Source organism: Cornus florida, unplaced genomic scaffold, assembly GCF_030987335.1.
Source record: "Cornus florida cultivar Cherokee Brave unplaced genomic scaffold, ASM3098733v1 CherokeeBrave_3.0.0_Hap2_Chr04, whole genome shotgun sequence".
Lineage (NCBI taxonomy): Eukaryota > Viridiplantae > Streptophyta > Magnoliopsida > Cornales > Cornaceae > Cornus > Cornus florida.
The window spans coordinates 90,032,296-90,104,384 of record NW_026775574.1 but is presented as its reverse complement, the minus strand read 5'-3'; the positions used below and the strand labels follow the sequence as shown (position 1 = coordinate 90,104,384).

Below are 72,089 nucleotides of genomic sequence, written 5' to 3'. Positions count from 1 at the left end.
ACTCTAAAAATTATTACCTAATAAAATTCAAATTACCTATTTTATCTATTTGTTGTTTCTAAAAAAATATGTACTCTCAGTATATATAAGTCTTTTTTTTGCCTTGCTACACAAAATATATTTCAAATTATAGAAACTCTAAAAATTATTACACAATAAAATTCAAATAAAATATTTATTAAAACTCTAACACAAAATATATTTCAAATTGTAGAAATTCTAAAAATTATTACCTAATAAAATTAAAATAAAATTTTTAAATTTTATTAGGTAATAATTATTTTATTTAGGTCAATTAGGTAATAAATATTTTATTTAAATTTTATTAGGTAATGATTTTTAGAATTTTTATAATTTGAAATATATTTCGTGTTAGAGTTTTAATAAATATTTTATTTGAATTTTATTGTGTAATAATTTTTAGAGTTTCTATAATTTGAAATATATTTTGTTAGGTAATAATTATTATATTAAATTATCTTGTAAAATAATTAAATAAATAAAACAAAAAAAAACATATTCTCTTTCTACAAATAGTGTAATACAAATAGTGTATATATAACGTAAAAGAAGTTACAATAAATAACAAATCAATATATTAATACTTTGACACTTTCAATATCCATATTAATTTGCAATGTAGATACTTTTTGTGTTTGAAGAGACAGACCTGGAATATACATTGTTATTTGTAAAAATTTGTTATTATAGATTTACTTAATAATATATAATGTAAATAATATCAATTTGTATGATAATTTACCTTTGTAGGTGTTAATTACCACATGTGTAACTGTGATGATATGTCTTTCCTATATTAGCTCCATGATAAAGTTTCCTTCATTCTCAGCAAGATCCTCCCATAACATCAAAATAGTTGTCCTTGAACTGTAATAAAGATTAATTACTTTTGTCATTATATTATATTTACATAATTATAATTGTATATATAATATAGTAATGACGTACCTCATATCCAATATAATGACTTCTCGCTTTTTGATTGTGCCTTTGTTATACCCCAAGAGCAAAATCGTGCGGGCTCAGGCCCAAAGCGAACAATATCATACCATATGGTGGAGTGGGTCATTACAAATGGTATCAGAGCCTGACCCAGCCGGAAGTGTGGCCAACGAGGACGTTGGGCCCCAAAAAGGGGGGTGATTGTGCCGATCTTGTGGGCGGGTGTGCCGTGGGCGGGTGCAAGAGACACCGTCAGGCTACCACACTGGCGAGCTACAGGGTGCACAAGTCCCACATCGCCTGGGTAGAGGAAAGATGAAGTGCTTATATGTAAGTGCATCATCTCTAATTGGTATGAGGCCTTTTGGGGTGAAGCCTAAGAGCAAAACCGTGCGGGCTCAGGCCCAAAGCGGACAATATCATACCATGTGGTGGAGTGGGTCGTTACAAATGGTATCAGAGCTTGACCCAGCCGGAAGTGTACCGACAGGAACGTCGGGCCTCCAAGGGGGGTGGATTGTGATGACCTTGTGGGCAGGTGTGTCGTGGGCAGGTGCGAGAGACATTGACAGGCTACCATATTGGCGAGCTACGGGTGCGCAGTCCCACATCGCCTGGGTAGAGGAAAGGTGAAGTGCTTATATGTAAGTGTGTCACCTCCAATTGGTATGAGGCATTTTGGGGTGAAACCCAAGAGCAAAATCATGCGGGTCAGGCCCAAAGCGAACAATATCATACCATGTGGTGGAGTGGGTCGTTACACATTTTATATTAGAAAATTGTAAGAATATACTCATAATTTATTGTTCTTCCAATATATCCAACAATTTGAATATGAAAAAGTTGTAATCATTTACTTTGCAACCTAGTGCTAGGGTTTCATTATTAATCATGATATATACTGATAATTTTAAATATCAAATGTAGATGGATATCACAAAAGAATTTGAAAGGAAAAGGCAAAAGGGCATTGGAGTAGTAGTTGTTTGCGTGACACATTTAGTCATATTATTATTAGCCTATCAACAGCGTGGTTATACATGTAGATCGGTTTCAGAAAATGCTGGTGAGAGAGAAAAAGTTAGAAAAAAATTAATGAAGGAGATTATTAATAATGATAGAACTCATGACATTTTACGTATGGGGCTGAATACTTTTGCTAAGCTTGTTGGAATACTTCGGGAAGTGGTCGTCTCAAATATAATGCATATAGCTGCGTAGAGGAACAAGTTGCAAAGTTTTTGCATATTCTATCTCACAATGTGAGAAATCGAACAATTCAATTTTTTTTAATCGTTTCACTAAGACAATTAGACGTCATTTTCACAAAACGTCTTGGCTCACTTTTTGTGGTTGGGCCAAAATTGAGCCTGATTCAATTTTGGGCTAACTTTTTTCACCCATGGGCCTAGAGTGGCTCAATAGAGTTTATATTCAATCTTTTTCTTCTTCTTCCTCCTTTTTTTTTTTTTTTTTTTTTTTTTTTTTTTTTTTTTTCATTTGCAAGAAACTCACACACACCACACTCACACACCCACTTTGCTCATTTGGAGAATTAAACACTCACCATCCATTTTGGGAGGTAAATGAGAGACTACTGGGCCACAAGGCTCTTGATAATTTTTTGGTTCATTAATTTAGATATTTGGGCTATTTTTTTTTCTTATTTATTAAAATAGAATAAGCGAGTCATAGTTTAAGAAAAAAAGTACTTATACTAAGTTTGGGAGAACCGAATTGGAATTTTGGGATTAGAATTAGAGAAAATCCTTTCAAATTTTGAACTTGATTTTCCTTAAGTCTAATCCCAATGCATCGATTTGGTGCTTCAAAACACAACATTACGATTTTTTAAATTGTATATTTTAAAAATAAAATATATATGAAATCTTTATGAGTTGAATCGACCTTAACCAATAGTAATTTAGAGGGGTCAATCTAGATGTCTCGCATAACCTAAGCTTGTCCAACCAAACATACAGATACAGGTACATAGAATGGTTGCAAGTATGAACATAAGCCCTATTAGGGAAACGGAAGTTTTTAAATCTTTATGAGAGTTTTTCAAATAAGGATCTTGATTCATGTGTAGAGACAAGTTTTATGCATGAAGAACATGATGATACATTCAATTTAGGGATAGAAAACTTACATCAAGGTTTGAGTAAACCTTAAATCTCTCTTCTAAAGTGAATGTTCTCACTTATTATAGATCCCTTTACAAAATGCCTTCTCCTTGAATCTTCATCTTCTTGGTAATAGTCTTGTCTTTAGGAATCACTCATAAGCCTCCATGAATGACCTTGGAAAGTAAGGCTTGTGGGAGCCTCCATTAAATGAGAACATTAATCCTAAAATTCTAGAGAGAGAAAATATTTTCTTATCTTCTCAAATTATTTTACAAAGCGTAACCTAAAATATACATGGACTCATATATATATATAGACAAAATAAAAATAATAATTAAAGATATTATATTTTTTCTCAATCTCTAAAACTAACGTGATATCTCAAATCTAATAGGTCTCTAATATCAAGTTGGGCTATGAGTGAGAATCCTTTAGACTTATTATTTTCTTGGGTACAATGAATTAATAATTAGCCCGGTCCATAGACCCAATTAAATTAATTCATTAATTAATTTCTACTCCACTAAAAGAAATTAATTGAACTCCAATTAAATAATAAATAACCTCTAAGTCAATATTGCATTTTGACCTCTCTATGCATAATTAGTTACCGGATAAATAAAGCCAACAATCCAACTACTTAATTAATATATTTATTTTGGTACCTTTGATTATTTCCGGCTTGATCACAATAAAACATTTGTTTGACAAAAATAATAATTTAAATAAATAGATATATAATAAATTATTTTATCTAAAAATATACGAAGGCCTTCGAATTTATTTTGTGATCAATCATAATCAATATAAAATAAATACAAGTAGAAATTATGCAAATATTGAAAATATAACCCTCTAACTATTAATTACATAATTACCCAAAATATAACTCTCTAACTATTAATTACATAATTAAATTTAGAAAATATTTGGACTTTAAATGATTCACTAATATTTAATTTGAGGCACACCGTTTTTTAAAAAATAAAATAATTTTTCAAGAATAATTTTCTATTTTCCCTCAAGTGCCCTCTAATTAATTAGTAATCAAATCCAATTAATTTTCATAATTTAATTAATATAAATTAAGTCATTTACATAAATATCATGGATGCAATACATGAACAATAATTAATTAACAATTATATATTCCATGCATTTCATATATCACAAAAATAAATAAATAATAGACAAAAATAAATAAAATGGCCAATGGATTTAGCTTTTAACATTAAAAACTAAATAATTATTAAGTGCTATAATTGTTGCACCCTATTAAACTCCCAATATCTTTAAATAATGGAAAATAATGTTAAAATTCACTTTGGGGCAATAATTCACTCTTTAATAAGTGAAAATAACACAAAATAATTATAAAAAGAAGCCTGGATGTCCACCATTAGGTCCTTTGCACTTACAGGAGCCAAGAACCAACCCTGATGTGTACCCACGTGCCCCCACGCGCCCCACACATGCTTGCACTCGCTAAGAGATAGTGGCAGCGCATAGCATGCGCTGCCACGCGCTTGAAGGACGCTGGCATGACCAACGCGTGTTCCTCACGCACTGGGCTCATTGGGTGCACATGGTGCGCACTGTGAGCTCGCCGCACCTTATCCCCTCGTTTGCTGATCACAAACCTGTGGTTGAGGATCCGGCTGCACTATATGATGGTGCACCGCGAAGTGCATCAACATCCAAAAATAAAATTACATTTATTTAACTTATAAGCTTCATCCATGGCCCAAACATACATCAACATCATCTAATCACAAATATATATACATCATGATCATATATTAATATATACATATGCATATATAAATTTGGATCCATGAATAATGATTTTCTTCAATAGAAAAATATGAACTCTATACATGAATCAAACCTTACTCTGATACCACTGTTAGGGAAACAGAAGTTTTTAAAACTTTATGAGGGTTTTTCAAATAAAGATCTTGATTCATGTGTAGAGACAAGTTTTATGCATGAAAAACATGATGATACATTCAATTTAAGGATAGAAAACTTATATCAAGGTTTGAGTAAACCTTAAATCTCTCCTCTAAAGTGAATGTTCTCACTTATTGTATATCCCTTTGTTAAATGTCTTCTCCATGAATCTCTATCTTCTTGGTAATGGTCTTGCCTTTAAGAATTATTCATAAGCCTCCATGAATGACCTTGGAAAGTTAGGCTTGTGGGAGCCTCCATTAGATGAAAACACTAACCCTAAAATTCTCGAGAGAGAAAATATTTTCTTGTCTTTTCAAATTATTTTACAAAGCGTAACCTAAAATACACATGGACTTCATATATATATAGGTACCATAAAAATAATAATTAAAGACATTATATTTTTTTTCAATCTCTAAAACTAACGTGATATCTCAAATTTAATATGTCTCTAATATCAAGTTGGGCTATAAGTGAGAATCCTTTAGACTTATTATTTTCTTGGCTACAATGAATTAATAATTGGCCCGGTCTATAGACCCAATTAAATTAATTCATCAATTAATTTCTACTCCACTAAAAGAAATTAATTGAACTCTAATTAAATAATAAATAACTTCTAAGTCAATGTTACACTTTGACCCCTCTATGCATAATTAGTTATCGGATAAATAAAGTCATCAATCCGACTACTTAATTAATATATTTATTTTGGTACCTTTGATTATTTCCGGCTCGATTACAATAAAACATTTGTTTGACAAAAATAATAATTTAAATAAATAAATATATAATAAATCATTTTGTCTAAAAACACACGAAAACTTTCAAATTTACTTTATAATCAACCATAATCAATACAAAATAAATACAAGTAGCAATGATGCAAATATTGAAAATATAACCCTCTAACTATTAATTATATAATTACCCAAAGTGACGGTCTATGGATTCCGAAGATTCTGCCGAACAAATCAAAGTAATTACTTATTAATAAAAGAGTCTATACTTATTTCATGCTTAAAAGTCAAATGTCATGACAGTGATTGGGAGCAATTGCATACGACGGCTCTTACAATATATCTCAATTTAACGCGGGTCCAGTTTGTGATACCCCTCGGATCCGAGACACGGGTTGATCAGGCCCAGGCCCAACCCGAGGGAAATATCAAACAATTAATATTTAATGCGAACACAGAATACAAAATGAAATAATAAGCAGAAAAAAAAAACTGGCTGAAAAGAACTATAATTGAAATCCTCAAAACAATGTTGTAAAAATCTAAACTCCAAAACCTCCAATTAATTGACAACTCGGGAATCCATCTAGTGGACCCCTAATAAAAATCCCAACTGTAAAATGAAATAACTGAAATAATATCCAAAGCTAACAAGTAAGCAGTCCTACGTAGTCGGTGGAATAGAAATTTGTATCTGTTCTGCACGACCAAGCTCTAACCCTAGAACTGACGAGCACCTGAAAAATAAAAGAGTGGGTCAGGCCCACATGCAAGTCTTGATCTATTACGATCCAAACAGGAATCCGATACACAGATATATCTTAGATAGACTCAACAATATCTAGAGTAGTCCATATATGTATATATCACACACTATAGGACGCTCACTAATCCAATAGGTCTATCTCAGCCTGAGTAGAGATACCATGCAAATCGCACATTACGTGGTCATGTGTACCTAGACCTACCAGGGAACAACACCTTTGTTCAGCTATCCATCCTAGGCGATATACACACCTTAACCATGGTCATGAGACTCAAGCTCATACCATGGCATCATAACATAAATATATAAAATTCGTGTTCTCTTAATACAGAATATCATCCATCTGATATAGTGGCTTGATATCTGTATAACAATTCATCCCAGATTAGGTAGGCTCAGTGTCTAAACTAATCTCTACCTAGTATACCACCGTCCCATACCGGTGCATACAATCCTCTATTTACCATAGTTGACAAAAACAGTTAAATAGTTATCAACTTCATTTCAAACTAAGCACAAATACAACTTAACATGAGTAAAACTAAATCATGCATCCAATAACAGATTTAGAAATCAATTACAGTCCATTAAATTTATAAAGCAAGATTATGCAATTTACTCCTCCAAATGGTACCGCAACTGATGCATTTTATAGCAACCGTTAATTCCATCCAAGCATACACATATCTAAACTACTATATGCTTATATCACAACTGAAAACATGATTCGCAATTTAAGATTTTCCAGAGAAATTAAAATTTCAAAAACAATAAGCAACAGAAACTAATTTTCCAATCATCTACCTATGGATTCCTTATTTAAAGCTTAGGTTAATTTCATCCTCAACATCTAAATGTACGCTTGCTTCCCAACAATTTTATAAGTCTTAAGCAGTGTATTACATCATTCAGTAGTCATTAAACAGTTTTAGAAAACTCAATCTCAGCCAAACAGACCATAGAAACCAAGTTTTACGCAATATAAGAGAGCCTTCTCTTGTTTAAGGAGAGCCGGCTCCCCTTCCTTGGGAGCCAGCTCTAGATGGGTAAGAGCTGGCTCTTAACCCTAGATAGCTGGCTCTAGTGTTTTGGGAGCAGGCTCCCTCCCTTTTTGGAGCCTGCTTTCACCCCTAAGAGTCGTGGCTGTTCTGCGTGTGTCTTCTCCGACTCCAGTGGTTTCCAATCTTTGAAATCAGTTTTATTATAGGTTTTAAAGTCCTATCCTCATCCCAGATTGATCACAAGACAGAGTTATACAACTAAGAATTTGATTACACATCAATGTTTAAAGCAAAAAATAACCATATATAAATTGAACTTGTAACAATTGAGCAACATATTTAATTCGATGATGCTAGAAACTTATTTAACATGCATAAACGATGTAATTAAGACTTAGTTCAATTCCTGGAGTTTAACTAAGCATGCACAGAACACAGATTCATGGGAAAGAGAATAACAGAGACTTGCCTTTGAGACCTTGGATAAAACCTCTAACTGTTGTCTCTATCTTCTTCGGCAATGTTGGTTGTGTTAAACAACCCTTGCTGCTCCTATTACAGTATAGTAGAACACACCAAACTTCCCTCCTTGATTCTGCTTTGTGCATCACCCAAATTCCCTCTCTGTATCTCTCTGGTTTTCACTATAAGATTAGAGGCTCTTTTTTGTGGTTTATAGACTTACGTGTTTCTGTTCTCCAAACCCTAAACCATGTATTGCTTTATATTTATAAGCGTATATTAATACCTTAGTCCATGAATAATCAGAGACTAAGCCCTAATCCCCATCCTAATCGGCCTATGAAATTATCTCAGTTCTAACCTACGGCAGCTCACCCATACGTGAATTATAAGCCAAAGTTATAATTGTAACCCTAAGTTACCATAAAGAAAATAAATAAACATTACATTAACTAAATAAAACAATTAAATAAGTATATTAATTAAACAGGTAATTAATCCAAGTTACATATTATTCAGCACTTAAGTTAATTTAAATAATTAATTAAATCCTATAAGTCAATTTAATAAAAAAATGCAATTAAATCAAATAAGCCAATTAATTCAAATAATTAATTAAATCCAATTAAACCATTAACTCAATTAATTCAATTTAATCACCACATAAAACAATTAAAAATTAATCAAATAAAAATGCAATTAAATCAAAAATTAAATACCAAAAATATCCTTTTAAAATTAAAGGTGTTACACAGTTCAAGTCTTAATTAATAATGAGTCCATCCATGATTATCGACTATGAACAATTTATGATTACTATTTATATTCATATATTGATCGTTATCACATACATATATAAATATCTCTTGTAATCGAAACATAATACATTGAATTCACAAATTGTATAAAGCATAAATATTTTGGATATGTTAGGAACATACGTCACTTTAATTCAAATAGAAATTTGCTATGCCAGGGCATATAAATCCTAACAGCTCCCACTTGCCCTCATATCCAATTCTAATTGCATCTAATTCCAATGTTATCCAGGTGACGATCAAATTTATTGATCGATGACACCTTTGTTAATGGATCAACAAAGTTGTATTCTAATGTATGTTCTAGCCACGAGTACATTTTATTGCCGAACAATATAATGTAGGGCATGATACTTCCTCACAGTGTACCTTGGTCCTCTTTGGAACCTTGGGTCATTGGTTTGGACTACTTCTGCACTATTGTCGCAATATAGCCAAATAGGCAGGCTCTAAATCAGTGAGATCAAACCAAATGGCTTTCTTTGCTGCCTTTAGGTATGCGTCAGCAGTTGAAATCTGTTTAACAATCTACCAACTGATTTCTTTTTCATTGAGTGAACATAAACCAAGTCATGAACCTTATAATATCTACATCTAATTTAAAATTAGAACTAGCATACCCGACCGGAACCACATCATCACATCTATAAATGAGTATGAGATTATTGGTTCTCCTAAGGTACTTTATGATATTTTTCACAACAGACCAGTTATCAAGTCTGGGATTGGACTAATATCTACTGATTATCCCTATAATGTTGCGGATATCTTGTTTGGTATAAATCATGGCATATATAAGAATCCTATATGCCGAAGCATATTATTCCACTCTCACTTGCTCAAACTCCTCTACTAGTCTTAGAACACTACTTACTAGAGAGAGCAATCCATGTTAATAAAGTAAGAACTCATTCTTTGAGTTTTGCATACCAAACCTGGTCAAAACTTTATCAATGAAGAATTGTTAAGATAAGCCTATTTTTCCTTTTAACCTGATTTTGCAAAAGCTTGATCCGAGGAATATAACTTACATCTTAAAGATCCTTCATTTCAAAATAATTGAACAACTACCGTTTTAATGATGACGAAGCTTCCATGTCATTATAAATGAGTAGAACGTCATCAATATATAGAATTAGAAAAACAATGACATTACCCTGTACACACATGGTTCATTCACTAAGAAATTTTTTGGTATCTTTTTGTAGATTAACTTGCCTTCCATAGCTATCACCCTACTAGAAAGTTCTATAAGATCCCAGATTTTATTAGAATACATAGATTCCAACTCTGATTTTATAGTAACTTCCCAAATGTATCCATACCAGTTCACGATTCCGTGTAGCTTACTGGGTCCAACTCATATTTAACGGGGATGTCCATAACGATCTCACCTAAAAATATGATTTTGTCGGATTGGATGATAATCCCCCCAGTACATCAATGTACCGATGCAGGAATCTGTGTACTAGATGATACAGACGCATCAATAAGGAATTCATATATAATTCTTAATCTCTATAAAAAGTGTGTTCATATGTGGTACATCTGGTACTCATACCATATTCTCTAACATTATGCTACTAAGTATGTGACTCATAATATGAACCTCCTATAGATAAACAGTAAATGTAAACAATTAACTTTTATTATTGAGATCATAAAATAATCCATCCTAGTTTCTTTAGAGTAGCTATCAAATCTATCAGGCATATGATCTGCTTCCAACTTACTTATCCATATCAAATGCACATGTGCAAAACTACCCCATGTGTGCATGTGATTTAAACTAAGATTTAGTAAAAAAATACAGCTCAAAAGGTATCCTTGAGACAGAATAAAATGAAATACAGTTCATAATATGCATTGATATCGTCAAGGCTAAACTCTAAAATGAAAAAGATAATGTAACATAATTGATTATAGATCTAACTATGTTAAGCAGAATTCTGTTATTCCTATTTGACACCTCAATTCATTGACGGTGCGAAAAACTGGTACACAACACCCTCATTGACCATATAGTCTTTGCATTATCCCAAGAAATACTCATATCCACGATCAGATCGAAGTATTTTGTTAAGTTTACTTAATCTATGCTCCACCTCAGTCTTAACACTCTCGGAATACACCAAAAGTTTAAGACTTGTGTCGCATCAGGTAAAAGAATCCAAAAGTGGTCTTGCTTGGATGTTCATAAGACTACACATGTCAGTGTGTACCTACTCCAATTGTTCTTTATGTCTATTTTATTTAGCTGATTAAATCCTTTAGGGTTATTTATCATTTAATACAAGATTCATAAGTTGGTTTAGGCTCCCCTGCCTCACTAGGTAATAAACCTTCTTTGACCAATCTTTGAATCTCATTTGACTGATTATAACCCAATAATAGACACTAAAAATACAATGAGTCAGGAGTAACAAATATTCTCTTAACATTCAATCTAGAAGATGTAACATTAGTTTCTACATCCTGCAAATATTAAGAGCTTGTGGTTATAGTATATTAACAATCTTTCAATGCACCAAAAGCAATCGCACATCTATTCAATTTTATAAAAGCAGTTTTACCAAAAGTAACAGTATAATCTTTATAAATGAAAAGTGAAACAAGAATGAGATTGCGTCTAATATTTGTGCATAAAGATAGTTATTTAATACTAATATCCCCATACTCTCTAATTTCAGATGTAATACTCTCACTGACTTAGTTACAACCTTGGCATCAGGTCAGAAGACAAATATATATTTATATCCTTAAGACTTCTGGATTCCTGAAATCCTTGCAACGAATTGCAAACATATTTAGTGGCTCTAGAATCTATCCATCAGGAATTAATAGATATAACCATATAACATGGCTCAATGATTAAATATATATTTTTCTATACCATGTCGTTGCTTAGACAGTTTGTCCTTAAGTGTCTTAGTTGGTCGCAAAAAAAAATATATATATATAGTTTTCTTCGCCCTCAACCTACACTGCCTTATTTCCTTTAACCTTTTGGATACCCATGTTTTGTGCTAGTCTGGTCCTATTATCATTATTCTTCTTTTCCTTTACCATCCACTTGGGCCTAGAAGAAGATGGTATAGACTAGGTTAAATTGATAGGAACACCTATACTATTGATTATCCCTTCATATGTTACCAACTTTATAAGAATATCAGCGAGTGAAAACTCAAATTGGTTTCTTAGTTAGTTCACTCTAAAAGAGTTGAACGAGTTTGGTAACAAGGCAATAATCATGTCAACTTGAAATTTACCACCTAAGTCAGCCCCATTGATCTCCAGTTAATTTTAAATAATTAACAATCATTTTCAAAATACGATCTCTTATTGGAGTTCTTTAAGCCATCTTAATGGTATTCAAGTCTGACATAGTACTTAGGTATACGCTCTATCAAATCTCACCAAAACATCTTTTTGAGATTTAATATGATGCTTGAAGAAAACAAAATAATGCAAATGTTAGCTTTGGAGCGTATTCAAGACAAACTCTAGAATGTTGCACCGAGCCATATCATTTGCCTTATTTCACTTATTAAAAGCATTAATGTTCTCTTAGGTATCTTAAAGTAAAAGGGAATTAGGTATGGGAGTAGTAAACACATTTTGTACCCTTACGTTGTGAGTAAAATATCTAAGTTCCTTTTTCTAGTCTGTATAAATGAGGTCCAATTATATTGAATATGTTTAGCTAGCAGATAAAATGGATTAGACATAATATCTGAATATAAATGCATTCATATAATAAGCAAGGTGAATTATTGAAGATGCAAGAAAATTCTCTCTCAATTTGGACAGAATAGTTTTACACTTCAAGAAATTTTCCAACCCCCTTTCCCCCTCTTTTCAGTCTATTTATAGGCTGTTACAATATTCTAGAAGCTTCCTAACTAACCCCTTACATTGGGTTGACCTTTTGGGCTTATCTTGGATATGGGACCATTTCCTTTGCTCTGAGATTGGGCTTTCAGGTTGATCCTCTGATTCTGGGCTTGATTGGTGATGATTTGGTTGAACCATGTGCTCTTTCCAGACCCGTTTCAAGTAATCTAGGTCATACCGGCCTAGGCCACTATTAGTATCCTCATCTGCCCCCATAATCCTTCCCTAATTAATTAGGGTGGGATTATTAATGGTACCTAATCATGATGAGACGGCTCGAGGCGGTAATAGGGGGAAGTAAACGGTTGGCTCGAAGACCCACTTCTTGAGACTCGATGCATCATCATTGTTGTGATCTCTTGGATGCTGAGCCATTTCCTCTTTAAAACCCTAAACTTTAAACACTTTACAGTCTCTTATCATCTTCACCCTCAAGCATCGTCTCTTTCATCTACCTCCGTCAATAACCAATTCTCTCCGATAAAGTTTCCTCGTCTTCTCCGGTGATCGTCCCTTATCTTCTCTGGTGATCTCTCCTCCGTGATTGTTGTTTCTCTATAGATCCCCTTTTTTAAGGTTAGTTCCCTTCCCTTGCTATTTTCCTTAGAAGAAAGAAACTAAATACTGAAAAATTCATCCCTTTTTTAATGGCTCCTCCCAATTTGGATATTCTTTGTTTGAGGAATAACACCCCTGACAATGTTTCCCTTCGAGTCTACCCCACAAACCTGGATGAGAGATTCGGGGAGGGTCTCCTCCCTGGCGAGATCCTCTTATCCGTTCTTCATTTGAATGTACTTAGATTTCCCTTACGCCCATTCTTCTGTTATATCTTTAGCTAATTAGGGCTTACCACTCTCTAAGGTAATCCTAACTTCTTTTCTCCTAATTTCAAATCGTGATAGGAATTTAGATCTTAATATCATAGATCTCCTCCTTTGCTACTGAGTCACCAAAAATAGAACTAACGATATGTACTTCCACATTTTTCCCATTGAAAAACGATCCATATGCACGGACAAACTCTCGTTTGAAAAGGGATGGAAATTTTTTTTAATTGGGGTTAGTGGAGATTGGCGAACTCCGTTCGGTTGGACTTTCCCTATCCCAACCACTTTCGGAGAGTGTTCTGTCCTTCTGTATAAGAAATATAAAAAACATCTGACCGATTGCCCTTGTTAAATTTGTCTTCCTTGTTTCTGCACTTTTCTTTGTGATTGCCTTCACATCAATCATGATGAATTGGTTTATAGCATTTGCAGGGCTAGACTTGACCTTTTGAAGGAGAGAGTTTTGAACGACATCCCTTCTGCCACTGACCTGCTCACCCCGGACAACCTCTTGGACATATCCATTCTTGGGACCACTATGGAGAATATCCAAATTTCTTCTTTCAGCAGGAGGAGGCGTTCTATAGCCACCCCCACGGCTGCACCAGCCACCTCTGTGTCCACTTTAACCATCCCAGCCTATCACTGCTTTACATCCACATTGGCTGAAATTTCACCTGTCACACCAAATAACGAACCCTCTGATGTTTCAAACGAAACTTCTCCACCTGCCCCCTAGAACGCTGAGGGATCATCTCAGAACGTCGAGGGATCTTCCCCTGTCCGAACTCGCGTTTCGAAGAAAAGCCTGGGCAAAAGACCACAGCCTGAAGGTGGCCATGATCAGAGTGCTCTTCCTCCAACCCAAAGGGCTCGGTCTTCTAGGGTCACCACAACTCTTCCTTCCCCCCAGGTTAAGATTTCAGAGGGTGAATTAACCAGAACCTCCATCTCTTCACCTACAGTGGTTCCGTGGCGTCCCTTGCTCTAACGAGAGGACGAGTTAGTTGTTGCCCCCACTGACTCTTTGTTCAAGGACCCAATCATTTCATTTGTTTTCTACAAGGGCCTTTGGACCCCCAAGGACATTGAGGTTTAGAACAAAATGACCTTTAATGAAATGTACACCAGTTTCCCTGTAGCTGCTATTGAGGTAGTTTTTCCTCTTTTTTATTATTTTTTTCTTGTTCTGACTATTTAACACTTGTACTAATTAGAACAATTGTGTATTTGTGCAGAATTTATTTGGAATGTTCAAGTTCTAGAAGAGTATCGAAACTGCGAATAAGAAGATCAAATCCCTCTCTCTTGGTTTGCCAAATCTGTTGTTTCAGAAAGAGCAACCGAAGCCAAGAACTTAGAGTTGCTGGCCAAGCTGAATGAATCAGAGAAGGAGACTGACGCTCTAAGGGCTGAAAGGGATGCTCTAAAGAATGAGTGAGATTCTCTCTATGACGAGCTTAATGTTCTGAAGATAGAGAAAAATGTCATGTAGACCGAGAGAAACGCTCTGAAAGCTGAGAAGGGGGACCTTTAGCGTACTCTTGTTGCTAAATGGTTAACCCACTTCATTTCTGTAATGACTCGGTCATTTTTCTTCCTTTCCTTTTCTCAGATTTTCACGGATATTTATTTATTTATTTTCGTTAATCTTTTCCTTTCTGAGTTCGGTTTCTCGTCACTTAGTGTCATCTTGAGTACTCAGGGATGGTTTCCAAGACTCTTTTTCGTAGATTGACGACTTCCTTTGAGGACCGAATCATTTTCACTTTTGTGACACTATTCACCTTTCGTCTTTTTCTCGGTTGTCACTTTGTTGGCATAACCTCACTTTTCGTGTTCAGATTTGACTCTGGTTTTGCATGTATCCATGATATTTAAATACCATGCTATGTGTATGTTCACTTTTGTAGAAAAGCATGCTAAGTGTTTACTTTTCTTGTAAAAGGTATAAATGCATAACCTTTTTGTAATATTCTAAACTTTTGGGGTTTTTGTGTAATTACTGTAAAGTAATTATTTTTTTGTCTTAGGGACCATTTTGCAATTTAATTTAGAAGATATTTTCAAAAAGGACTTTTTTTGCAATTTCCGGAAAGTGTGACAAGTGTCACACTCTCATTAGTCCACTTGTTGACATTTGTGTGGAAACACTTTGAGGCCTTGGATGAGGACATGTGGAGGGTGGAGATTTAACCACTTGTTGACCTAGGATAGGTGCACTTGTTGTCTTGGATGGTTGACAAGTGTAGGCTTAGGATTAAGCCTACAATGGATGCTCGGATGAGTGACAAGTGTATGCTCTAAATTAAGTCTTGCAATTAATTTTTGGGCCACTTTGGAATTATGGTTTTAAAGAAGGGTTTTTGTGCAATTGACCATAGATGTGTGTGTTGACCATGGTGTAGGATCACCTAGTAAGTGGAGGATTTCTAATTCCTCCACTCACACTTTTTCACATTATGTCATTAGCTTCCTCACCACAAACCCTAGCCTCCATGGATGGAGCTTGAAGCCTTAAGCTTTGACCTTGATTTTTGAGGGCCTTCCACTCATCCTCCTCTACATAAACCTTGAAGAGTTTACCATTTTGTGTTGATTTGCCTTGGATTCTAGAGAGACTCTTCTCTAGTGAGGTAGGGGGTGTTATAATTTATTTTTCCAAGTGATCTTACTTGCTTTTGTGTGAAATACATGTTGTATGCTTGTTTAAATGTTAATTTGAGAAATTAATAATTATTGTGACTTACATATAACTTATTTTTGACTTGGTATATGGCATGGCCTTCACTTGATCCTTGTTATATAATTAATTGGAGTCATTTGAATGAGTTTTCAAATTTAGAGATTTAAATGAATTTAATTTGATTCTATTGGTGCGACCCGAGTGTGTGCACAAAATAATGCACAACACTTTAGGTTTAGAAATAATGTCAAGTGGGCACTAGATTTTAAAATTTATAAAACCATTAAACACTTATACTATGAAGTATGAAGTGAGCAGGGATCGTCCCAAGAGATCTAAACAATTATAGGTTTTCCAGAATTGAATTCTACTTTAGTGCTTATGTGATTGCTAAAAAGGTTTGGTTTTGTGATTAGACTAATTTAAAACTTAATAATATATTTTACGGACTATATAGATATGGTTGAGACATCTAGGATGTATCTATGTATCGGGTCTCTGTTTGGATTGTAGTTAGGATAGAACTTGTTCGTGGGCCTGACCCACTATTTTTTTTTCCAGGTAACGGATGGTTCCAGGTCTTAGAGCTTGTTCGTGCTGAGCAGAGATGGCTACTCATTCTTCCGGCGATATAGGAGTTCTTCATGATTTAGCATTGGAGTTCTTCAGTTGTTGTTTTTTAGTATTGGAGTTTATTAGGGGTCCACCAGATGGATTCCCGAGTTGTATTAAAAATAAAGAAGTTGGATGTATCAGAATAATTTTCTTATTTCTAAAATTTTATTTTGAGGTTTCAGTTTTACATTATGTTCTTAGTTTCTTTTCAGTAGTTTTATTTATTCCTGTTTATCTTAATCGTATTCTGTGTTCATTTATTGCTAATTGGTTTGATATCCTCGGGTAATCGAGCGTGGGCCTGGCCAACCCACATCTGGAAATCCGGGGTATCACAATTGGTATCAGAGCACTCCAGATTCTAGTGTCCTTAGGAGTGTTTTCGTTATAAGACTTCCGCGTTGCCTCTCTTAAAAGCTTAGAGCTATAATAGGATTCGTTGTTCTCTCTTTACGGTTCGTTAGGAGAAGCTGATGTTAATTAAATTCTGTAGATACAGAGTGATTGACACTAGGAGGAGAATGGGGTTCAAAGCGAAAGCGATACAGACGCAAAGGAGTAATAGTGTACGTTATCGAGTTATTTGCTAGAAGTGCCACACATAAGATTTTCATACTAAGCTTTCAATGAAATCTATATTACTTAACATCATAAATGTAATCTCAAGATATCCATAATAAAACCTCAATGGAATCATAAGTATTAGGCAATTTATTAGACAATAATCTACCTATACAATTTAATAGTCACATACATGCTTTAATCCACAATCCTAAGTCAAGCATATAAAATCTTTATTTACATGCTAGTACAAGAATTTAAAAAAGGCATGCAATCAATATATATTAAGCTCTAATATATATAAAACCCAAAGAGGATAAACATACAACCACCCCTACCTCAATAGTGAATTGAATCTCTATAATCCAAGCAACCAAGCTCAAAATGGAAAACAAGTTTAGGGTTAATGAAGAGAGAGTGAGAGGAAACTTTTGTGTTCCAAGGTTTTAAGTCTAGGGTGAATGGAAGGAAGCCAAAAATGAAGTCAAAGCTATTAACCAAGCTTTTCTCCAATGGTGGCTAGGTTAGGGTTCTTGAAGACAAGTGAAAATGAAAATAATAAAGTGTAAAATGGTGAGTGGAAGGGCTAGAAATCCTCCACTCACTATGTGCTCTTACACTACCTCCCTCACACACACAATGCAAGACTAAATGGTGAACCTACACTTGTCATGAATCTATGGTTCATTCCTAGGCTTAATCGCAAGCCTACACTTGTCACCATCCTATGTAAACTTCCAAGAATTAATATTGAACCTACATTTGTCAACCATCCATGCCAACAAGTGCACCAATCCTAGGCCAACAAGTAGGTGAATCTCCACCCTCCACATGTCATCATCCAAGGCATCAAAGTGTTTTCACACAAATGTCAACAAGTGGACCAATAAGAGTGTGACACTTGTCACACTTTCTGAAAATTACAAACAAGTCCTTTTTGAAAATATCTTATAAATTAAATTACAAAATGGTCCCTAAGATGAAAAATAATTACTTTGCATAATTATACTAAAACCTCTCAAGTTTAGGTTAATTACCAAAAAGTCATGCTTTCATGCACTTTACAAGAAAAGTAAACATCCAATATGTTTTTCTACAAAAGTGAAAATGTAGATATCATAGAAATGAAATATCATGGATGTATGCCAAGCCGGAATCAAATCCGAGCACAAAAAGTGAGGTTTAGCAAGGAAAAATGAAAAATGACTAAAGGACGAAAAAGGGAAAAGACAAAAAAAAAAAGAATTTCTAAGAAAAGAAAGGAAGGAAAATGATCGGGTCATTACAATCTACCCTCCTTAAAAAGGATTTCGTCCCCGAAATCGAATTGTACCTGAAAGAGAGAACAAATGGGGATACCGAGAGCGAACCTCCTGTTCGAGCTCCCAGGTAGCCTCCTCAGTGCCGTGATGTCTCCACAAGACCTTAACCAATGGAATGGTCTTGGTTCGCAAAACCTGCTCCCGTGAATCAAGAATCTGGACTGGACCTTCCTCGTAAGTCACATCCTCATCAACAACATCATCTGTCCACCGTAAAACATGCATTGGATTCGGCTCATACTTCCTCAACATAGACACATGAAACTCTTGACTTGCTCGTGAGTCATACTCGGGTAAGCCTCTGCCTCTACCCACTTTGTGAAGTAGTCTATGGCTAGTAACAAATATTCTTTCTACTCGACTGCTTTGGGTAAATGTCCAACTATGTCAATACCCCATTAGGCAAATGGCCATGGACTTGCCATTGTGTGTAAATTTTCAGCAGGCTGATGCTTCATTGGGCCGTGCCGCTGACACTTATCGCATCGCCTAGCATATTCTTCGGCGTTCCGAGCCAGGTAAGGCCAAAAGTAACCTTGAGTTAAGATCTTATATGTAAGGGACCTGCCACTGGAGTGGTTGCCACAATCTCCATCATGAACTTGCTTTAACATTGTGAAGGTCTCACTAGGGCTTAAACATTTCAGGTAAAGACCTGAGAATAATTTCTTGTATAATTGATTATTAATAATGGAGTATTTGGCTATAGCGAACCTTACTTTCCTTGCCTCGGCTTTCTGGTCTAGAAGAGTTCCTTGCTTGAGGTAAGCTTCCAACAGATCCATCCAACATGGCTCTCGTGGATCACCATCATCTCTTGCCGAGGACTCATAGTTGTTTCGTCCAGGGTGTCGATTGGCACTAACTGCACCAAATCTTCATTTGAAGAAGATGCCATGGTAACCAGTTAATCTGCTTCGGAGTTTTCTTCTAGAGGTACTCGGTGGAATTCGATCTGATCGAACTCACGTGTAGCACTTTCTACAGCTTTTTTGTATGCTTTCATTCTATCCTCTTTGGGCTGATACTTTCTTGTCACCTGATTAACAATGAGTTGGGAATCACTAAAAACTTTAGACATCGTACCTGGAGCTGGCTAGCCAATCGAAGCCGTACAAGTAAGGCTTCATACTTGGCCTCGTTGTTAGTCAGGCGGATTGATTACTGTAGCTTGGTGCCTTCAGGTGTTAAAATAATGATTCTAGCTCCTCCACAAGCTAGATTCGAGGAACCGTCGACCCCAAGCTCCCACTGTGGTTCAAGAAGCTTTCGATCTTCCGGTTTATCCTCATACTCTAAGAGAAAATCAGCCAACGCCTATCCTTTGTAGGACACATTTGGTTTATACGTTATGTCGAAGGAGCTGAGCTCGATTGTCCACTTGGTAATTCTTCCAGATAAATCTAGCTTGGAGAGAATAGCTCACATAAGGTAGTTAGTGAGAACCACAATGCTATGAGACTCGAAATAGTGCCGAAGCTTTCTTTTTGCATACACCAATACTAGTATGATCTTCTCGGCTTTACTGTACCGTGTCTCAGCATCTGTCATCATCTTACTTGTCTAGAAGACTAGGTATTGACTCATTCTTTCCTCTTTGATTAGTACGACACGTGTGGCTATTCCAGAGATTGCTAAGTACATGATGAGAGTTTTACTAGGCTGTGGAGCAGAAAGAATTGGAGGTCCATCCATGTAGCGCTTCAGTTGATTGAGAGCCATTTGCTGCTGAGGTCCCCATATATCTTTGTTATTGGATTTTATTGCACCAAAGAACGATTTGCACTTATCTGATAATCGAGAGATGAAGCGGCTGAAAGCTGTCATTTAACCGGTTAGAACATGTACTTCTCTGCGAGTTTTTGGTTCCTGATTCTGTATGAGGGCCTGAGCCTGAGCTGGGCGTACCTGTATTCCTCTTTTATTAACAATATGGCCGAGGAATTGGCCTGAGGAGACTGCAAAGGAGCACTTAGAAGGATTCAGCTTCATGTTGTACTTCTTGAGAGTGTCGAAGATTTCCTGGAGGTGCTTTGGATGATCCTCCTTCTTCACACTTTTAACCACTATGTCATCAATGTAAGCTTCAACTGTCTTTCCTAGCATCTCGTCGAAGATCTTGTTAACAAGACTCTGGTAAGTGGCCCCAGCATTCTTCAGACCGAAGGGCATGACTTTGTAATAGTAAGTGTCCTTTTCTGTAATGAAGGCAATTTTTTCCTCATCCTCTGGATTCATTAGGATCTAATTGTATCCAGAATACGCGTCGAGGAATGTAAGTCTCTCGTAACCAGTGGTAGCATCAACCATCTGGTCTATCTTGGGTAGAGGAAAGCTATCTTTAGGGCAAACATTGTTGAGATTTATGAAATTAATGCAAACCCTCCACTTCCCATTCTTCTTTTGAACCATCATCACGTTTGAGAGCCATTAATTGTGGGTAATGCACTTCTCGGATGAAGCCTGCCTGAAGCAGCTTGCCCATATCTTCAGTAATAATTCGATTGCGCTCGGGAGTGAACCTTCTGTGTCTTTGTTTAACTGGCTTGAACGCCGGATTCACCTTCAGGTTGTGGCATGAGATTGAAGGGTTGATCCCAATCATGTCCGAATGATCATAATCATGTTCGAATGGTCCCAAGCGAACGCATCTGCATTTCATCGGATGACATCAATTAAAATTTTCTTCTCTTCAGCTGTTGGGGAAGAGCCCGTATACGTGACTTTCTGAGGATTGCCAAGGATAACTTCGACGGTCTCGAGGGATTCCTCGTTGAGTTTTATAGCTTCGGCTTCCTCCTTTGCCTTCAGGTACTTAGGCAAAAGGCTCTGTAATTGCTATTTGACAGTACTTTCGAGGGTTGCCTCTGGCTCTGGCCGAGTCTACTTAGTCCCTTTTTTTGCCTCATTCAACGTCAGCGTGTAGCATTCTTTGGCAGCGATCTGATCTCCCCATAAATTAATAACCTTTTTGCTGCCCGGAGATAAGCATCGCATCACTTGGTGGAGGGTAGACGGGACCCCATTCATTTGGTGGATCCAGCCTCTGCCCATAATGAGATTATAGGATGGGTGGATTTCTGTCAGAACAAAGTTTTCCTTCAATGTCCTTTTCGCTGCGGTAACAGATAAATCAATTACCCCGATGGGGTCCACCCTTGTGCCATCGAACCCCATTAATGGACTTGATGTGGGCCGAACTGATGATGATGGGATCTCTAGTTGTTCAAAGACTGTTTTTGTGATAATATTGGCACTACTACCGGGGTCCACTAAAACTCTTTTGATCATGCAATTTTCCACCAGAAGATTGATGACTAATGGATCCTCATGGGGAAGTTAAACCCGGGATAAATCTCCACGCCGAACCCAACAAAAATACTGCTTGAACTAATTGTGTTCACCGTAGACAACCTCCTTAGCTTATGAGCAGCCCTAAGTCTGAATCGGTACACCTATTTCAACTCTTGATTGTCTTCTGACCTTCCATGTATTGCATGAATAACCTTCACTTGGCTTCCCTCCACCTTCCGAGGGCTAACCTCCTGAGGCCTCACTTATTCCTTTGGTGTGAGGTAGTCTACCAACTCACCTCTGGTTATCATGTTTTTTACTTGACGCCTAAGGGATCTACAGTCATTAGTTGTATGCTTGTAATCCCTATGGTAGGCACAGTGTTTGCTTTTGTCCCTTTGCTCCAAGGGCTATCTCATTGGCTGAGGGGTTGTAAATCGTATCTTGTTCTCTTGGAATAACCGAGCCAGGGTTGTGCGGAGAGGTGTAAAAATCTCCTCTATCCTTTGCCTCTTCTCAGGTAACTGAACGACTGGTGCTGAGGCAGGCTGGCTCCTTTGGCTTTTTGAGCTAAGAGCTTTCTTTTGAGGCTTATTCTCTACTGCGACGAGGGTGGCATGTTGTGCTCGATGGGACACATTCTCCTCCAGTCGAATGTAAACTTGTGCCCTGGCATTGAGGGTCTGCATGTCCAGAGGAGAATATTTGACTAAGGAAGTATGGAACTTAGTTCCTTGAATCATGCCGAGCTTGAACGTTTTTATAGCAGTCGCTGGATGACAATCTACTATCTCCAAGGCCTCCATATTGAATCTGGACAAGAAATCCTATAATGTTTCTCCTCTCTTTTGTCTTATGGTGAAGAGGCTTAAGATGGTTTTCTTCTGCTTCTTGTTTCCGCTGTACTGTGCTAGAAACATGGTGCACAAAGTCTCATAGTTTGGAATGAACTTGTGCGGCTTATTCTTGAACCATTCCAATGAGGCTCCCGTCAAACTAGTTGGGAACACCTTACACATGAACGCATCATTGTGGTTGTCTAGGGCCATCTTCTGCGAGTAATGGTCAAGGTGACGAGAGAGATCTCCTGTTCCATCAAACTTAATGAAAGAAGGCATGGCAAATTTCTTAGGTCTGTCAACATAGTATATGTCATCGGTGAACGGAGTCTTCACTAGAGAATTCTTGTGCTCTTTAGCCATTTTGGCAGGCGTCTGAATCCTCAGGAGCCTCTTCTCATCAAAGGCCTCATGGACACCAGTGCCATCTAGAATACCATTGGACCATACCGTAAGCTTACGGTTGGACTCGACCTGTTCGTCTTGCATGCGATGAGGATGGTTGTCCGAGGCGACCACTTTGGTCCTTGTCCTCTACTCTTGCGGAACTTCGTTAGGTCGAGCCTCGTTAGGCCGAGCCTCATTGGCATGAGGTTCGTTAACCGGAGGGATGTTTTGGTTGGGGGGAGGTGCTGCTGCATCATCTTGTGGTGGCGACAGTGCAATCTGGGCCATAGCTGCTTGGAGGGCATCGCTCTTCTGCTGCAGTGAAGTAATCTGAGCTGTGCTGGCCTCGTTCGCTTGACGAAGTGTTTCGAACTGCTGTAGGAACTCTTTTCGCATCTTTTGTATTAACTCCATCTGTTGATCAACTGCTGCTGTGGACCTTCCGATTGACATTCCAGACCGTAGTAACATAAACAATTAAAATCACCCGTGGGAGTATATTTCTATACGTTTCCCATAGACGACGCCAAAATATAAGTGCAAAATTTCTCTCTATATAAAAAATAAAAAGAAATTAAACAATTCACTAAAATATGAGATAATAAGTCACAAGAACTATTCAGAGAAAAGCGTATATTGGTTGATGATCTTTATTGGAGATTTGTGTCTCTATTTATATACAAAAAGATAATAAAATTATGATAGGACTCGCCTTACTTGCCCTCTAATTAATTTCATATACAATTCTTTACTAATTCAGATTTCTTCCTTTTGTAGAACTTTCCTTTCGTGATGAACCTTTTGCTTAGTAGGAGTCATTCATTCTTTAAACGCATTTGGGCCGAATGCAACTTAGTCCAAATGACTTTGTTAATGGGTCATCTCAACACTAGCGGCTTGGGCTGTTGGTATCTTTATCCGGACTTAAACCGAGTTGCACTTTATTCTTAATTCATCAAAGAATTAAAAATAAGACTTATACTGTGGTTAGGTGACTGACTTTCATTGGAGGGAGATTTTTCCCTCCAAAGTCACCCAATAGAATCCATCGGTTTTCAAAATGATGTGGTGGCAGATTGTGTGGATGTTGTAGGGTTTGACTCCATTATTTAATTTATTTTGTCCTTTTGCCTCCCAAGTCCCAACACTACATATCCCTATCTATATAATCTCTCATACACCCGTTATTTCCCAACTGAAATGGCGAATCCACCTTCGGAGACGGAGAACTCACTTCAGAGTCTCCGCCAATACATGGCGGCGGAATCTCAACTGAAGGCCGGTATAGGGGAGGCGAATCTCCTTCAGATGCAGAGGTGACTACGGGGTTGGAGCAATATGCAGATCAGATCGACTCTGCAGAGCATCTTATTGGAATTTGGCTGCAGACACTACATGATTTTGAGACGATCTATGTTTCGACTGAGGAGGAGATGAGGCGTGCATGCAGGTTCGTTCGTGAAGAAGGCTATGGTGGCCGGGTGGGAGTAGTTCCTGGAGTCAGCCCTAAGATGCTCTCCCTAATGCGCAATATTGCTGTTGGTAATGGTGTCGGTAAGACCTTGAAACGCTTGTTAATTAGTTCCCAAACAGAATACCCCATTGCCTACTGGTTGGGAATTTTGGATGCTTTTAATATTATTTTTATTTTAATAATATATACCAAACCAGAATACATCAGCAAGTCATGAAATCCCCCGCACCACCACAAATCCCACTGAACAGGAATACGAAGTGTCGAAGTTTATACAAAAAATAAATAAATAAATAAAAAATAAAAAACAGCTGATCACAACTACAATGACAGCCCCTCATAACAATTCAGCAAACTCAGCCCAACAGTAGCAGGTATAACCCCTTTTAGTAGCAGCGGAACACAAGTATTCATAGCTCAAGTGAAAGCTGAGCCAACGAAACCTCAATAACCAACACCAATAGGACCTGCAATTGCTCCAACTATTCCCCACTTGATAGAGCTCGGAATCAACCGTGAGTTTTGTAGATAGAGTCAGGTAAAGCCCATTCTTCCGTAAGTTTCTCATTTACTATGTTCTGACTATTTGAATAATGGCCTTGATCAGGGTATCAAATCTCTATATTCATTTGAGAAGATCCTAAGATTAATATCCTTCCGAACCTCATATATTGTAGCAGCAGAAGCAAGCTTGTTAATAAGAGTTCTGCCTTTCAAAGTAAGGATTACCCAGTTCAGCATCCCATACCAATCAGATCAGGCCACCTGATAACTCCTTTAGCTGCAATGGCCCTCCATATTCTGCTAGTGAAGCTGCAAGCAAAAATAGGTGATCTGTGATCCTATCTTTAACTCTGCTTCTGCGAAAAGTACAGACCCCAACAGTGATAATTCCTTTCTGAATAAGAGTTGTGTAGATAGTCTCTCTTGAATGGAAGCCAGACTACAAAATAATGTTTTGGAATAGCCAACTGTTGCAACACTGGCAAGTTAAACAAACATTCTATAGGATGTTTTTTCATGAGAAAAGCTGAAAGGGTTTATCTGGAAAAGATATCAGTTTACGTTAATTATTTCTGACTTGATTTACCTCAAATATATTTGATGATATCAGTTTAAGTTATTTATTTTTTACTGGAGTTTTTTCATGAGAAAAGCTGAAAGGGTTTAAAACATGTGGTTCTGATAGATCAAAGGCGAGACTGTTTTGGATATTAGAAGACTATGACAAACGTGGAAAGCTCATTTAATTTGAGTGGGATGTACTAGAAAGATTCCTAACTTAGTATCAATATTTTCTTAGCTTCGGAAATCAATTAATTTAATTACCACAATGAATTCCAATTTCAAAATTTCAAGTTATATATATATATTTTTTTAATGCTTAAAAGCATAGGCATGTATAGGAACTTTATGGTTGCTTTATTCTCCAATTGGAGGGTAGGATTTGTTAAGTTATTGCATAAGTGAATCATCAAGATTAATGGGTTATGTTAATGTGTTAGTGCTACGATTTTAAAAAGTACATTTAACATAGTTGTTCCTTTTATATTTTTGTGTTAATGCTGTAATTTATAACGTGCATTTAACATGGTTGTTCCTTCTAACTTTTGGCTTTTCTTAAACTCCCTAAGTATCTAGTAGTAGGTTTTAAGGCAAACAAATTGTCAATTATGTACCAATAGGCCAGTGGCCTAGCGTTATCAAGCCCCTACTTCTCAAAGAGAGGTCAGGGGTTCGAGCCTCAGTGGAGGCATGTGTGTGTGAGTACCAACTAGGAAAAAAAACAAAATTGTCAATTATGTCATTCCATTCCTTCACATTGCCCGAGTCATATTTAGTTGGTTATGTCATGTGTACTCATGGTATTGTTTTCTTTACTCTTTGTATTTAATTATTGCACAAGTATGTTTGTCTTTTTATGCACCTTCCGTCTAAAAATTCCGGTTGTATGTTCCAAATGGTAGCTTGAATTGAAATCTATTTTGAAGTTGAGATCATTTTCTTGTATTCTTCCAAAGTGACCATTTTCAGATAGATTTCTCTTGATTAAATGAGTTGCACATTATATACATTAGCTGCAGAAAATCTCAGAATGGCCATTTAGTGCAGTGTAAAATTTTGCATATTTTATACATCTTGATTTGTTCTTCATTTTTTCTTCTTTCTACAACTATCTCATAACTCTTTTTCCCTTATTATCTTCACCAATTATCAATTGACTAAAATATGTTCATTAACAGTTTGCAGATAGGTCCATATACGGGGAACCAAAAGCTTAGTTTTGTGTTGCAAGGTACTGCCTCCTTTCTCTCTGTATAGCTAGATACTTATAAATTTCATGCTATAAGGTGTATGTTTTAGTTATTTGTTCTCTGATGTTCTATAAGGTTGGTGATAAATGCCTATAACAATAAGGTTCACCTAATGCTTCACTGCTCTTTGGTTCCACTTTTATGAATCTTTTATTTATCCGCTACATGCAAACAAAGCGTGCTTAATTTTGTTTGATGATGTGATTGTCTTCTAGAAAGGAGAATCTACCACAATGGACGATGTCAAGAGAATCTAGTTTAACATGGTTCATAAGCTTCGAATAAGTCAAGTGATACTTCTTGATGCATTTTTTCTATTTGAGTCATTTTTAAATTACTTGGATTGTTTTCTCTCACAAAGTGGCTGGACAATCCATTGATACGTTATACTGCCATGTCTTTATGGTACCATGTTGGAAACATTTAATTATTTCTCTTCACCGATTTAAATCATCTAAATTGTGTTACTAAACCACTTTTCTTGATTAGGTGAAGAGAATTATCTATTAAATTTAAAATAATTTTGGTTTAACCTATAAATTTTGTTCCAGTCTTAGGAAGAGTTGGGTAAATTGTTGACGATCCGCTAGATTTCGTTAAATAAAATGACACTTTTATTTGGTTCCATGAATCCATTTGGTGTTGCTATTGTAATGAAAAAAAAACTTATATGAAGTACTTTTTAACACTTAAATGACTAACAATCTGCTAATTTTATTCACTTGTCCTTACGTGGGCGTGAATCCTTGACCTTTCATTTTTGTATTATGGTTCCAGGTGTGCCTGAGCTGAGGAGTAACAAGAGAGATCAAGATGTTATTGCATACGAGGTACCTGAATTCACGTGTAAGCATTAAACACATCAATGTCATTTTTGTATCGATTGAATGATCCAATCAACACTAACAATTTGTTTGCCATTTGAGAGAATATGCTCCCTCAACTTTAGATTTTGTAAGACTCAGTTCATATTGCACTCTTTTATGTATTTTGCATTGTCCTAACATGCGTATTAGAAAGAAAAAAAGAAAGAAAGGGTGTTAGGAAAATGAACCTTTGATTTAGATATTAAATTTCCTATGAAGAGAGAGAGAGAGAGAGAGAAACTTGTGCAATTTGATTTTATTCAGAACAGAGACATAAGAAGGTTAAAAATCAGAGTCCTGAGAGGAGCAATGGCGACAATCCATTTCAGTACCACTGAATTTTGCCAAGGGCTGAGGAAAGAATGGATCCATATAGCAGACTTCTTTGAATAGCTCTCGTGATTGTGTAGATAATCCACATAGTTTAGCTGAAAGCTTACTTTGTAGCCTTCTTCCACTTCCATATTGTCCATTAGTGTCCACACGAAATATCCATTCGTGTTTGGTCCCTTCCTGCATTCGCAAAAAACAAACACATTTACATGAACATGAATCATGAACAGTGTTCGGGACTAATTTGGATTGGTATGTTATTAGCCACTTAACATCCTAGAATAGAGCATTTTTTGAGTTCCATTTCTCTATCAGCAGTAAAACTAGTCAATGGGTAATGTAGGACACCTATCCCATATGTCACTGTGCTTGTCCTGAGATCTCCATAAATACTTAATTAGTACAACCAGTAATGTCTTTAACATCATGAACTTGTCAAAGAGACAAATAACATGTTTTCTGAGCTATAAATGCAGAGATAGGACTTTAAACCAATACCGCCTCCCAAACCAATACTCTGATACCATATTACAATACTAATTATCCCAAACATTTAAGTTGTTAAGGACTATGCCACTGCTTCATGAACGACATGTAGATGGTTACAAATGTGATCTATTCCGTACTCATCGTTTAACACTCTCAATTTCTTGTTTCTTCCCAGCTGCTTCTGCTTCCTTCACCGAAACTGTGGTGGAGGACTTTGAAGTAACCCCTATTGGGATTGTAACAAAAATGTAGTAAATTTGCTGACCTTAACCATTAATCTTTACTGAAAAAATAATGAAACCAAAAAAACTAACTTAAAAAGCTATTAGCCATTCTCAATGATGTAGAGCTTAGGGTGTTTGTATTGTTTTTTTTAGATATAGCAGCAAATCCCTTAGCCCTTCTGGGTAAATGTATATCTTGTCACTCCCATCAGCCTGCACTGGAATTCCGTTAGTTGATGAAAGCATCAAAGAGGTTTTATATTAATTTTTTATTTATTTTATAGAGTATTCAAAATTTACAAAATTACAATTAAAGGACTTATTGGCATGTAGTCTTGACTAATTTTTTCTCCTCTTTAGAGAATTTAGGAACTCAATGCACCCACTCCTTCATTGCAGATGGATAATCACCATAGCACAGTGGATCCATGTACCTAATTAACCTCCTTGTGTAGTTGTCTGGCCCAAGATATAAGAAACTGGACATTAAAATGCACAAATTTATCCAAATATGCCATAGTCTACAGATTGAAATGAAAAAGAACCCATTAAGACCTGCAATCCTTATAGCCTTACTTGTTACGACAGAACTGAATGGAGTTACTGAGAAAAATAATGGTAAAGGAATGGCTGTAGCCTACATTCACTTTGGAGATCAAAGAGTACACAAGTAGTGGCTCACACTCAAAACCCAAATACGCCCAATAACCCAAGGGAGTTAGAGTCTAACACTCTCCATCTAAATGCTCACTTGAGCTCTACACTCTGCACACGTTGAGGCAGAATGCCTCTTGCTATTTGTAGGCAAACCATTCCAGCATACCCCGTAAAATTGGGTGAGATATAGCATCAATATTTGACTTTTGCCAAGCAGCTGTCATTTGTACAGAGGCAGCTGTAATATGAACTGCAAGCTGCAAGATGCATTTATTGCATCAACTATCACTCCATATAGGCTGCCAAAATCAATGTTGACTTTTTAACAAATCTCCACATTGGCGAAATTATGATCGATTTTGGGAGTTTATGGAGGTGCAGCAGAAGTGTGGGATGGTGTCGTCGAGCCCGCAAGTCTTATTGCCACAAGATACTTGGACTTGTCCCTTGGATGGAATCATAAAATGTAATGTCAATGCTAGCTTTTCTAAATCTTTGCTAATGGGAGGTGGCGGTGTTGTTTTTAGGGACTCTTTGGGTGCCATTCTTAAAGCAGTGGTGATCAAACCTTTCCCCTCCTCTTCAGTGTTGATGGCAGAAACTTTTTGTCTTCGACGGGCAGTTTGTTGGGCTTGATCATTTAATTATCCGGATGTATGTTTCGAATCTGATGCTAAGCGGATTGTTGATGCCGTACTTTGTGCGAGTGCTTGTTCTATGGAGATTGCCTCCATTATGGATGACATCTGGATAAAGCTGAAGGATTTCTCATGGGCCTCAGTCTCTCCCATGTTCCGCGCAATGGTAATCAGGTGGCTCATGCACTTGATTCCCTCTCACGGGGTCGCATTAAGTATGACAATGTGCTTGTTGCAGTCCCTTCCTTTATCTTGAGGCTGGCAGAACTAGACGGGGGTGTTGCTAGGTGTTAATGGTTCTTCTTTCCTTGTATGTGGTTTTGTTCTTTGGGTTGTTACTGCCAGGAAAAGAAAAAAAAAATACATCCAACCTGTCTTCTCCACAAAATCCCTTAGGGCAATTCTCAGCATGTGAGAATACCAACCAAGTCCAAACAATGTTTGAACTTGAGAAATGGAATGGACTTTGTCATCATATCCGCCGGATTATGCGTTGTAAATCTTCTTCAATGTGATTTCCCTCTAGGATATGATCTCCGGAATAAAGTGATATCTAACATTGATGTGTTTGGTTCCTTAATGATACATTTGATTTTTGGTCAAAGAATAGCACTCTAGCTATCACAATAAACAATAGTTGTACTATGTTGCAAACCCAAATCACAAATCAAACCTCTTAAACAAATAACTTCTTTCACTGCTTAAGTGACTGCCATATACTCCTTCTGTAGTGGAGAGAGCAACTGTCAATTGCTAAGTTACTTTCCAATTGATTGCACAACCTGAGAGAGTGAAGACCTATATTGTTAGAGAACTTCTTCTGTCTAAATCACCAGTGTAGTCGGAATCAAAATCGATAATGTTATTATCACTGCTCTTCTGATACACCAATCCAACATTTGCACTACCTTTCAAATACCGAAGAATCCACTTCACAACTTGCCAATGCTCTTTCTCCGGATCATCCGTATATCTACCAACAACACTAACATCGTATAGAATATCAGGATGAGTGCAAAACATAGCATACATAATACTACCAACTGCACTAGCATCTGGAACACGTGACATTTACTCCTCCGTGATCTACGGTGATAATTCAATAGAGAGATGAAAATGAGTAGCAAGTGGTGTACTCACGGGCTTGGAATTCTGCAAATAAAACTGCTCTAGCACTTTTTCTATATAACTCTTCCGTGACAAGCTCAACTTGCTAGCTTGGCGATCCATGTGAATCTCCGTGCCCAAAATATTTTTAGTTGCACAGAGATATTTCATCTCAAAATCAGTCTTTAACTAAAATTTTAACATCTTTATTTTTGGCATGTCTTTTGTAGTAATAAGCATGTCATCGACATATAACAAATATACAAAAGAACCATTTAGGAGCTTCCTGTAGTAAACACAATTGTCATGGCTACTTCTAGAGTATCCATGTCCAACCATAAAAGTGTCGAACCTATTATACTACCGCCGCGGGAGATTGCTTTACTCCATACAAGGATTTCTTCAACAAGCAAACATGATCTTTCTTACCTTGAACGATGAAACCCTCTGGTTGATGCATATAAATTTGTTCTTCAAGCTCACCATGCAAAGAAGCTGTCTTGACATCAAGTTGCTCAAATTCTAAATCAAATAGAGCGACCATGGCAAACAAAACGCGAATAGAGTTATGCTAGCTTCACAACTGGTGAGAACAATTCGTTGAAGTCCACTCTTTCTACTTAACTGTAACCCGTGGCTACCAAGCGTGTCTTGTACCTTGCATCTTCAACACCTAGAGTTCCCTTTTCTTGAAAACCCATTTGCATTCAGCAATCTTTTGGCCTTTACGTGGTTTCACAAATGGAGCACGTTTACCAAGCAAAGTTGCTAACTTGAGGCTTTTATTGACAAATGTTAGTAGTACTTTCTGGCCTTCTAAAGTATAAGATTGAGGTTAAGTTCTCGTAAGGGCAGAGTGAGTATGTGAATGTATTTGTTGTTCAGGTGAGGAAAAAAACATAACCATAATTTGTTATTGTCCTTATTGATGATTCCAAAAAAGTAGACTTACAAATAAAGAAATGAGTAATGCTCTTAAGAGGTCCCTCTCATAAGAAGAGCCACGAGTTGTTAAATGGGGAGAGCTCAAGCCTCTTCTCATGTGAGAGATCTCCTAAGAGTAGTATTCATAACTAAATAAATAACCGATTAGGAAAATTTTGGGGGAAAAAAAATTTATAAGAAGTATCACCTTATTGTATCGACCTATAATGAGCTCTGACCAGAATATTTAACAAAGAGTTCATAACAAATAATTCCTACAACATAATTGGAACGTCCAAACCCTTTGAAAAGCTCAAGGCTCTTCTCATGAGAGAGCCCTCTTAAGAGCATTACTCATAACTAAATAAATAACCAATTAGGAAAATTTTGAGGAAAAAAAAATTATAAGAAGTATCAACTATTATAAACTCTGTCCAAAACATTTAAGAAAGAGTTCATCACAAATATTTTAATTGATCAATACTTGAGATAAAAATAATGGCCAGTGTCTTTTGAAATAATCTATACTATTATTATAAGTACAAAGATTTTTAGTGTTTCAATATTTATTTATTAACATAATAAATATTTATAAATTATTCTAAGAAGAGTTTTTTAAAGTGTTTCTATCAAACTCTGACACAAATTATTTATCTATTATGAGTTATTTATTTATTTTTAATTAATATAAGGTCGGTGGAAGAGTTTCTATAAAACTCTAATTACCTATTTATTATGAATTATTTTTATTTTCTTAATTAATATAAACTATTTAGAAGTTTTTATTTATTTAAATATATATTTATATATTGCCTAAGGTTATTATTTTATCTTTTAAAAAGAGTTTCATTGATTTGTTGAATATTATTCATTTCTAAATAAATATTAGAGAATTATAATAAAAAAAAATAGTCTTGATTTTTATATTATTTTAGGTTTTTGAAAATATACCTATCAATAATTGAATTTTTATTTAAAAGTTCAATTAAAAATTATTATTTTTATCTCTCTATGTCAATTTTTATGTTCTTTGATCATTGAGTTTTGCTAATTATATTTTATAGAATAATTTTTTATTTATTATTATAAAGATTTTATAAGTTATCATCATTATTTAATCTTGTAATCTGTTTATCTTAATTAATTTATCCGTATGATTATTATTTTAAAATTTAATTATAATTATTAGTTGAAAAAATAATTATTTTATTAAATATTAATTTTAACTTATAATTTACTAACGTGACGCACTTACTATTTTACTAGTTTTGATATATAACGGAAATGTATGGGAAATGCTAACTTGGCTCTAGTGTATGAACAAGTAGGTATTAATCTACGCGTGCACGTGTTTGCCAAATGTCAGTAGGTAGCGCAAATATCAATGACCTCGTTCTGTTTCATGCCTACAAATTTATATATAATGCTTCCTAAAATTATTTTAGTTTCTGAAATTCTCTTTAATTTTTTTTCTTATTTTTCTATTTCTCTCTTTAAATTCCTTTAATTTTTTTTAAAAAGTAAAATTTTCCTTCTTAAGTCATGCTTTAATTTTTTTCTTTTCAAAATTATGTCATTCTTCTTTTCTTTTTCTTCTTCTTCTACTAACTATTATTCTTATTCTTCTTTTTGTTATTTTTTATTTTTTGTACTTTACCCCCTAAATTGAAATTCTGACTCCCCCTGCTCACTTTATCTTTTTGTCTAATCCCCTAACAAGCGGAGAAATTAGCTTATTTTTTTCTTCATATATATATATATATATATACTCATTTATTTATAAAGTTTCCTCCATTTATAATCTTACATCATTGCTAAGTGGGATGTAATAATAGGATTGTTATGTAATATTGAAAATAAAAACCGATCATAAAATAATATTTTAGCTCCTACGAAAGGGGTGTAGGCATTTATAAATCACAATAAAACAAAATATAAGAATAGAAAAGTAAAATTTAAAATTAGGTATATATCACACCATACCATTTCATATTTTCGACTTATAATTGTCGATCATGCAATTTGGATAGTTATTTATGGTGGAAATAAAAAAGTAAATGTGTAGAATTTTCTATATATTATGCAATTTATATGTCCCTCATATATTATAACTATGGATTCATGCAAATCGGATTGTTAATAAATATAGTATCATAAATATAGTGTGATTATTAATTTTAAAAATCCCAACTTCCAAACTTACTACTCACTGTGAAACACTCTCTTGTTGAATATTTAGCTATGTCACTCTATTATCTTCAGGAGCTAATAAGGGTGGAGAAAATACTCCGAGAAGAAAATCGTGGTTGGAATACGCTCAATGACGAGAGAGACAAAATACACCATCGTCTTGATCATGTGGAACAGAAGATTCTGAATAAAACAGAGGTGGCGGCCAATGCAAAGCAACAACTGATGGGTCTTCCGATCATATATTGCCATTTCCGACGTTGATGAGCTTCACTACATGGCGAAGCTTGTGAACGACTCCAACTACAAGGGAGATATCGTGTTTGCCCAGTCCGTTGATGAAGAAGCACAGGAGGAGTTAAAGAAAGTTGCTCACGGATTGGGCATTAAAATTGAAGAAAATAATTGAGATGGGTTAATTTGTCCAGAAAAAGAGGGTTTAGGTGTAAAAATACTGAATTTTGATTTGAATAAAGGAAGGAGAGGGGACGAGAGTGATAAGGTGTGTGTGTGTGTGTATATATATATATATATTATGTAACTACTATTGATATATCTTTCACCGCGAGCAACTAGAAATATAGATATGTAAATATTGTTGGGGGCTTCCGCTGCCTCCAACATTTATTATATTAAAAAAAAAATTAAAAATTTGTTTGCATTCATTTTGCTGCTCCTAAAACATTAAAACTACATAGGTCAGGTTATAGTTTCTAAAACTTAGTTGAAATGTTGTTTTTCTTGTAACTGTATATATAAAGTTGGATCGTTATTATCTGAAAAAAAAAATAATTAATAAATTGATAATAGCTAGTGCAAAAGTATACTATGAACACTACCGGCGCGGAGGTGCTTATGAGTTCCTAGTTTGACATTTGGAATGGGCGTTGCGTTGAGGGAAACACTCTTCCTAGATTGCACGTGACATTTGGTGTTGGGCTGCGCCAGTGTCCCTGTAGGGGTGGGTCCAAAGGGCGTTCAAAGAATTCCACGGTTATGAAAAAAAAAAAAAAAAAAATGGAAAGTATGCCATCAACATATCTAAGTACTTATCATCTTTTTTTATTTGGCATCATTATTGTCTTTATGATTTTTGAATTTTATTTTTAATCATTATAGTTCTAAAATAGGTTAACCTAGACATTAATGGTTACTCAGACAAAAAATAAATAAATAAAATTTGAGCAAAAACTTTGACAATTTGAGCCGGTGGAGTCGATGCCTCTAAATAATGAATCTAACACTAATAATCAATGGAGAAAGGACCAACAGAATGTGAATGACAGTAGTGTCCAAGTACATTGTGGTTTTATTTGGAAACGATACTGACATGACACTTCATATGGTAGTGCAAAAATTGAGTTCTACTTTTTCTATCTTTTGTTCAAAAAAAAATTTAGGTTTAATTACAATGACATCCCTGATGTTTGACATATTGACAACCATAAACAATTTAGCTCTTTTTTGGACAAAGACACCCCCTGTAATAATTTTGATCCAAACAAGCCCTTAAAATGTTTGAAAAGACGAAATTGCCCTTTAATATTTAATTCATTTTATGGTAAAATATCAAGACTCATGAAAAGTCAAATTTGCCCTTATATATATACATTATATACATTATTGCCCTTATATATAGATATGTATATGTATATGTATATGCATATGTATATGGAAGAGCAGCGGGGAAGATAGAGCACCAGCCGCCACCACCCTCATCGATGCCGCCACACCCAATTCCCTAACCTCCTCCCGCCACCTAATTGAAGACAACCCAAGAAAAAACCCACCCCTTCGATTTCACCCACCACCACTCACCACTGCCTAGGTTTCCAATCAAACCCCAATTGATTAGTGGCCATCTGAGACTCTTGGTCCGCCGCCGGCGACGACAGACCCATCTGTCCTTCCTCCCAACAACCACAAAGGCTTTCACATCTCCAATCAAAATCAACCGAATCACCACTCACCACCACCGACACCGCTATTGTCGTCAATTTCGCCGCCGTGGATCGTTAATGGAGATGATCCATCTTGGCCACTGGCAAGGTAGATGAAGGCATGTATGTGAATCCGCTTGTCCAACGGATTTCTTGAGACAATAAAATGTTTTCAACAACAAGTGGAAGCTTTGACTCGCACCATCTCTCGTCAATCACGGTGCCGTCACCGCCACCATCTCTCTGCACCCACTGCCACAACCACAGCCACCACCACCGTCCACAACTAGGGCTACAAAACCACCCCCAAAATTTTCTTCTTCCCTTTCTTGCGCGCACACACACACACATATACACGTATACATAGAGAATTGAAATTGCTTCTTCCCTTTCTTGCGCGCATACACACATAGATACATATATACACAAACAAATTGTGTTTCTTCCCTCTCTTGCACACACACATACATAGATACATATACACAGACAAACACATATAAAGAAACCCACCCGAAATTGCACAGAAATTGGGGATTTGTAATTACTCCATCAAGACGAAGACAAATAATTGAAATCACCACCACTGCAACCACATATCTAAGCGCAAACGAGCCGCCACCGCTGAGGACGATAACGACAACTCAACCTTCCTCGACCTCTCCCTTATCAAAGCTATTGACAACTATAAAACAGCCACAAAGTATTAATCGAACTGTTTTGACCTTCAAACAATCACTTCATTACAAATAAGAAACTTACCATGATGTTATCAAACATGAGAATGTCCAATTAATTACTTTTAGTCATAGTATGTTAATTTTTTATTTTTTGTTCTTTTTTTCCTAGTTATGTAAAAGTTTCCACATCTACAAAATTTTATCTTAGCATATAAATAAGACCATTATCCAATGCAAGTAACTTCTATCCATGGCCGCTGCTGTTAAGAGGAAGACACGAGAGATAATTGACTTCTGCCATTATACATACAAAACATCAATCTAAAAAAAAAAAAATACTTGCAATTTAAATTTATGTAGCAAAGGTGAAGCATTTATCAAGGTAGTCAAACCGAGAAGGCTTGCAAAATCATCTGCTACAACTTGCAATGTCAAGTGCTTGAGCTTGGTAAATTCAGGAAGTAGTTGGAATCCTGCATTACCCTGAAAAGCAAAACTTATTATGAATTTACAAAATTAAAAAGGTCATTACCTAGTGTCGGGGGATTGGGGTTCCGAGGGATGTTGGGAGGATGGAGTCGATCCAGACCAAACTTTTGGTATAATTTTGTACAAAAAGTATTTGCAGTCTGACTCGAACCAATTTTCTAGAACTTGGTGGTTCCGAAGATCTTAAATAACACTCCCTTGACAGAGAATTGCAATAGAAATATCAACTAACCATTTTCCAACAAGCCAAATTCATGGCCAATGAAAGAGTCTCGAGCTGCGAAAAGTAGCTTGACAACGAGAAAAAAACAGTGTCTATTCGCTCAACGAAATCTGAAATAGACACCTCAGCAAGCTGGAATGCATCCTTAATTTGCATATCAATTCTTCGGCCCAGTCCAAAATATTTAAATGACACAAGACCGGTAGCACAAACCTCAAGATCCTTCAGATGGGGGCATAAGGATATCTCCAACAACTTCAGCCGAAGTGAGGAACCACAAACTTTTCAATTCACTAAATGTTCCGAGCTTTCTACTTGTAAAGATTCAAGAATAGGACAATTGGAGAGCAAGTATTCAAGAATTTCTCCACTTATGTTCACACGCTTAAAACAGAGGGACCTTAGGGGCCTAATGCTGGATAAACCCGCAGGACTTTTGATGTAAATATAACTCTGGTTCGGAAAAGTATATGCTTCAGCCTGTTCGTAGTTGGGACATTGATTCAAGCCAAGCTCAAGCCTTTGAACTCGCTTTGCTATTGCAAACTCAATCCATCTATCAATGACACAACTAGAAGTGACATTGAAACAAAAAGAAACCCTAAACTCATCTATGGTTGAACCACGATGCGACTCCACCGCTTTGTTCACCCAACTTATGTACTTGGATCTTTCTACTCCCAGTACCTCCGGATTCAATTCAATCTCAAAAATGGTTTCTAAAGCATCAAAGTTTAGAATGTTGTATGACCACAAACGTTCCCATCTTTTCGAGAGTACACAAGTGCGGGCCGATTCTCTAGTTCCCATAAGAGACAGAATAGAAACATGCATTTGATCAGGCAGCCCACGGATACAATCCTTATAAATTGCAAAATAAGAAGAAAAAATAATTTCAGTAAATAAGATTGCTTCAGCACAACCGAAAAAAAAAAAATTACACTGATCAATTTTAATATAGGTACTATGACCAACAAAAACCAGAGCCAAACATATATTTACCTTGTGTTTTTTTGTGCATTTAGATATGGGCTTCATCGTGTTCCTCGTTGAACCTGACGTTACAGTCGTTTTTGCCCTTCCGCTAGTCATAATTTATAGCTAAATAAACTCTGCATAGAGGACACAAAAATCAATTGCAGATTAACTGATCATTAGTCACGAATCTAATAAGAAATCCTGAAATAACAGCTTATGCAAAAAAAAAAAAAAAAAAAAAAAAAAAAAAAAAGAGTCACCTCAAAGTGAAAGATCGGAGATTCGAAATACAAGCCCTTGTTTCTTAATGGAACGGAGAAACAAAGTTTTTTTTTTTTTTCTAACGGAGAAAGGAAGTTGTCAGACCGAATTTTAGTATTGCTTCCTCGTGGAGGAATCCTTGCTCTTGTCTATTGGCTCCTTAAGTTGCTACTTGCTTACATCAGTCCCATTGTCGTAATAGGGCGGGTCTTATGGGTCAATTTTTTTTAATAGTTAATCAATATAAATAATATTAATTAAGTCTAAGCAATAAAATATATAATAACAAATTACAAAATAAAATATATAATAACAAGTTAGAAGAATTTTAGGAAAACAAAATAAGACGTGGGCATCTATTGATTTTGGCTCGGATTGTTTAATTTAGGGTTTTGGAGTGGGTTCAGATTGAATTCAGTCCCAATCTGAATAAGCTTGGGTTTTGATAAAACTCAATCCAATTTGAACCCGATTTATAAATTTAAAAGTCTAAGTTTTAAAATTTTTGGGCTAGGCTAGCCCGCCCAAGTTACACCACTAGTTCCAATCAAGACAAAATGGCTAAGGAAATTCGTGCCTCTTAGTTTTGTGTTTGCTCTAAAAATTTTAAAATTTTGGATGGCTAGGTCGCTGGAATGGAGGAGCTTTGTTTGGAATTGCGGTTTTGATTTAAAGAGATACTAACATGACAATTCGCAAAGTGTTGTCAGTGCAAAAATTTTGATATGAATTTCTTTTGTTCTTTAAATTCATCAATTGAAGCGCAGACCTTACTTCCCGTTGTCTCAGGGAGCAGGGTTTCGAGCTTTTGCACCCACTAATTTCAATAGAATATATATATATATATATATTAATCAATTGAAAATTTTATCATTCGTTAATATTAGTAAAATCATAGTAGGAAAATGAAAAGAAAAAAAAAATATGAGTAAAAAGTTATATACACTCCGTATCTTTTATCAAAAAATATTTTCATTTTTCAGGTAAAAATATATTTTTTATTTTTTAGTTTTCGGTGTTTGGCAAATATTTAGCTAGAGGTTAAATCTATTGAGTGGTATATGTAAAATAATTTGTCGAAAATGAATGGGTAAATTATTTTTTTTTTGTTAAGTTTTAATATTTTTTTTGATTGTAAAATCAATATATATATATATATATATAATAAAATAAAAACATTTTACTAGAAAAGTTAAGTTTTTATCAAACAACAGCTAATTCTCAGGGGACAAGAACCAAGCTCCAATATCATGGAGCCAAGTGTTAATGTGATGAGAATATCAAACTCATACTCTTAAGAAATTTCCAGCATAAACCCAGAGTATTCAGTATCACCAAAATAGTTACTGGCATGAAACAATCTCGTGGCCAAAAAAATTGCAAATAAAAAAATTAAATTATTTTCGAAGTAGGAACAATCTAAAAATCAGCCCAAAATAAATAAATAAATAAGAGCTGCCAAATACAGAAATAATTTCCATTTTGACTCTGGTAGGCTCTTTTGCATATTGTTTTTCTTTGATTTCCTTATATATCATGATGACCTTCCCATTAACTTTTAGTCATAACAGAGTGTTGACCTATAAAGTTTCGATGTGCACAATTTTGTGTTCGTTACCCAACAAAGAAAGTACGAACCACCCAACCAATGCAACGAGGCGTTGCGAGTTTGCGAGACCAAAATTTGGGTGAAGGAGAATGCAAGGGATGCTGAGAGCTTTTGATTTTTCATTCTTGCAAAAAATCTACAATGTTATATTAATTTATTTTTTACTTTTTTTTTTATATATATTAATTTCTCGTATTCTAGAAACTAGATATTTGTACACATATTTTCACAAATTATTTCTAAAATAGATATAAAATAGTTTAAATCAAATTGGAGGACGGCATTTAAACTGCTTTGCCTTTTATACTAACAGATTTGGAGGGTTAGAAATGATTAAAATCTTAGTAAAAAGTGGTGGTACTGAAATAGGAAGGTTGCTGCTTATCAATATCATTTTTAACCGTTAAAACAGGAAAAATTATTAATCGTCTATGATCATGCATGTGATCCCGACCAATTAAAAAATGTCGGCTTTGGTCTGGGAAGGATAGTGTGAACTATGAACTATGTTTACGAAGATTTTTTTTTTTTTTTTTTGAGTGCTTTGAAAACAGGTAAGAAAAAAAATGTTCATTTAATGTGATAATTACTTAAATATTTAGATACACTCCTAAACACCCAGTTCACTGGTAAGATCTATTTCGCCTAGTAATTGCAAATTGAAATTTTAATGGTGGATAGTTCTATGAAGTAGCAGAACAATTTGCTAGCTTGGTTTCAATGAACTACTTAGATTTTTCAGTCTTACAAAATATCTATATCCTAGATTTTTGTGTAAAAATATCATTTGTCTAAAAATATATATATATTTTGATATTTGACTAAAAAAAAAATGTCTGTGAAGTTTCTTCTAGACATTTATAGAATAGTGTGAATCAATTCTTAGAAAATTTGTTTTAGGAAGACTCGAAAGGATTTCTAAATAAGTGAATCAATTCTTAACAAATTGGTATATATGAAAAGAAAAATAAGAATATTAACCGTTTTCCGAAAGAATCTTTGCCCATCAAACCTCTCTCACTCCATCAGAAACAATTATTCAACAATGAAATTATGTTGCACTCGGAAAAATCCACGCTTTGGAAGCGACATGAATTGTTCGATCGATCGAACCTTGGACTTGGATGAGATCCATCGAACTGAAGTTTTACATTAGTTTTTCTACACTTCCAATTCCAAAACATTATATTTTGGAATTGGAGTAAGTTTCACTAATATGTCACACCACAAAATTAAGATTTTTTCCTCTTCCAAAGTAATGAGTATGTAAAATCTTCTTTTCTTGTTTTGGTATACATTAGCCATACCTTGAAAACTCGAACGGAGTAAGAGGGCACTCCCAGGATAGAAGTCCAAAAACCCTCCGAGAAGCACCGAGCGTTCCAAATATGCATTTCGATGTTGTAACCATAGCATTCTATTTAAGCTCAAACTACTTTGATGTAAAATGTGCTTTTTTCTTGTTGCCCCTTTTTCTCAAACTACTAGATTCTGCGCCTTCCTCCTCTTGGACCTTTTGCTCTGCCTCTAAAATAGCCAACTGCAATGAGCACAAGAAAACAAAGAACGTCCCGTGTAAATATCAATACTTCTAGATTTCTAAATCAGCAGCAGAACATAACTTAATTCTAAGACTTTAGGCAAGTGTCACCTCATCAAGGATTGGTTTAAGCTCCTTGTATCGAGCTTCTGCAAGATCAAAACCATCCTTTCGAAGCTCCTGTGTTGCCAAGATGACAATACCATAAAAAGGTGATACACTGATAAGTATTCAAATCAATCCATATCTAAACTTGCACGCATGAGAGAGAGAGAGACTATTAAATAAAAGCATTATGTGCAAGGAGATGCCTTCCTCTTCTTGGCAAGATACTATGCCTCCTTAGTTATGGAACTATTTCTTCATTTTTGCCTTCTGTTACTATTTAATTTTTTGTGCTTCTTCATCCTTAGCTCGGCTAAATAGGCTCGATGATCTCTTTCTTTGATATGCCAATCCGGCACTCCACGTGGTTATATCTGAAGATTCCTAGACTTGACAAATCACTCCGCTTATTGAATGTAATGAACCAAGTGTGTACGTTGGTGGTAAGGAAGCACTAGAATACTGATGAAAAAAAAAAAGGAGGAATGAGAATAGGGAAAACTGGAAAGAAGAAAAAGAAAAAAACAAGGAAACGTCTAACAAATGCTTATGCAAGTTAGACAGAAAAAAAATCTACTTTACTTAAGCTAGAGCTATGTATACCACCAATCCAAAGAATTTTATCAAAACAGAAACCTAACGGGCAGTCTAGATTTACCAGTTGTCGACAAAGCAATCAATCATGACCTACTCTACAGAAATTAGACCTATATGCAACTCCATGCAACTGAATTTAATTTTTTTTCCTCTTTTGCCCCATTGCTTTCTCCAATCAAGATCTTATGTCTAGAAAGGTCATTAGCTCAAGCACTTTAAACCAAAATTATGATGCAGCAATTTCTAATAGTTCTCCCAAAATCTAATTCAATCACACACTAACAAGAATTGGAAAAAGAAAAACCACAAAATAAAGTTTGGCGATGCTTCTGCCACTTTGTCTAAAAGAGATGAAATCAGGACTCAGACAAAATTTCATCAGCGTACTAGATGAGATAAAAATGCAGCATGAGGAACTTGTCGGAAAAAAAAAAATGCAGCATGAGGTGCGGAAGCAGAGCCCGGCATGATGCATCAAACAGGACTCACAGGAGTTCAACTAACTTCTTTGCTCACATTTGACATTGAACCTAAATGTAATGAGAAGTGTGGGTAGGACCCGCTTATAAAAACAAAAGGTTCAGCTACAAATGTTCTGGATATACTCAATCTAACCTGATTGTTAATAAACCAGATTCGAGTTTACCTTCTGCACCTAACCAACTGGAACAAATTAGATTAGGATTCTCAACATTGTACGTATAATTCCTTTGGAGCTAGGATTTGAGACTTTGTCATTGCATATTAACCCTGCTTTTAGTTTTTTCATAGATTCTTCAAGTGCCCACTTAACAAGATCAAGTTAGAAGCTAAATACATTGACAACCGAAAAGGTCATGTTCAAGTTGATGCTTTCCCACTCGAACTAAAATAGATCAGCTCACAAACAGGAAAAAGAAAGATGGAACCTATGAAGCACGGACACGGACACGAGACACGGGTACGACACGACACGGATATGGCAATACGGCAAATCTCAAAAAAATAGGACACGGACACGGTAAGGATACGGCAATAAAATAATAATATAATTTATTTTTATATAAATTAAATTAAATTTTGTTCAATTTGTTTTATCTATATTATTAAATATGATATTTAAGTCCTACTATTTTTATTAAAAATAAAATAAAGATGCACAAGCCCAAATGAATAAGAATGTCTTTCTATTCTGAAATAATCCAAAGCAATTCTTGTAACCAAACAACCACTAAAAGGGATAAGATTTGTATATGACACTTCTATCTCTTTCCATATTTCTCTCTCTTTCATTGACACGTCTGTTCATTCTGAAAGGTCTTCTTCACCGGCTCTTCCCCGAACTTTTCCTCACCAAGACCTCACTGAAGCACAGGCCCTGAATCGACTCATCGGATGAAATCAAGGCAAATAACTCCAAACGATCTGAGCCAAGATTTCATTCTGTGTATGTATATATGGTTGTATTGTATCATTTTACAATTTATACAATGACTTGTATGTTAACTCTGATCTCTCTCCATATTCTTTTTCTTGTGTGTATTATATGTATATACTGCATATATACTCTATATACATCATCTCGTACTCTATGTTATGAAAAAAAAAAAAAAAAAAAAAAACTCTGATCAACAGACCGCCGTGTCTTCAGCCGTGTCCCCACGTGTCCACAGCCGTGTCCGTTGCAATTTTTAATAATAATAAATTGCGATCACGGATTTAAGGTGTCGGACACGTGTTCGAGCCTCGGATACGCGTGTCCGTGTCCGACACCGGTACCTCAAGCTAAACACACGTGTCAGTGCTTCTTAGGATGGAACAAATTCAGTAAACAAAATAACTAAATGCTAGAGAAAATTTTATTCAATTATCATTATGAAAGAAAAGCAGACCTTCCCAGTATGCTGAGTGTGTTCATGTGCTGCCATTTGCCAGTACAGATTTGTACGTTTGTAAAAGTCCTTCAAGGATTCTCCAGGCTTTAAGAAACAATACATGAAAAGGCAATCAATTCAGAGACTGATAAGAAAAAAAAAAAAAAAAAAAAAAAAAAAAAAAAAAAAAAAAAAAATTATAAAATAAAAACACCTAAAGCAACATTCAGGTGCAAAATTCAAACAATGCAAACTACCGTCAGCAAGTGCAAGCAAATTTCAATTCCTCGTGCAAGATCAGAGACCTTATGATGTAAAGATATTTACATACGATTCATGAAATGGCAATTAATATTTTTCTAATCCAGATCATATCTACAAAAAATAAAAGGAGTACCATAGGCGTTCTCTGAGAATCAGAAAGGCCAAGACTCGCTCTGATCTGCTCTATCCTGGCCCGTTTCTCCTTCCTTCGGAGATTTTTTCCCTCACCTTTAATTATAGCAACAGCATCCCCTGTTTCAAGTAATCCAGCACCACCATTCCTAGTCTTCAAACAAACACAAATAGAAAACTGAATTAATCAAAGTGATATGATTTCATATTTTTTATTTCATATCAAAGAACCTGTTCCTTGCCTGAACATTTTTAATTAAGTTCATGCCTGAACATCTCTCTCTCACTCTCTCTCAAGCACAACCACTTTTTATATATATTTGTAATTAATCATCAACAAGTATCAATTCCAGTTGTGTGTCCCCACACCATGTTAGATTGCCACTGACAAAGATCTTCAATACCAATAGGTGATGCAGAAAGAGTAACTTGCCATCTTTTAGTACATACACCTGCAGGTTTCTAATTGTTTGGAAATGTTTTGTTGAGTTGAGCCAAGTTGAGTATTTGCATGTTTCTAATTCATGTTGGACAAAGAAAAGAAAGAAGTCGAGAGAAAAGACAAGGAAAATATTCTAGAACTCAAATGGGGAGAAAAGAGCAGGAATTCCAATGTCAAAGATGTTAAGAAAGAGGTGTGCTATGTCAAAGGTAAATATAAACGTTGATCGTGTGTGTGTATGTGTGTGTGTGTGTGTGTGTGTGAGAGAGAGAGAGAGAAAGAGAGAGAGTATCTGGTTGAAGACATGGATTCTCTCTGAACCATGAAAGTAAGAGAGGCACCTCTACATCGTCGTCATCATCATTACTCTCATCACTGTCACCTCCACTATTGCATTCTTCATCTTCGCTATCATCTTCATCCTCATCCTCATCCTCATCTTCATCCTCTGATGCTTCTATCCATTCAGATTCGGAAGCCTGTGTTCATAAAAATAAAGCAGCCAAAATTCAAATATATGCAAGTGCCTAAGAGAGGATTACTTTTGCAATATTTTTCACTGTTGGATAATATCAAACAATTAAAAAGATTTAAATTACAAAATTAGCAGTCAGTGGACAGCAGAGACATAATTTGAATGCCGTAATTTTTATTTTTATTTAAAAAAAAATGGAATTTCATTATTTCAATAATATTTCAGTTTTAGTTGACCTTTACTTGAGATATACAATCAATATTGCCTCACAAGGTCTAGCTACCAAATAAAATTGTTACAAAAAAACATAATTAACATGTTAAAGACAAGAATTGCTTGACAATTAACTTTCAATTTCCAGTTGATGCAAGATGAAACAATTAAGAAAGAAAATACGCAAACAACTAGAATAATATTCCTTACAAGTTATATCAAATAAAGAGAGTGTTAAGGATCACTTTGCTTATATATAAATTTCACTCGGCACCTTGTCATTTCTGCAACCCAATATATCTATTAATGGTCTCCTGGAGTCATGAACTAGAGGTACGAGCTCATTAAGAAAGAGAATATTGTGAGCTTCATTTGACCTCATTCCTGGAAGACCATACAAAGGGTTTAGTTTAACACCTCTTCCAGCTTTAAGCATGATGCCCCACATAGTATAACTTTGGCTATCAAGTAAACCATCCATAAACTGCTAAATTACCTACTCTAGTTTTGGGGTGAAATGAGAAACAGGTCTAGCAACTTCTATTGAATAAAAAAGGAAATGCTCCCAGTGCATGCACCAGTATGATGCAGGTTAAGTTGATGAAATATTCTATGTTAGATGAGACTGCAGCTGTCTACAGACCCCAAGCTGAGCTCAGCACATCTTCTCACAACAACAAAAAAAGAACAACAAACAAACAAAGGAGTCAGCTACATGAATCCTATTTATTTCATTTAGCAAAACCAGTAGTGCACACATGTCTCTTGGCAATTGTATAAAGAAGACAGAACTACGTGGAGATAATGACATGTATACCATGTCATGTCTTCATTACGATTTTAGAAAGCAGTGGTCTCCCCAGCCAACAGAATCGAGTGCAGTAACTTATCATATAAGAAACAAGAAAGGGATATTAAGGCTGTTCGAAAACCTAAGGTTTTGTCTATATGCACCCGAAATGCCATTGCACTAGACTGAGCAAAGAACCTCTTAAAATTGGCATGCAGTTGCCATGCGAGAAATGTATTAAACTGTATAATCCATGTGGTCATGATGCACCCTTTGCGGCATCTCGTAATCCGAAAGAATATGTTTACACCGTTTTATAATCTACAGTCATGACAGGCCCTCCATGGTATGTTGTGGTGCACATACCAAAATTTGATCCTCGCTCATGGTGATAGCAGAGCACTATGCTGTGGTTATCCATTAGGATGCTTGAGTTTTTCAGGCTTGATGGCCTAATTCAAGGGTGGTAATGTCAGGTGGGAGACCAACCTAATATGTTCAGTGCTGCAAGTTGCATCTTGGACAGTCTATGAGAGTGAGTACCACATGCAAATGGCACTCCAAGCAGAGTCTGTTTCTTACTGCCTTGTCATTCTTTCTAAAGGGGGATTGCCTCAACTCTCAACCCGCCATGACCTCTCACTTTACCTTGTTCGTCCAGACAAACCCCCAAGCTCAGTCTCTAATCGTTTGAAAAATAAAAAATGAGGCCATGTTTGGGAGCATCAAATTAGTCGCTTGGAAATGGAATTGGCAAAAATTTAGTTCAAAGTTTGAACTAATTTTTCTCCAATCCCAATTCAAGGCGCCAGTTCAGCTTCCAAAAGCACCATGAACATAATTTTAAATTTGGAATTTCCTAACTTCCCTAGGATCATAAAGAAAAGGACAAGTATACAACAAAAATAGTGCACAGCACATGTTATGTTGAACTGCTTTAAAGTATATAAGAATCCATGTGTTTTGAATTTAGAAGTTTCAAATATGAACAAGTGATAATCAGAGTCAATTACACCCTATTTCGTTGTGTTTTTATGCCTCTCTATATATAAATATATATAGAATGACTCTCTGTAATAAAATTAGTTAAAGTTTCAAAAGAACAGCAGCAATAGGTTAGGGATCAACATCTTAGTATACAAGACATGAAGTGAAGCGAATCAATCAGAACTCTCTCTACCGAACCAAATAGTAACTAGAAAGCTATGAGCATTGTGTAGGAAAAAAATTGACAAACCGGTATGATGCACTTCCATTCGTCAAGTTTGCTGAGATTAAGCATATACAAATCATCAAGAGTGATTTCTTGATCTTTAACTTCCATCATGCCACCATAGATATATAATGTATCCCTTCCCACGACCATGCAGGAATTGATACGTCCGCAAGGCTTCACTACCTGGATGTTACACAAGTCAAAAATTAATAATTGGGAGATGCACAATATAAGCAGCACAACTTAATCATTTCTATCCAATATAACAAACCTCTGGCAAATCTGAGTTTTGCATAGCCAACCTCGAACTAGATTCATGAGCCTTTCCATCAGCTCTGTCAGTCAACCCAGCATCCTCAACAGCCATGCTCCTTTCCATATGAAGAGAGATTTCATCAGTGTCACTATCCATGTCAACTGCTTCATCGTGGTACTCCAAATTCTCATCTCCATCCCTTGCTGCACACTTTTCTGGTTCAATTGGACTCATTTTATTGTCATGAGCAGCACTATTGTGCTCTTCATTAAAAGTCTTCTTTACCTGTAAAACCAGACAAACAAGCAACCATATGGTACTAAAACTATAGCATATTTACAAAATGAGTTGCAAATACTCCATTCATAAAAACTTGAAAGAACTATGAATAAAAAAACCTCAATTTCAAATAAACAGGAAAGCATCAAATAAGATAGCAGCAGCAGTAATAGTGAAAGTTAGAACCAGTATCAATACCAACAATGAGGACAGCAGCAGCAGCGGTATCAATAATAATAGACACCAAAAATTACACATGCTACAAATTTTTTTTATAGAATACCTTGTCTTTCCTTGCCTTTGCCTTCCGTAGCTCCAATGGATACCTACATGCAAAACAAGAATGATAATTTCAAAGAGGGACACAAACTACAAAGTCACACCTTAAGAAAACATTGCCCATACACAATCAAGCCTCATTCTTCATATTGTGAAATATTAGAAGATGATATGTATAGTATGGAAAACATTTGTGTGTGTGTGTGTGTTTTTCAAGTAAAACCTTGTACTGCTGTAAGATACATACTGTTTACTGTCCTAATTTTGATCCCATGATGAAATACGCATGCCAAATAATGAATCGCAAATGTTAAGGGAATGAAGTAAATTAAGTCAAACTCAATAAAAAATTATATGAGGCTGCACTTACCAGCGATGGGTGTCTAACTGGAAGCCATAAAGTTCATTCAAGAACAAGCTCATTATTACATCACCTGCACAAGAAAATAAATCCAAAGAAGAGGAAGTTAAAAAATTGGAGATTATCTGTGTAGAGTACATGATATTAATGTAAAGAACAAGTAAACACGGTTAAACTAAACAAGCAAGAAATAGCTCAAACTCAACTACACAATACAAAAACCAGCTTCAACTTGTTGACGTATGTAATAGCATACATTATACCACGAGAGAACATGTTTTCCCTCACAACCTTGACCCACGTCTATTCTTGTCTTTCACTCGTCCTTTCAGGCTTTTTATGTACATGGTCAAACAACCTTAACCAAATATTTTTTAAATTGTACCCTGTTGACGCTACCCTTTCTGGTAACATATTTTAAATTCTAATCCCCTTCCTCCCCCGCCTCTTGCACTTTTCATTCCTCTTTTTTTTTTTTTTAACGTAAGATTCTTATAGTTTTCCCTCATCCACTGCAAATACGCTCATTATATGAGCACATTGTTTCATGAATGTGCAACATTATAGACCAGAAGACTAGCCCCAGTGTTTTAGTCATAACTGATGATATGGAACAGCTTATGAGCTTGATTGCTTTAAATTCCTTAGATAAGGCATTTGTCTTAAAAGAAGTTTCTATTCAATTGAGTAAAGCTACAAAAACAAATCTTCTTTTTCATCCATCCTTTCAACCCTTAATATTATCATAGCGTCATCCTCACATTCACTCATTAATAATCAAACCAATATAAAAAAATAAAATTAAAAATTCTGTGGGGTCTCATCTGCCATCATCTTGAATACTCCTTGCAACAATCATATCTTTACTAAAATTATAGCCCTGGATTTTAACTAGAAAGAAAGAACAAAGCAAATAAGGAGCCTGCTTGTACAAATTTTTGGCTCAAGTATAATGTGTTGGGACAAAAATTTAGATGCTGAACAATCTCATCTCATTATTGAGAAGACCAGTTTTACGTCATTTATAAATTAAAAAGCTGGCAAGAATAACTAACTGTCCGCACACAGTACAATCAATTTTAGTACTGTGATATCACCTTAACAACAAGAAAGGAGGAGAATGACACAGTTTTGAACCAAATACATGCAACTACATCTGCAACTTGTGGTGTTGTGTTCCATATTTCACAGAAATTTAAGGTAAAATAACTGTATTATTATGCTGCAAGTGTGGAAGCTGGTTAATCCTAGGGCTAGATAGCAAAAGTACTTAAATAATCTAGTTAATAATGTTAATTTGCCAGTATAACCGGCCAACATTTTATCTTTGACTCGAGCTGCAACATGATAGATTAAATTATGTGCTATAGTTATTTTTTTATTTTTTTATTTTTTTTTCTCTTATAAGTAAAATTGTATTAGAAAGCAGTCAAAAGGGGAACGCGTCCCAAGAGCTGTACAAGAACCAAGAACACAAAAAGAAAAGGGAAAACCTATGGACCCAAAGACCCCAAAAAGTCCATGATCTCCTCAACAGAAGAACAATCTCTCCCCATACCCCAACTAAAAAGAGAACAAATAATAGAGTACTTTAAAGCCCCAATGGGTAACTCCTCCCCAACAAAGGATCTTTTATTTTGTTCTTTCTAGAGGCACCACCAAATGCAAAGAGGAGTCGCCCTCCAGAAATTGCGAACACGAGCCCCCACCCTTTGCCCCCTCCAAATATCAATAAGACCCCGTGAGGTCCGAGGCATAACCCATTGAACGCCAAAAAGACCCAACATAAGGCTCCAACAGTCATGAGCCACTGGGCAGTGTAAGAGAAGGTGGTCCACAGACTCTCCATCGGTCATACACAGAAAGCACCGATTAACAATGACATGTCTTCTCTTCCTCAAGTTGTCCAGAGTAAGGATATTACCCCAAGCAGCAGTCCAAGCAAAGAAAGCCACTCTAAGAGGAGCCTTCGAATGCCAAACCGTTTTTCACGGGTAGGAGGAGGCCTGAAAACCAGAAAGGCAGAAGAAGAAGGACCGGATCTGAAAAGTCCCTTGCGAAGAAGGCACCCAAGTCAAGAGGTCCGCCCCAGAGCCATCCACCTCCTATCGATACAAAAGATCCAATAAGCCAGTGACATCATCCAACTCCCAATCCTGAAAGGCTCGCCGGAACTGAACATCCCAAGACAACTTACCGCTATCAAGGCGATATCAATCGGCAACCAAAGCATGACTATCCACAGCAATCCTAAACAACCTTGGAAACCGACGACACAATGGATGTTCCTCGCACCAAGGATCCTCCCAAGACCGGACATCCCGACCTTCCCGAACTCTGAATCTAATGTGCTTAGAAAACTCATCCCATCCCTTTCCAATGAAATACCACACGCCCACGCCGATAGCAGATCTAGCCGGTCTAGCAGACCAACCCCCTCTCTCCTTCCCAATGTGTTATAGTATTGACTTGCAATGTCATGTGGGACACTACGATTCTATGGGTGACAATTGTCATTCAACATGAAGGGCTAACATGTTATACATACTTCACTGGCTCGTTCAAAGAAATACTTAACCGATCACCTCTATTTAATGGTGCAATACATGGATAAAATGTTCATGGCACATTTTTAGTTGGACCCAAGTTCAACAAGAGATACCTCTGTGAATATATGAATGAAGCCTTTTGGAAGTTTTGGAAGTTGTTGGCATATATTGAATTATTTCTTTGTTTATTCTTTGATAGTCAATGGTATGCTAATGCCCAAAGGAAGGTGTAATGTTATTCACCCGATAAAGATCAGATATACATTTAGTTGGAGTTAACAAATGTGCCCAAAAGCAGATGTAATTTTGCTACAGAATTTAAAATGAATATACTAAGGATAAAGCACCTCACATTTGCGATGTTTGCAGATGACACGTTAGTTCTGTGTGATGCGAATGTGTCCCAACTTCACTATTTGCGGTGTGTTCTGATTTGGTTTCAAGTTGTGTCCGGCCTCAAAGTGAATGTTGGCAAGAGCGTTCTGGTGCCGGTGGGGGAGGTTCCAAAGATTGAGACTTTTGTTGATATTCTGGGTTGTCGTACTAGTTCTTTTCCCATCTCTTACTTAGGGTTGCCTCTGGGAGCTCCTTCGAGGTGTGTGGGAGTTTGGGATCCAGTGGTGGATAGATTTGAGAGGAGGTTGACTGGTTGGAAGAAGCAGTACCTTTCCAAAGGAGGTTGGGTCACTCTGATTAAGAACACTCTTTCATGTCTTCCCACTTACTTTATCTCCCTTTTTCAGATTCCCTCTTCGGTGGCAGAGAGGATTGAGAAATTACAGCGTAATTTTCTGTAGGGGGGCAAAGGGGAAGAGTTTAAGTTCCATTTGGTTCGATGGGAGAATGTTTGCAAACCTATTCGGAATGGAGGTTTGGGCCACAGAAGATTGGTGCCTTCTAATAAGGCTCTTCTTGGGAAATGGATGTGGAGGTTTGGAGTGGAGAGACACTGGCTTTGGAGGAGTGTTGTGGCGAGTCAGTTTGGGGAGAGTAGAGGAGGGTGGTGTTCCCTTGAGGTGCGTGGGCCTAGAGGTGTGGGGGTTTGGAAGGTCATTCGGAAGGGGTGGGATGATTTTGTTAAGCATATCCGCTTTTGTCTCTGGGACGGCAAAAGGATTAGTTTTTAGGAGGATGTTTGGTGTGGTGATGTTCCTCTTGCTCTCGCTTTTCCTCAGCCTTTTAGGATTGCTATGGATAGTCAACTGTTATCATCTTGATAATGGGAGACTGGTGTGGGATGTTCGATTCAAGCGATTGCTACAGGACTGGGAAATTGTGGAGACTATTCGTTTTTTGGAGTTGTTGTATCGTTAGAGGAATGTGGCTAAGGATTCTGATTGTTGGACTTGGGCTGATAACTCTCAGGGGTGTTTCGAGGTTAGGTCCTTCTTCAAGTGTCTAACAGATGGCCCTAGGGAGTTCTTTCCTTGGAAGTCTATTTGGCGCTCAAAGGCTCCTCTTAAGGTGGCCTTTTTTGCGTGATCCTCTGTTCTGGGAAAGATTTTAACCCAGGATAATTTAAAGAGGAGAAATCAGGTGGTGGTTAATCGTTGCTATATGTGCCTTCGCGATGAGGAAACAGTGGATCTTCTTCTCTTACACTGCACCGTTGCTAGAGCCTGCTGGGATTTGATGTGTGGCTTGTTTGGGTTTCCTTGGGTTATGCCTTGTTCTGTGAGAGGGCTGATTGAGGCATGGAGTGGTTGCTTTGTGGGAGCCCTCATTCGGGATGCTTGGAGGGCTACACCTCAGTGTGTGTGGTGGTGTTTGTGGCTTGAGCGGAATAGGAGATATTTTGAAAGGCAGGAGATGTCGATTTCTAGGCTTAAATTCTCTATTCTCTCCACTCTTTTTGGTTGGGTTTTAGGGAGAGATTATTGCTCTTTAGAGGAGATTGTTGATTTTTTGGCCTCTTTGAAGGCTTAGGTCCTTTGTGGCCCTTTGTACTTTCTTGGATTTCGCTCCCCTTTCGAGCACTTTTTTATAGAATTTTACTTATCAAAAAAAAAAAAAATTATTCCTTGAATTGTCACGGTTTCATTAAAACTTGTTCTATGTTTAGCTAAGGAAAGCCCCAGTTTGAAGGACAAACCTGGCAAAATTTGACACGATAAGAATAGAAACCAATACGAAACTAGTGAGTTTGAGTTAACCTTAATCATGTTCATGGCATAATTGGGTCAACCTGATTAACCCGCCTAATTAATCGTGTCGGGTTTAGGCTTGAGTGCTCAACTTGTTTAACCTGATTTGACATATTTAATTAATTGTCATAATCAAGTGGGGCCCACCCAAATCAACCTACAACTTATTTCAACCTTAGAATAGGTAATAAGTTCAAATTTGTATGTATTATAGTGAAACAATTGGTTAATTGTGCATTTTTAATTAAGATAAAATGAAAACTTTCGTCATTCAATATATATATATATATATATATATATATATATATATATATATATAATTTATATTTGCATTTCATATTTAGGAAAAAATAGTAAAAAGATTGTTAAACTAGTCTTGTCATGTTACAGATTCTACAACCTATTTATTGAGCTGGTTAAGACACGGCCAGGGAAGAAAAAAAAAACTGGTTAAGACACAAATACGACTCGTTAACACGAATTGCCACCCCTATATTTGAGTCGCATTTAGCAACAAGAAAGATAAAATATAACTTCAAGTTCATTTAGGGCATAACCAACTATACAAATTTTATCCTATTATAAAGTTATACTAATGTAGAAAAGAGGAGAGAAAAATGAGAGAAGATAAGAGCAAGAGGAGGATAGAGAAGAGAAAACAAAAAGGGGAGGAGAAGAAATTAGTGAGAGCAGTTTCTATCCAATGATAATCACAAACAAGCATAAAGAAGTATTAATCCCACTGTGTCAAACAATACACACAGGAAAACCCTAAGCTACTAAATCTTGCGGTAGTGCTCTAACAGACAAAGATCAATATAGTGAAACTCATCCTCGGTGATTCACGTATCATTTGAATTTGGACGATCTCTTTAATAGACAAGATATTACTAATAACCACCTCAATTAGAAGCAATTATCTGATGATCAACATCCTCAATCAGATTCATAGCAATTATCTGATAATCAACATCCTCAATCAGATTCATACTTCCCCGCTAAAATGGTGAAAATATACACAATTGTGCTGATGAAGATGCAATTTAACAGTAGGTACACATGTTGGCAAAGTAGGAGGATAAAAGGTACATCAGCAAGGAGACAAATCCTCCACAATGGAAGACAGACCAATACTTTTATGATGGAGAGACAAGGATATATTCATTAGTTCCTAACTTACCAATGATACAGAAAGGTCCAATTGTCAAGGCAAGCAAATTCTTGATGAAGTTAGTAGGATAATAGTCTAGGCATATACAAATCAGTATCCTTCATTTAATTATTGATTCTTATGGGAGCACCGGCAGTAACTTCATTGTTTTTGTTACTTGGAACATTTTTTTGTCTTATACCAGCATGAGTACCATGAATGTTTTAGGCAGTTGAAATGCTCAATGGTAGAACCACTCCAATGTGACCTAGAGATTGAAAACTTTCTTACCCTTGGAAGCAGTGGTTACTCACCAATGATAGAGAAAGGTCCAACTGCTTCGGCATGCAAATTCTTGATGGAGTTATTATCAGCATGGATATTACAAAATTGTAAGGCAGTTGAAATGCTCAATCACTCAATGGTAGAACCACTCTGGCGTGAGCTAGAGATTGAAACTTCCTTACCCTAGGAAGTATTGGTCATTTGGGCAGGATCATTGCTTTCCATGGAGGCTTGAACAGGACTATCCGACTGCTTTAGTCCTCTCAAAAGAAATTGTCCTCTGCATTAAGGTCATTTGACAAGCGTTAGAAAGCCTTTGGAATTTCTCAATCTCTAAAGCCATGTATTGAGCTTCCTCTATTGTACTAGGGGAATACAAGTTGGCCTCTATAACGGATAGGGTTAGAATTTCTAGAATACAAGTGTGTGTGTGTGTATATCTATAGAGAGAAAGAGAACTACAATTGGGCATAGTTGTTTTATGGCGATGTCGGGTTACTGGATATGGTGGATGGTGAGTATCTATTCATTGTCAAAGGGGTTGGTTTTGGGTCACAACTGTTTGGTTGTTTGGTCGTGAAGTAGACGGGTCCATTTATTTCAATTTTCGATCTGTTCAAGTTTGCTCTCTGTTTTAAGTTTTTGATGGCTTAGTATCTTCATGATGGTTGGCAAAAGGGGACTGAGAACTACTCTAATAGAACTAATACAGAAAAAGAGAGAGAGAGAGAGAGAGAGGTGAGAAAATAGAAGAGAAAAAAAAAAAAAAAAAAAAAAGGAGGAGAATGAAGAGAGACGAATAGGGTTAAAAAGGAAATTAGGGAGAGAAGTCTGGGATGATTTTTCCAAGCACATTCGGTTTCGTCTTAGAGATGGGAGGAGGATTTGCTTTTGGGAGGATGTGTGGTGTGGAGATGTTCCTCTTGCTCTCGCCTTTCCTCAGCTTTACAGGATTGCTTCGGATAGGCAGGCCATGGTAGTTAACTGTTATCATCTTGATAATGGGAGACTGGTTTGAGATGTTCGATTCAGGCGTTCCTTTCAGGATTGGGAGATCGAGGAGGCCATTCGTTTCTTGGAGTTGTTGTATCGCCAGAGGATTGTGGAGGAGGATTCGGATTGTTGGTCTTGGGTTGCAAACTCTCAGGGGCGTTTCGAGGTGAGGTCTTTCTTCAGGTGCCTCTCTTTAGTTCCTGGAGTTCGTTTTCCTTGGAAGTCTGTTTAGCGTTACAAGGCTCCTCTCAAGGTGGCTTTCTTTGTGTGGACTTCGGTTCTGGGTAGGATTTTAACCCAAGATAATTTGAGAAGGAGAAGCCAGGTGGTGGTCAATTGTTGTTTTATGTGTCTTAGTGATGAGGAATCGGTGGATCACCTTCTCATTCATTGCTCTTTGGCTAGAGAGTGTTGGGATTTGATGCTTGGCTTATTTGGTTTTTCTTGGGTTATGCCAGGATCTGCTAGAGGGTTGATTGAGGCGTGGAGAGGTTGCCCTGTGGGGGCTCTCAGTCAGGATGCATGGAGGGCTACGCCGCTTTGTGTGTCGTGGTGTATTTGGCTTGAAAGGAATAGGAGATTCTTTGAAGGAAAGGCGTTGTCGATTTCGGTGCTTAAATTCTCGATTATTTCCACTCTTTTTTGTTGGGTTTCAGGGAGAGATCATAGATCGTTGGAGGAAATTGTCGACTTTTTGGCCTCTTTGAAGGCTTGAGGCCTTTGTGGTCTTTTGTATTTTCTCTTGTATTTTCTTGGGTTCCGCTCCCCTTCTGAGCGTTTTTTATAAAACGTTTTATTTATCAAAAAAAATAAAAAAAAGTCTGTTTCAATAATCAATAATCTCATTCAACCTATGTGTCAAGCAAAAACGTAAAATAATGCCTATGTGGCAAACCATATTATGCAGACAACCCCCATTCAAAAAATATAGAAACCCTAAAAATTATCAAAACCCCGGAAAATAAGAAAACATAGCCTAAAATATGTCCCTAGAAAATTAGTGCCTACACCTACTCCTACATGACACATGGGACCCAATTCTCTAATATATCGGTCTACTATATTGTCAACGTTTGATTCCATTGTGACTAAAACAAGATTGCCATTACAGAAAGAATAGTTGTTTCTTTTCTTATTGTTGTTTAGGTAGTCGATATCTATAAAGCATACTTTCCATGGAGAAAGAGCTCTCAAGAAAAAGAAGACAACGAAAGCAGGCAAGAAGCATCACAATTCCCCAAGACCACCAGCTTTACACAAAAATTATTATCAATAAAACAAAAGAGAGCTGGGGAGGGAATCAAGCGAACAAAAATCTTGAATACGCAGGTGATCACAAGGAATTACTAGGCTTCAGTTTCTCCTGATTTCATATCCATAGACAAACAAATGGACAAAAACTGTGCAACTTATGTTTAAGATATATTAGAGAATAGCTTTGTATACATGCATCATGAGAATGGGACTCCATATGTCAAACACTTGCACGTAATCGGATTTTTGTTTCCCCGATAAGACACGTAAAAAAATTTACAGGATATCTCCACTATTCTACCTGCTACAAAATCTAAAACATTTTTAATACTAAATCTTCAAATCTACAGCAAGCTATACTCTAGATTGCCACTGCGTAGACTTCAAGAGGGATGGTGAGTAAACGAGATTTAAAAGCAGACCGAATGAAGCACATGTGCTTATGGAAAAGAAAACAGACCTTTAACTTCCATATCCACCACACCCCCAAATAGCAAAGTCCGTTTTTTATGGACACACATAGAAAATCCAGCTCGAGGACCAGGGGGCATCCCACCCTTCTTTACCTATAAAAAGGAAAATATAAAAACAAAACCAAAAAGCATTGACAAGGAAATAAAAAAAGAAGTATTATCAAAGAAAAGAGCAGCTATATGACATCACAAAGAAGTGGATGCTTAAAATAGGATATAAGTGTCCACTTTCAAAGAGAAATGAAGCACTATGAGAATTCACTGGTAGTCACCGTCTTCAATTAAATATGTATCAGAAAGCGTCAAACTAGGAAAACAACTTTTTAGTATGTAAAAATCTGTCACTCCACCTTCAAGATCCAATAGAATTTGACTTCCATAATGCCAAAAAAGAAAATAGAAAAAAAGTAATAAAAAAAGTTCCATTGAAAGTGATAAATAAAGTGTAATTGACACTCTTAAACAGCCAGCTGGGGGGGCGGGGGGGAAACTATATTGAGTTCTGAAAAAAATTGAGTGAAAAAGAAAAAGCTGTGAGAACTATGCAAATGAAGCCAGAGAAAAGGAGCTGTCTGCTTGCACAAATCACAAGAAAAATCAATCAAGCAGAAAATTAAACAATTTTTTCCTTTTAACATATCCCATTCCAAACACAAAGATAATAAATTGACGATTTATCAAAAAAGAAAAAGAAAACAAAGATAATAAATTGATGATTTCATTATAACTCTATTATAAAGAGGAAAAAAAAATGCTAGAAACTTGTACTTCTGTAGGATATACTTTCATATTAATGTCAGTGGCCTGTGTTTGTTCTCATTGTAAGAATATAAGACCAAAAATATCAATTGGAAAATTCCATGAGAAATTGTGAAAATGTTATTGTTTATTTCATAAAAAGATACTTCAACACTTGTAATCCCTAATTGATTGTGATTAAAATTTCTTAAAGAATACCACCATATTATTTTTCCCAGAATCACATATGACTACAAGAAAGGACTCCTTTAGCTGATCTGAAATAAATTGTTATAAGACCTATGAAGTGATATTCAACTAGTACAACAGAAACCATGCGATACGGACAAAACGGACAAAGCTTAGCATCACAAAGTCATGCCCTTTCCCTTAAATTATATCAGCAATTGCATCATTATTCAGCTCCCATTGAGGAGGGGAACAAAGAAAGGCACACCTTGTTCCATTCCCAAGTCCTAGGATCAAGGGACCACATGTCTGAATGGACAATTCCTTTCTCAGAGCCATTTTTGTCAGACGATATTTCTTTGGAATAGCCACCATACAAAAAGATCTGCAATATTCAAGGCAATTGGTAAATATAAGATTTTTTTTTTTTTCTTTTTTTAATCCTACGATAAAAAAGAAAAAGAAAAGGCAACACTGTGTATGAGAAGGAAATAAAATTCGAACTATGAAAAAGATATCTTTATAACATATCTTAATTGATATTAAGTGACCAAGTTATTAAGCTTCTATAAATCATACTAAAGAAAACTCAAAAAAGAAGCAAGTGTTTCAAATAACAAAGTTGTTAATAAATTAATCTCTCTTTTGGGGCTAAAAATATGAGCAGAACAAACAGGGCCAATTGCAAGGATCACATATGCCGATAAAACAGATAAATGAGATTAGTTACCAGTCTCAAAGCCAGATGAAATGGAAGTAGACAGGAACAACATACACTAATATAATTATAATCACACATTTAACACTCATCTCACAAAATCAGTAAATATTATAATTTAATTTTTACTCAAATCAACTAACAGATAAAGATTTAACAGATCCAATCATTTAGCAATGAGTCAACTTTGGTAAGTTTAAATGATATAATTTTGGAAACGGCAAAAAGTCTACATGTCCCAAGTTTATTACAAAGAGGCATAGATACATTAATTCACATACAGACTTCTGTATTTATGAAGAACTGTTTTTTTATAAGAAACGTGGGACATACAGATTTTTTCCCTTTGCAAAATTAAATCATTTAAACTTCAGATTCAGCATTATTGATCCATTTGCAGCTGATCTGTGAGATACATAAATTGGTCCTCTTTTATTCTGCAATTTAAGCTTTTTTTGACGACTTATCTCATTAAGTGTTGAGTCGACAGTCATTATATTCTGATAACAATTGAGAAATCTACGGAACGTAACCCAAAGCTGTGATGTGAGAGTACCACAAGGCTCAAAATAGAACTAGAGAGGTAATGAATAGATCTTGTCCAATATTAACTAACAATAGCTGCTTTTATACATTTTTACTTGTCAAAAAAAAAATTAACTAATAATAACTGATTTTCAAACTCTGAATTTTTATTTAAAAGTTAAAACGCAATAATATAACCAATTAAATATAGATAGTAGAAATAAACAAACCATGCAACCTCACACAAACACACAATTTTTACGTGAAAACTCCCGTTGGGGGGGGGGGGGGGGGGGGGGGGGGTGGGGGAACATAGGACCTAGTCCAGGCAAATCAAATCCACTCCGAGAAAGCAATTTACACTAGGTTAACAGTTCCCGCAGACTGATCCACAGAACTCTCCACTCAAGTCCACTTGTCAACAAAGCCGCTCCTCATGCAATCTGCTTCTCCAATCCATGATTTGATCTCCAATGACTAGTTGTCCAAGTTACGTGTTCATAGTGTGAAGACACTTCATGTGGAGTTCTCCATGTAGCACAAGGATTATTGTTTTCAACACTTTAAATAATACTCCCTCTGTCCCAAAATACATGTCTTACTTGGGGAATCCAATTTTTTATGGTAGTGGAGTTTTAATAGTTTTTTATTGTATTGATAAGAGTGAAGTTTCAAATATGCCCTTGCTAAAAGACAAAATAGTTCTCCATAATTAGTGCACTTGTTTATTTAAAAGGATAGTTTGGAAATGTTATAAAAAATAGTACATCCAATTTTGGAATGGGACCTGTTTTTTGGGACATCCCAAAATAGAAAGATGGACAAGTATTTTGGGACGGCGGGATAAACTCCCAATCTAATGTAAGATTGAGCTGATAAAAAATAAAATGTGCTTTCTAAAAATATATAATCCCTCTAAATGATCTCTCAATAATGCATGTAAGGATCTCTCACTATGTATATTTGTGTTATGAGAACCTAGATGTTTCTTGTATAATACTTCTGAATCCAAAGGAACTAGGGTTTTGATAAAGTAAAAAACCTAAACCTTCTAGGATTTTAATTTAGAGATGTTTCTAAAAACTATTCACGCACAGGTCGACAGATTGAGCTATCAATCGACAACTAACGTCTAGGGTTCGAATGATCAACATTTCAATCAAACATCATTGGACAATCTCGATCGATCGACGCTTCTCGGTTGATGCTCTCAGGATTTTAAACCTGCAGTTCAGACATCCATCAATCGAATGACCATTTGATCGGGCCATTCTATATTTGGGGGGGGGGGGGGGGGCGAAATATATTTAACCCAAAACATCTTTGTCATGAATTAAAACTTGTATTCATTGTGCTCTAAAATGAGTCATGATAGGAATGCATGATTAAGAACCTAATTGGTGAGTGAGTTATTCAAGAGGTGATTCTAACTTTTTTGCCCTTTGATGCTCTTCAAATTCTACCCCTGCCCTTGTACAGAAGTACCACCACTAACTAACTAAACTAACTTCTGAAAATCTAATCAAAAGCTAAAATAAAAACATGAACTCTGGCTTTTGTAACGAAAATTACCACTACAAAGTTCTAATCCTAAGATTTAGAATTAGTTAAGATAGTTACAACTTTCAAAAAAAAAAAAAAAACTTTAAGCATGGTATGATATGCCTTCCACTCTTTCCATCATGGCATTTCAAAATTTCACATGCCATAGTCATACTGCATATTAAGTTTAAAATAAAAATAAGAAAGAAAGACAGAAAGTGAGGAAAACAAAACTGGTTTAAGTTTATACCAACTCTCATGCATGTCTACGAGGACTTATTCACTATATCAGTGCACCATTACATTGCCAATAGTACCTAATGCCTCACAAATGGAACTTATATCTTATCAACTTAGCTTGCATCTTTCAGCATATCCACAACATTCAGTAAAATTCTTTCTTGTTGCTTCCATGTTTATCAGAACATCTCGTCAGTTATCTACTTTTTGAAGGACAGAAGTACATTTCTAGATCAAATCTACAAACTTTATAATGAATGTTGTGAAGATCATTCACCATTCAATTGCAAAAGTAAACTTTGTTCAATGGAGATAGTGTAAGCTTAAAAATAGGCACAAATAAGATCAAACAACATTTTGACACATCAATCAATCATTTTCAATACTAAGTGCATTTTTTTTTTTTTGGATAAGTCACTACTAAGTGCATTTACAACTCACTCACCTCATCTTGATGAACAAAAAGCTGGAAACCACTGCGAGCACTAGGCCACATGCATCCAGGCCTAGGTTTTATCTCTTGCCACTATAATACAAGGTTGCATTTAATATTAGTGAACAAATATAATCCTTGAAAACTAACAACTTCATGATGCACACAATAGGGGCCATTATGTTCACCTTAAACTGATCCAGGTCAAATACATGCAAATCATTAAAATACCTGCAAATCAAAACCTTCAGATGTCAGCAAGAAATTATATTGAAAAAACTAGTCCCATTTAGTATTTTCTGCAGGAAGTTTTAAAGGATTACATTCAAATGGCGGATGCAAAAACAAGACCATGTGGAGATCATAAACAATACCCTAGCTTAGCACAACAGGACCCATTAATTTTCATGCCCAATGAAAGTTTTGATAACATGTACAGTGGACAACTAAACTTTATCGGAACAACATGGCAAATTATTTGATACCATGATAAGTGAATGAACCACTTACAATGATTAATGTTGTGAACCCATCTTCGGATATTGAATTCTTGTTAAAGTACAGAAATTTTTTATTTGTAAGTGATCAAAATGGTAAAAATTTGAAATTCTCAAAAACTGGAGGAAAAAGTAAAAAATAAATGAGCTGGGCAATATAAATTGGCAAGCCTCCTCACATAGAATCGAGCAAGCAAACCTGTTAATTTTATCTGCGTTCTTCAACAATTATCAATCATAAATAATCTGTATAGCGTCTAAATACAAATGAATTTTATTAAATAAGTAATGAGATCTAAATTACAAGAAACAGAGACAATATGGAGAACTTGTCCATTCTCAATAGGCCTAAATTCTGAATTGAAGCTTATATACATATATTTTAATGCACTATCTTATATGTACCATTTACCAACTCCAAAGTTGACCTCCTCCTTAAACAAAGTTTTTTCTTAAAAAGAACGGCTTAATGTAAAATTTTAATAAAGAATGGCCCGGTGTATTTTGGAATTGAATTTTTTTATTCTTATAACGGAAAGAATAAACATTTACTGGATTTCTAAGTTGGCAACTGAAGAGACTGACTGACTATCTATAAAACAGGAAAGATAGCCGGAGAGAGTTTCATTGGGATCATTTGCGGCATTATTTTTTCACTTCCTACCAAGGGTTCCTTTTCTTCTCTCCGTTCTTTACTTGTTACTCATTTTTTTTCCTTTAAAATTCTCCATTTTGTACTGCTTCCATATTAGTGTATCATAATTTGTCTCATTTCCCATCACAAATAAAGGAAAAAGAAAACCATACTTAGTTAAGTATCATTATAAATGAAGTGAACAAGCTCTGTACACTGCAATTACTTGTGAGATATTTTCAACTGATATCAACAAGAAGAAACTTATTAAAAGGAAATAAACATAAGTATATATATATATATATATATATATATATATATATATATATATATATATATATATATATATATATATTTTTGATAAGTCAAAACTTGTTAAACATGATGATAATGGTAGAAATAACTCAATCATTATTCAGCAATTTGACTGTAATAACATCAATTCATGCATTCCATAGAATGTCAATAGACAGGACCATTATTTTTTCCTGCTTCTTAATTCTTGTTGATTATTGTTAAGAACTCCAAAAATTAATCCCCTCATCAATTAATCCTGCCAATCAAATCCATATTGGTAACTTACAGAGATTTTATCATGCTTAATCCTTAACTATTGTAAAGACAATATTGGCAAGTTCTTTAACTATTAAACCCTTCTCCTAGCATTGAGGTGAATGTGCAATTTTTTTTTCGAATCACCTGAATATGCTTGTTTAACTTCCAAGAGCAGGGAAAAAGTAAAAACTTAATGACAATTATTTAGAGAAGAAACATGTACAAAGTTAGAGGCTCTTCAAGGGTAAATAAATATTTATGCGAATATTCAAAAGAGCAGATATACAATGATGCAACACTACACTAGCTCAAACAAAATAACTGAATAAAATCACTATATTGGTTTAAAACAGAGCAAATATTCATGTACATATTAACAATCATGCAGGGACAAGAGTAACCAATTATGAATCCTTAAAAAAGCATCCATAAAGATCCAAATACCAACCTCACTTCTCTTAGAGTGTCATAGAAACCACCAAAAATAATGATCTTGTGTTTGTATAAAACCTGCAACATAATCCAAGAACAACACAGAATAAGACTTTCATAAATAGCATAAAATCGGGAGGAAAAAAAAGTGGGGGAGCATAGTATGAAAGCGGGTGATAATAGCATCCAAAAATTGACAGAATATAGGAAGTCCAAAGTTAAGCCACTAAGGCTAAGAAAAGACATAAATGTCTGTGTGAAAGGTGCGCACGCAACAAACATACAGATTTTTTGAATTATTGCCATGTAGGAGCTGCGTTCCAAAATTTACAAAAGACTTTGGAGCAATGAACTCAAAAGAGAAATGAAAAGAAAGAAGTCCATATCAGTTTTACATTTAATTGAAGGAATTACCACAAACAAAGACTAATACACAGTTATTGCGTCCTAAAATACTAATTGCTGAAACCTAAAGTAAGACTCAACAGAGGGAATGCCCATAACCCAATTGATTCATCCACATACGGATGGGAAAGCACCTTGCGGCAATATTAATGAGCATTAGTGCACCAAGTCAATCATCCTATTGTAGCATCCTAAATAAGTAGTTAACAGAGTAGCTGTAAAACAGACTGAAAAGAGTATACACTATAAATAACTAACATTTTTTATAAAACATCTTTCCTTTTTTTTTTTTTTTGATAAGTAACATTTTTTATAAAACATCTGATTGGCATAAAATTGTAGTGTTCAAAGAAACATACTGCTCCAAAAGAATATTTTAATCTTGTGACAAAAGAGAGACATTGTAATGTGGCTTTGCTTGTTTTGGTTCTCCAATAAAGTGCCTACGTTTTTAGCCAAATCAAGGTTGCCCCACATTGAATGTTGTGGAGAATACTTACTGACCCCCAATGCACAGCATGCAAAAATTAGTTCAATAACAAGACCACTTACAACTCCAATGATAACATCCTTCACTTCAAGAAATAATCATCCAAAATATAGAAACCATGTTTATAAGAATTAAATTTTAAATTCAACGTATAAATTTTCACAAAACTACATGCTCACGTCAATAATCTACAACATAATAACAATTAAACCATCTCAGACTCTATCAAAAATTTGCATCAACCAAATGCACCTATCTCACTATTTGTAATGACAAACAAGTGATTTTTCTTTCATATAATATTGTATTTTGGAAAACATATCTACTTTTTTTCTTTTCTTTTTTTTTTTTTTTTTGATAAGTAATTTTCTACTCTATTTTAAAAATAGAACATATCAGAAATCAGCATATCTTTCCCCCTTTTCAGTTAAATAATTATCACCACTGGTTGCCACTGTTTCTGAACTCCACCTGCTCATTTGGACATCATAGCAAGCCCAACCCTTACACCTATAATTATGACTCCTAACTTTCTCCACACAATGCCAATTTCTTTCCACAACTAAGCGAAATTAGACCACCACAAATTCCTCAAATCACTTTCAGCGGCAGTAAAGCAATGACTTTACTCCACAACTATTATCCATGGTCCACATCTCACACAGTCGGAATGGTTGTAACCATTATTGGCAGCTGCACAGCATTGATAGTTTATCACAACTAGAAGAAAGCTCAAATTCAATGCATGTGTTAATTCACTACCCTAACTAACAGAAGGAAACAAAAAATGGGGGGGGATGGGAAGATATTGTGTTAAAGAAGAACTTAAAAGCTTTATAAGCAACCTCTAGGCAAACCATTTTGAGCTCCATATAGTAGTGCACATTCATAAACAAAAGAGCACAAAACAGAAAAACAATCTAGATGACTAAGTGAGTTGAAATTTATTTAAATCTATTCCTCATAATCAATTTAATTAACCTGATCTTACCATTCGATGACCTGACCGTGGGCTTGGACATCCTTTATAATTTAGTTGTTCCCATTGATTAGTTTTCAGGTCCAACATCCAAAAGTCCTGCAATGACATTAAGCACAAATTTGCTTCATACATTCATACGTACATACATGTATATAACAGTCAAAACCCCAATATAAAATGATCCATGGCTTCTTTAAAAGAATAAATAGATGGAAAGTCCTACCTTGTAGTGATGGAACCGTTCTTGATTAGGAGAGGTAAACTCGCCACCTAGTAAAAATAATTAAAACGAGAAAGAAAAAGCAATCTTATAAGTATAGATAATAATGCAATGTTATTATGTGTGCCTCTGAACATTTATACATATGTTTGTGCACCCAAGTTTTGCCAGCTTACCATAAATATAGAGGTAGTTCTTCCAAGCAACTGCCTGGTGCGCACTACGAGGAGGTGGACTATTAGGGCTCGAAATCAATTTCCATTCTTGTTTATCCACATCATACCGATAAAGATCACCATATACAAATGTCTGCATCAACCCAATTCCATACACTGTCACTCTATGAACTCCCATCAAATGTACATACATGAGTACATATTATAGCAATACATATTTATATAAATTCGATGAAGAACCAACCTTGTTACCATTGTAGAATTCACCTCCATACAGTATCAATTCTGTATCTTTTAAAGGATTAATGTTTAGCTACACAATCAATAACACAATCATCATCATTTTAATTTCTGAATTCGCAACAAAAATAATCAAATTAAATACAAAAATACTTCAAAGAAATCAATTTGAGTACCGAACAATTGGAGCGCGGCGACGGGGCCGGCACATTATCTTCAATGTGGACTTCCTTCTTCTTGGCTTCCTCTTTTTGTATACTCAACTGTGTTGTCACAAGTACAATAATTAGGGTTCAGCTATATCAATTTGTTTGGTGTCTGTTTGTTTCTAGGGAAAACAATAATGAGTTTTTTTCTGGAGAAAAAAGAAGAAAGAATAGGTTTTGATTGACGAACCAGTATAGCATCGATGTCGTCTTCAGGAGAGGCTTTCTTGGTGTCTCTGCGAGCTCTCTTCTCCTCTGCTTTCGCAGTTTTTCTCTCTGTTTTCTCTTTGCCTTTCCCGGGCTTCTTCGTCTTCTTCCCCATGTCTTCTGCACAATTGCGAGCAAGCGGCGACACACACAGCGATGGTGTGTTTTAGTGACAACAGTTTAGCTCCTTACTAAAACGGTGACGTATTTGTCCACGCATGAAAAAGTTAATTTTCTGAAAAATAAAGGCTAAATTCCACTTGTCCCCTTAGGTTTGTCAATGTTCCACATTGACCCTCTATATTTCATAATCCTACTAGTTTTCCCTAAAGTTCTGGCTTATGTAACAAATTTTCCCTTGTCTTTCAATTTTGTCCTTGTAATGCTTGAAATGATAATAAATATTTTATAGGCAAAATCGTAAAAAACTCACTGACAGCGGAGATAAGTGATATCATGAAACATATAAGAAGTCTACGTGGAATATTGATAAATTTTAGGGGAGGGACGTAAAATTTATTTTTAAATAAAATAAAAAATAAAAACTATATTTTGCTTAGCATTTAGCAAACAACTAAAAAAATAGAAAATAAAGGAAATGCCAAAACCTAAAAAGTACTGCTATTTTGAAAAGATTTGGTTATGGGAGGAGAGGTAGTTATTTAGTTATATGATGGTCGGTAGTTGGATTTTAGGGTTTAAGGACAGGCCTCAAATGACTAACTTGGGCTTTGGGGGCCTAAACCCTCTTTTGCTTTGTTTCTTCCATCTGTTTTGCTTTGTAAGCCCAACTGCACCTCATACGCCCAGGCAGGCCTTGGGAAGGCCCCTTAAAATTGTATATTATTATTCTTTCATAAAATTCTCACTTATTTACCACAAAAAATAATAATAATAATAATCTTGCCATGGATAAAAAGACCTACCATAAATTGTCACCAATACTTGTGGTGGTGTGGGGCCTACAATTCTTATCTCTTATTTGGTATCGGAGTTTGGACTCCAAATCATTTTTCAAATGAAAATGATTGTTAAGCTCAGTATTTTAACCGAAATGTTGGGCCGATAGCATCCCAGCAATTACTAGGGATGTCTATCATAACTCTTTTTCATATGATTTCAGAACTCACCATGTTTCTTTGTTGCTCAGAAATTAATTGGTGTGGGATCTCATTATCGGGGATTTCTGCAGACTCAGACAGCTTGTTCATGCTGCCATTGTAGTTCCTAGATTGTTTGGTGCTTGCTCTTTTAGCTTGCGGAAATTGCTGGGCTTAGATGGATTCTTTAGCTAAATTCTTTCTGGTGGCACTGGCTCTGGTCTGTCGCATGTTACTGTTGTAACCTTGCTACAACATTGTTCTTAGGTTCAACTTTGGGATGTATTCTATTGATTAATTATGCATTGTAATGTCTTGTCCTCCCTTTGACTCGTCAATTTGTCATCCTAAAGTACAGACCTCTCCTTGTCCAAAGGGAGTGTTCTGAAATGTGATTTAAAATTTTAATTTTTGATTAGTAAATACATGTCTTGAACAAAATGAGATATGTAGACGACATATATTTAGGATGAGTTTGGAATTGGACGAAATAAATTTTGAAATTATTATTTTTAAAAGATGAGGTTCCAAACGTAATTTTAACGAATCGATCATACAAAAATAACCCACTTACAACCATGCCGCAGTTAGATTTGTTAATTTACTGACATATGAAAAAATGAAAAGAAATTACATATACATTTAATTCTTCTATTTGGCCCTTTTGTTTATTTTTATTATATATTTTTTCTTTTTCATGTAATGTCCACTAAACTTTTGAAAATTTAAAACGTAACAACCTTTTTAAAAGTTCCACGTTTGATTTTTGAAATTAGCGATTGCATTCATAATTTACGGACAAACAAAATAAAAATCAACTTTTTGTAAGCAAATATCATAATTAATATATTATACTTTTATAATTGTATACTTGATGCGTCCGTGTTTTATTTTTTAAAATTTGTCATATTATGTCACGCCCGTGTTGGTATCCATATCCCGGTTTATACATTGCTTCATGAAAATTGGTTTTATTTGTCATTTTTAAGTTGAGTATCTATCCTGGTTACGCAGTGAGGTATAAGCTTGTGTACTAAATAATGTTTGTAACAAATCAATTTAGGGTTTGCATTTGATATGAGAGTTATAATTTCTCCTCTTATGAGAGGTTTGAATCTCGTAATTATTTCGGAAAAAAAAACACAAAAAAACAAGTGTTAGTCATATATAAATTATTTTCTTTTCCTTTATACTGACACAACGTTGGAGATCTCAACTCAATGAAACATATACTCCCTCTGTCCAAAACAAATGTCATATTTTTTTTTTTGGTCTGTCCCAAAATAATTGTCACTTTTCTTTTTTAAATAATATATTTTACATCTTTCTATATATGTTTTTAAAATTTAAAATTTTAAACTTGAATATTCAAAAATTATAAAGATAAATTAGTAACTTTCTATGAAAACAAGAAAGTTCCCTTATAAATTTCTATTCCGCAAAAGCGATATTTAAATTAAAACAGAGGGAGTATTTCATGATTTCGGTCAATTATCATTAGATATCTAAGAAAAAAGATTTAAAGAAAGTAAACATATTTATGATACATTTGCTTTTAAACATCAAATGCTAAATGGTGGGGACCAATGGTCCGATACTTGTAGTAAATTATCAACATTAGAACGGAGAAAGTTCCATTGTGATGCAGTGATGCTTGTTCACTGATGATCCACTAGGCGCAACATTAGCCAGCTATTTAACAGATAAGAAAGTAGGACTACTGAATGGGGGAAAAAAAATAATTTTTGTACCGATAAATTGTCAGACTTATTGTTTTTAATTGGTCATCTATTTAACAAATAAAAAAGTAGGACTCTCCACTTATTTATATTTTACATAAATAATCAATCAAAAACATTTAGTTAGGCAGCAATAAAGACTTCCCTGCACCTTTAATATTTCATTATTTGTGTCATCAACTAATTGTATCATATTAAATAAGCAAAAATGTTTTATTTTAGTAGATCTTATTGCTACGTGTGATTATCTAATCCATTGAAAATACCATGTCATTAATACAATCGACGCAATTAAATTTTTTTTTGTAAGTATCACTATTCAAAGGTGAATCGCAAATAAACTTATTTCATGCATATTTTAATTTAGAAAATGGACCATACTTGATTTTTGCTTGAGTGGCCGCCTACTTTGTTAATAGTATGTGTTAAAATTAAAGACAAATTACACTAATGCTCCTTACATTTAAGCAAATTACATATGAATTGAGTAATTAGTCATTATTTTTTTGACTTTCCATAAAAGTGTGAAATTATTTTAATACTCTTATTTAATATAATAATTTAATAAAATAATTCAAACCAAAATAATCTATTACCTTCTTTATTTTTCCCTTCCTATAAACATTAACCTAATTTTTAATTAAAAAAATTCAATACCAAAAGACCATGTTACCTTCTTTATTTTTCCCTTCCTATAAACACTATATTATAATATTACCTAATCTATATATATATTTTTTAAAATAATAATAATAATAATCAAACTCTGATCAGAAATCTAATCAAATGTCATTAACATCTCACTCTTTGAGAAGTTTTCAAATTAAACACCTCACTCTTTAATTTATAAATACAAAAGAAAATTTCAAAGGACGTCAAAGTTAAACCAAATCTCTAACCCATCCAACTTTTAGAACTTTCAAGAATATCATGTACTCCACACTTGTTTTGTTCTTCTTTGGAAACCTTCATCACAACGTTCGACATCAAGCGTTGACCAACCCTCAATCAAAAATTCGTTCAAGTCTTCTTCAATGTTGAAGAACTTGAGTAGTAATTTTCAATAGTCTTCACCGAACATTATTCCAAGGAAATTTTACAAATTAAAACATTGACCTCTATCCATTCATGCAACCTCTCATCCTTCACAATCTTCCATTTTCAAGCATTTCAAATGAGACTTATTTTGTGACAGAAAAAAATAAAAAAGGTAGACACTTACTTTCACCGTTTCAATTTAAGTGTCATTTTTCGGGAGTAGTAAATTTTAAGGAGATATGTGTGATATGCATTATTTTTTTGAAAAGTTATTAAATTGTCTTTTTAATTTTTGAATATTTAAGTTTGAAATTTTAAACTCTAAGAACAAATATGCAAAAATGTAAAATATATTATTAAAAAAAAAAAAAAATAATTATTTTGGGACAGCCCAAACAGAAAGACCCAAATTTTAAATGACAATATTTCCCTTTTCTCCATGCCTTTGCAACGAACACTAATTGTAACTGGCATTC

At 35.4% G+C, this 72,089-nt stretch overlaps 4 protein-coding genes and 1 long non-coding RNA gene across 6 annotated transcripts; 1 reads left to right on the top strand and 4 right to left on the bottom strand.

Annotated features, from left to right (window-relative positions):
• Positions 1 to 19,141: 19,141 nt before the first annotated feature.
• Positions 19,142 to 20,570, bottom strand: LOC132305327 (uncharacterized). The gene is made up of 3 exons (XM_059802986.1): positions 20,352 to 20,570; positions 19,713 to 19,782; positions 19,142 to 19,608 (listed from the first exon to the last, which is right to left on the bottom strand). The coding sequence occupies exons 1-3, from the start codon at positions 20,568 to 20,570 to the stop codon at positions 19,142 to 19,144; spliced, it is 756 nt and encodes a 251-aa protein (XP_059658969.1).
• Positions 20,571 to 20,987: 417 nt separating this feature from the next.
• Positions 20,988 to 21,920, bottom strand: LOC132305325 (uncharacterized). Its single transcript, XM_059802985.1, has 4 exons — positions 21,711 to 21,920; positions 21,463 to 21,572; positions 21,126 to 21,394; positions 20,988 to 21,082 (listed from the first exon to the last, which is right to left on the bottom strand). Exons 1-4 carry the CDS (start codon positions 21,918 to 21,920, stop codon positions 20,988 to 20,990), a joined length of 684 nt encoding a protein of 227 aa, XP_059658968.1.
• A 2,516-nt stretch (positions 21,921 to 24,436) lies between these two features.
• Positions 24,437 to 28,056, top strand: LOC132303856 (uncharacterized). Its single transcript, XR_009481385.1, has 3 exons — positions 24,437 to 24,817; positions 26,981 to 27,033; positions 27,830 to 28,056. It is a non-coding gene; the product is annotated as an uncharacterized LOC132303856 (long non-coding RNA).
• An 8,938-nt stretch (positions 28,057 to 36,994) lies between these two features.
• LOC132305324 (uncharacterized) lies at positions 36,995 to 38,643 on the bottom strand. The gene is made up of 4 exons (XM_059802984.1): positions 38,125 to 38,643; positions 37,819 to 38,031; positions 37,437 to 37,580; positions 36,995 to 37,102 (listed from the first exon to the last, which is right to left on the bottom strand). Exons 1-4 carry the CDS (start codon positions 38,641 to 38,643, stop codon positions 36,995 to 36,997), a joined length of 984 nt encoding a protein of 327 aa, XP_059658967.1.
• A 3,049-nt stretch (positions 38,644 to 41,692) lies between these two features.
• On the bottom strand, positions 41,693 to 67,895 carry LOC132303854 (uncharacterized). Of its 2 annotated transcripts, XM_059801302.1 has the most exons (20): positions 67,720 to 67,894; positions 67,500 to 67,586; positions 67,328 to 67,396; positions 67,084 to 67,216; positions 66,911 to 66,957; positions 66,697 to 66,783; positions 64,827 to 64,888; positions 62,881 to 62,923; positions 62,705 to 62,785; positions 59,503 to 59,619; positions 58,295 to 58,400; positions 49,469 to 49,532; positions 49,103 to 49,145; positions 48,556 to 48,825; positions 48,306 to 48,467; positions 45,932 to 46,069; positions 45,150 to 45,302; positions 44,771 to 44,857; positions 42,309 to 42,377; positions 41,693 to 42,197 (listed from the first exon to the last, which is right to left on the bottom strand). In XM_059801302.1, the coding sequence occupies exons 1-20, from the start codon at positions 67,849 to 67,851 to the stop codon at positions 42,090 to 42,092; spliced, it is 2,058 nt and encodes a 685-aa protein (XP_059657285.1). In that variant the 5' UTR covers positions 67,852 to 67,894; the 3' UTR covers positions 41,693 to 42,089. The 2 variants fall into 2 exon arrangements, with proteins under 2 accessions (XP_059657285.1, XP_059657286.1); XM_059801303.1 differs by lacking the exons at positions 41,693 to 42,197; positions 42,309 to 42,377 and adding an exon at positions 42,509 to 42,764 and having other exon boundaries at positions 67,720 to 67,895.
• Positions 67,896 to 72,089: the final 4,194 nt, after the last annotated feature.

Coding starts and splice junctions, on each gene's coding strand:
- LOC132305327 (XM_059802986.1), bottom strand. CDS start 20,570: ATGACAGCTTTCAGCCGCTTCATCTCTCGATTATCAGATAAGTGCAAA. Junction 19,783..20,351: donor CTGGAATAGCCACACGTGTC/GTACTAATCAAA, acceptor ATTGTTAATCAG/GTGACAAGAAAGTATCAGCC. Junction 19,609..19,712: donor AGCTGTAGAAAGTGCTACAC/GTGAGTTCGATC, acceptor GATTTGGTGCAG/TTAGTGCCAATCGACACCCT.
- LOC132305325 (XM_059802985.1), bottom strand. CDS start 21,920: ATGGGGTTCGATGGCACAAGGGTGGACCCCATCGGGGTAATTGATTTA. Junction 21,573..21,710: donor TATCTCCGGGCAGCAAAAAG/GTTATTAATTTA, acceptor TAGCAATTACAG/AGCCTTTTGCCTAAGTACCT. Junction 21,395..21,462: donor GGCAATCCTCAGAAAGTCAC/GTATACGGGCTC, acceptor GATGAAATGCAG/ATGCGTTCGCTTGGGACCAT.
- LOC132305324 (XM_059802984.1), bottom strand. CDS start 38,643: ATGCATGTTTCTATTCTGTCTCTTATGGGAACTAGAGAATCGGCCCGC. Junction 38,032..38,124: donor CTATTCTTGAATCTTTACAA/GTAGAAAGCTCG, acceptor CCCCATCTGAAG/GATCTTGAGGTTTGTGCTAC. Junction 37,103..37,436: donor TACATAAATTTAAATTGCAA/GTATTTTTTTTT, acceptor GCTGTTTTATAG/TTGTCAATAGCTTTGATAAG.
- LOC132303854 (XM_059801302.1), bottom strand. CDS start 67,851: ATGGGGAAGAAGACGAAGAAGCCCGGGAAAGGCAAAGAGAAAACAGAG. Junction 49,533..58,294: donor GGTGGATATGGAAGTTAAAG/GTCTGTTTTCTT, acceptor TTTCTTGTGCAG/GTGATGTAATAATGAGCTTG. Junction 44,858..45,149: donor ATTCTCAGAGAACGCCTATG/GTACTCCTTTTA, acceptor TGTTTCTTAAAG/CCTGGAGAATCCTTGAAGGA.